Genomic DNA, 72,089 nt, shown 5'->3' with positions numbered 1-72,089 from the left:
CTGACTTGCTTTCATTTTGTGCTTCTATTACCAAAGGAAAAATAAATACTGCAGAATATGATGTGTGACCTTATGATTTTTTCTTCTCAGCCTGGCAGCAGCTAGATGTGCTATGGAAGAGGTTCTCCAGCATGGAGCACCCTTTGCTACATGGTGTCACTACCACCTCCTCACTGTCCTCCACTCCCAGCTACCAACTGTGTAATGATTTTTCAACCACAAAGGGTTCTATTTCTCTCCAAGCTGCAGTGCTATCTTTGCATGGAGCTAGGCTAGCTGTAATATTGCAGGAGAGGTGGGAGAAAAGGAGAGTGTTGGGGGAAAAAGGCAGCCAACAGTAAGGAAGGGAATCCCTCTTCGACACATCGCTCCAGCGAGGAAAGGGTCCCCTCTCGATTGGGTGGAACAGAATGAGTGCATACTCTTTGAACATGTAAAGGGCCCCTTAATCACAAAAGAGAATGAAAACTACATTCTCCAACTGACTTGAAACACAGCTAATACTACACCGACAGAATACACTCCAAACACTTCCCCATGACCCAGCCAATATTTTTCACCTACAGTAACCCTGTGTGACAACTCAATACATTGGTATATCAAGCTGCTTAGCTAAGCTCTTTAGGACAGCGGCTGTTTCCATTTTGTCTTTTTTCATCATCCCTTTTTCCTGAAAAACCACCGATTAAAATTAAGTTCTACAGAGACATCAATACAACATGAATCCCACAAACACCCATGCGCTTAACTATACACAGGAGAGTAGCCCTATTGAGTATACATGTAATTAAAGTCCCATTGAAAACTTACTCATGTGCATACTGCATAAATGTTTGCAGCACCAGGTACTAAATGAAGTCCTGATCCAGAGAGGTGCCAAGCACATGAAAATCTAACCTTTGGCCACAGTCTCTTTTGCTATCAGCCTCTTCTGATGCCTCTGGGTCTTTCTACTCCTTTTTATTCTTTTTTTCATCCCTTTGTGCCCCACAGTGAAACACATGGGACCCAATTTGTCAAGAAACAATTTGTCCACTTAGAAAAAGCACAGGCTGCCTACAGCCATCATGTGCAAATAATCATCCCCTTGATTAGCTTTATTTTTCTTCATTGTGATTGAAATGCATAAACTGACTATTACCAGAACACGGATCCCTTGGAAGAATTGTTTTCTTTTTTCTGGATGAGTTTTGCTGCAGCCGGAGTGACCAAACCTTTAGGCCCCAATCCTGCAATGACTTACACACTTGCTTAACTTTATGTACTGTGAGCAGTTCTGTTGACTTCACTGGGACTACTCAGTGACCTTAAAGTTAAGCAGGTGGAAATATCTGCAGGACTGGGGCCTTAGTGAGCATACCAAAACAAAAACAATCACCCCAACTGTCCAAAATGCTGATGTTGCCTTAAAATATTTTAACTTATCTGGGTGATAAAAATAATATCTCAAACAGAGATGTGTAAGTTTTCATTGTGCCCTGGTCACACCCTTTGCCCAGCCACCACCACTCACTTCTATGCCTGCACTAGATGCCCGTGGAATTTCTATTGATCTTGGGCTTGTAAGAACTTATTTTTGACATATTTGACCTATTACTGTCTCTGTGGGCTAAATCATGACTCATGGTACTCACCTCGCAATTATAACTGAAAAGTTATAACTGAAAAGTATTATATATTCAGTATATATATATATATATATATATATATATATATTCAGTATTATATATAATATTCAGTATTATAACTGAAAAGTTTGGGCTTAATTTTCCTCTCATTTCCACCAGTGTAAACTAGTATTAACTCAATCATCATCAAGAGAGTTTTCCTGGGGATAGTGAGAGGAGAATCAAGCCATCTGTGTATGTTTTAAGTCTTTAAAATGTCTTGTTGCTAACCAGAAACGTTTATGTAAAAGCACATATTTTTCCCACCACATGTAATCTGAAATAGTTTAATGAAAGTCTAAGTTTAACAAAGCTATTTTTATTTTCAGGAAGTTATAGTTTACATGGTTTAAAAGCATGAATGCATGAAAGACAGCCCAGGGGTAACTAAACCCATATCTGGGAACGCAGTGGCTGGTGGTTCATGCCAATTGCTGACTTAGCAAAGTTGGCTTGGAGAAGTCAGAGCTAATCCTGTACATACTAAAACTTTCCAAAGGTTTTGTTTCCCTTAGTAATATATACACTGCTGTATTTTCCTAATTATTTTGCTTTATTCTCGTCAGTGGAATTATTAAAGAAAATTTGCCGTTGTAACAAAGGACAAATAAGAATAATAAAAGTCCTTACAGGGAGACAGTGTTACCTGATAGAGCAAGGATTTGACAAGTTAGAACTCCTGGGGTTTATTCCCAGCTCTCCCATTGACTTGGTGTATGATTTTGGGCAAGTCACTAAACTTCTGTGTCTGTTTCCCTATCTGTAAAATGAGGATCATGGGTCTTCATAAAACATTACTCAGGAAAGGAAGAGATTTGAGATTCATGGAGGAAAGGTGTGATGTAAGAACCAGGGGTAATAGAAAGGACTGCTGCTGCTGCTTCGTTTTATGGTTGTGTTCACAGGCGGCCAGGCACAAGGCATTGGTCAGCTGCAGGTAATTTAGTCACTAAATGTCAGATACCACAGGGACGGGTTACCCTGAAAACCCTGAAATAGATGCTCAGCACAAACTTTACCGGGGATTTAATCTGGATTTTTCTGCTCAATGTCATTTTAGTTTGTGTCACCATTTAGTCCTGTTCCTGTAGGTAGAGCTTGAAAGTGAGTTTAATGCAGGCCTAACGATGGTCACTGTGGAAGCTTTCCGGGGGTAGGGGAAAGCACAATAGAGTTATGGAAGTTGGTGTGTGTTTGTGGGGGAGGGAATAAAGCTGAGAAGTGAATGCAGGCACTTGTCACTCCCTGGGTTTTCCATACATCCTTCTGTCTTTCCAGACTTTCCACCTGCATCTCTCTCCTCATGGCCTTCCAGCCCCTGTATCTATTTCTGTAGAAACAGGACCAGCCTTACTACACTAATGAGGAATTAAAGGTGCATCTATTTCTGTGGTTGATCAGCTTATTTTGCAATTGAGCTCAGTGGAGTCTTTTGTAGTGATCAGTAAAGCTGGTTGAAATTTTTCTAGTTTCAATTTTTTGACAATTGTTTATCAAAAATTCTAGTTTTGGTTAAAAAAAAGAATTGCCAAAACTTTAACTTTGTTTTTCTTAGCTCCTATAGAGCTGATCGTTGTTTTTTTTTCCCCAAAAAAGTTTTGAAATTTCCAAATACTTATACATGCACACATTTATGCTATGGGAACATTATTCCCATTAAACCCAGTGGGACTACTCGTATGTGTATGTGTGTGTATACAGGAAAAGGGATGCAAAACAGGGAAAAATTAGGGGATGTTGCAATGCTGTAAGGGTTGTGTTCAGGGCTAGTGCAATTGGGAAATGACAGACATTTTGAAAAGTTTAAAATGAATTGAATTGGCAGCTTATTTAAAATAACTATCATTCCAGTGTTACTTTTAACTCTATTTTTAGCATAGCTGAACCCATTCCTCTCCACCCTCAGAAATCTGGATAAGGACTGGTAAGCACTATTTTTGCTGTGTGTTCACTTTTTTCATATTGATCTTCTTAGTCAGTCGTTCCTTACAGAGATCTCTGTGTATCTGTTAGGGGTAGGGAAGCTCCAATATTGCAACAGAGATTGTTTTGCAAGAGGCAGGCAACTTGCATGATGGAGCTCTGCCATAGCTAAGATCTCAGGAAACCACCGTGCATGTCACCTTTGTCTCTTGCATGTACGTCATCTAGTTTTCTAGCCAAGGTTGCTCTGAATTTGGAAACATTTCAGCAACAAGCTAGGATTTTTTTCTGGTTCTTGGTTGTGGGGAGAGGGTGGCATGCAAAGGAAGGAGAGGGGCATAGGTGCTGGAACTAGGGGTGCTGCTGCTCCCTCTGGCATGAAGTGGTTTCTATCATATAAAGGGTTTACAGATTGGTTCAATGGCTCTCAGCACCTCCACTGTACAAACTGTTCCAGCATGCCTGAGATGGAGCATTGGTTCTGGTCACACTAATAAGGAAAATATCAATCAGCCATAACCAGACACATTTTAACTTTATTTATTCAAATTGCATTTTATTAATATACCTAATTTTGGAAGTGTCTCTTTTCAGATTTAGGTCTTGACAAGTTTATTTCACTGTTTTGCCCACACACTTCCTTGCATCAAGCCTGCCTTCCTGTTAATATTGATTATGACTCATTTACTTTTGACAGATCCTCAGACTACAGGGTTTATATGCTCATGAAAATCCTTTCTTTCCAAGAGTTTCAAGCATATAGAACAGCTAAAAATATTCAGAATTAACTTTTTTACAAACTTCGTTTTGAGGAGACTAGTTTATACTGTAACAGAGGCAAAAACAGGACCATCTTTGTTGGATGAAACTCACCTCATTGTGTATGACCTGCACCACAGATGCCCCCATAGCAGCCCTCTGTGGGGACATGCAATCAGAGTGGTCAAGCAGGGGGAATTCTGCGCCACAGAAGTAGGCTCCATGCCAGTTTCAAATAGGCTGGCACTGACTGTGGGGAATATTAGGATGGACTAGGATGGTCAGTGGATCCATGCTCATACTGATCTAAGGACTAGAAAGTCCTTATAGAAGAAAAAGGGTTTTTTTAATTTAAATTTCTGCTTATTTTACTTGAGGCCTTGAGAGTTAGCTACCACTGTAGCTGCAAATGTCTAGGGTGCACCAGTGAGCAGATTATCTCAATTCCAAAGATTACCATTGACATAAGTGTTTTCTGGATGGCCATGCTGCTAATGCCTGAGGTTCTGGCTAAGTACAAGAATAAGAGGAGACTCAGTTAAATGAATAAGAACCAGACTAGATTCACTCAAGATGGAGCAGAAATAAGTGTAAATTACATCTCCCTGCAGCCGCCTAGCCCTCTGAATCCCAAAGTAGGGATTCGTGCTGAATGAGGACAGGTGTTTTTGCCAGCTGCTCTGTTGTTCCACCAGAGGAGGAGGAGGAAGCAGTTCTACACCGAGTTGAGGCTCTGTGGGAGCCTGGCCAGTGGAAGCTGATGAATCAGCCTGTGCCCTGTTCACACCCTTTGCCCAGCCAGCACCACTCTCTTCTATGCCTGCACTAGACGCCCGTGGAATTTCTATTGATCTTGGGCTTGTAAGAACTTATTTTTGACATATTTGACCTGTTACTGTCTCCGTGGGCTAAATCATGACTCATGGTACTCACCTCGCAATTGGGGATGTGTGGTGTCCCCAGGGATGTAAATTGGGAGGCATGTTAAGGGTGTTGCCCTTCCAAACTGTATACACTGATTTTTTTTAGTAGTTTACAATTCAGGTTTAAAAAAAATCTTTTCTAAGTGTAACCCACACACGTCCTGGGTGTGGTGTTCTGTCCCCTCTAGTGGCACCGAGACCACTTAGAGATTAATGAATCTGCTTTTAGCTCATGCAGTAGAGGCTCATGCATTTAGCTACAAAGATCCCAGGTTTGATCCTGACTACTGGGGACTGTCAGTGTTACATATGCATCTGTGATTCCTAATGAGAGGTACAGCCCTGCAGTGGGACTGGGATCCCACGGGTCCTGCAGGACCAGCTGCCATAATAGCAGGAGCAGGATAAAAAGTAAAGAAACAACGTGGGAGCAGGTATTTTAAAAGAATAGTCCTCCTGCACCACAAACAACATGAACGCCCAGGCCATCAGCCAGAGCTAGGCGGCTGGAGAGCAGTGGCTGCTTCCGTGGGGCCCTGCCCCACCCCCCCACCCCCAATATAGAAGTCAAACTACGCCTATGGGTGCTCCCTTATTCCCCGCACTTATTACTGGCCCTGTGATTATACAGGAGGAGGAGACATTTCTGCTCCCTCCCGCCCCCATCATAAGTGAGTGTGAAGAACTTTGAATTGGCTCTTATCTGCACGTTGCAAGAGACTGAAATGTGAGAGTCTGGACTGCAGTTGAGTCGCTGATCTGCTTCTGGGGTAGTGCAGTTAGGCAATGCCTCTTAATCAGGGCTTATGATAACTCCATGGTCTAGCCCTTATGATCAGAATTTCTAGGCTCTGCCAGAAAAGTCAAAAGAGACTTAAAGATAAAATATATGCTAAATATACCACATAATTTAGGCATATTATTCATAGTATCACTGCAAGTTTCAGTGTATCTTATAATAGAACAATTTAAATGCAAACATGTCATAGTGGCTTTTTATTTTTAAGTTTTAGACAAACACAACATCAAACAATGCATCCTTGGGCCTGAAAGCATTTTTCTTTAATAAGCTCACAACACTGAAATTGTTCACATAATTATTGCTACCCTGTGCCACCCTACTCTGGTGCATTGTTAGAGTATTTTCTTTCTTTGTGTGTGTGTGTGAAGGATGATATTGCTACAATATTTTCTGTGTAAAATAAAGTATGTCTTTTAAAGCACACACATGCTGCATGCGTATATGGTAATACGCTGGGGTATTGCAGTCCTTGCAATGCATAAAATCGCACCAGCTTCAGTGAGTGATTTCTATTAAAATTTCTGCTGTGGGTTACAGAAAGATTAAAGCAGTGTGATGTCCCTGCATGCACATTCTTCATTACCCCCATTTGCCACTCCAAATGTTAAGCCTAGAAATGTAACTGTTTCACTGTAATATACAGTGTAGAATGACTGACTGTGGAAGCCCTAGCTAATGTGATGAGATGAACATAGTTCCATAACCAAGAAAATACAAACCTGTGAGGTTTTTTATTTATATGAGTGCCTCCAAAAAACAGAGGAGGCCACTGGCCCTATGAGAGTATAAAAACAAACACACAGTAACATTCTTGGAATAAAGTGAAAAATATAGAGAATAACAACAAGGCTTTTTTATTGGATGATAATGGGAGAGGTGGGGAGGAAATCATATCTTATCCCTCCCCCCATTATCATTATGCAGAGGGGTCAATCAGTTCCATAGCACCAGACCCCTACCCAAAGGGACTCAGGCTCCCCCCAGGGGTAAAGAAGGGAGTGGTAGGTACAGGAGGCCAGACCGTAGGTCCTTACCAGCCCCATAGAAAAAAACGTAACACTGCCAGAGGCCATATGCATTGTCATATGGAGCCCCATCTGGCAGATCTCCTGTGGGGATTTCAGGGCTAAGCCCCTGATTTTTCCACATGGAAGGAAACCCCTCCTTCCAAGGGGACGCTTTGAGGAAACTCCATGAAGAAAAGCTCAGTTTTCCTTCCCTTTGACATGTTTTCTTGTGGCCAGGCATGAGTAGGCATTACCACTCATACTTACATCATTCTGGATGCCAACTGGCACAGCCTGACTTTGATTGTGGACTCTATTCTGGCGAATTACAGCTATGTTCAGTGCAGTGTTGTTCACTATATCACCTGTGTGTGAACACTGTTCACAAAGCGATCATTCCAATACGACTGGTCAGTCCTCATCCTAAAAGGAAACTGGCACAACGCTTTCCAAAGACAAGCCTGGGAGCTTAAATTTGTAACTTTGCTAGACAATAAAAACCATGGTCTTAATAAGCCATAAATCCAGTGTCTTTATTACAAATCTGTAGCCCACTAACCCCCCTTTTTGTAAATGGGCCATTTCACTTTGAATGGTCCCTAACAATGTGTGCTAACTACTTATGCTAAATAATCTTGTATTTACTCATGACAGCCTATGTCAGCAAAATTTATGTCGCTCAGAGGCGTGACTATTCCACCCCGTGAGCAACGTAAGTTACACTGACATAAGTGTTCATGTGTACAGTGCTATGTCGGCAGGAGAGATTCTCCTGCTGACATAGCTTATGCCACTCATGGAGGTGGGTTTTTTATGCTACTTGAGATCTCTCTTCCATCGGCATAGAGCGTCTTCACTACACGCGTTGCGGCGCTGTACGTATAGACATATCCTAATTAGCGGTGACACTCTTAGTACCTTTCCAAGACCTGAAGAAGAGCTCTGTTAGTTCAAAAGCTTGTCTCTTTCGCCCACAGAAGTTGGTCCAATAAAAGATATTACTTCACCCACCTAGGGTTGCCAATTTTGGTTGGACAGATTCCTGGAGACTCCAAGACAGTCCTGGACGTTTGGCAACCCTATAGCCACCTTATCTAGCTATGTCCAATGTAAGTTGTTGTTATACAGTACAACTCCTGAATTTCTAGTATGCTCTTCATCATGGTATCTGTGTCCCATGGCGTGCGTGGTTGCAGTGTTGTTGGTGATGAGTTTTTTAAGGTTGAACACGTTCCTAGGTCTAACAACAAAACATAAAGGGCTTGGCTGTAACCCTATGGACAGCATGAGTAAGGGGCAATGTGTAGCTGTGTTACCTCAGGAGCAGGGTAGGAACCAGATTGGTACTCTCAGAGTCACAATCTGGTTCCTGCCCTCCCCACTTTTGCTGTGGACGAAGGAACCTGTGCCAGCCCTTGTCCTGGCAGAGATTACTTCCCTCTCTGTGCTATTTTGGATGTATAGGGAAGCATATTAAGGGAGAGCAAACAGTTCTTAATTTGTAATGAAAGAGGTGCCAAGACTCAAGTAATTAGGTGCTGGAGCTCAAGCAATTTTTTACTTTCGTAACTGACATGGCAAGCCCAGAGGTGCTGGGGCTATGAACTGCCAAGCCTAGAGGTGCCAGGGCTCAGCCCTGGTAAGCCCTGGCACAAATTAAGCACTAAGAGCAAAGTTCCACCCAACTCTCTTCAATCCTGTCACTCACTTGAATGGAAAGAAAACTGGCAGCCTTGTGACAGTTGATCTATCCCCCCTGCAGGGATTGGAGATACAGGCAGCCTGGGCAGGGACATACTGGGTTTCCTTACACCCCAGCCGGGGGCATGGAGGAAGGCTCACAATGGAGCCCAAAGGGATAGCATAGCATAGCTCCTGTTTGGGCCTGGTACATTTTAAAAAGGGGTGTTCACAAGAATCTTTTCCCCCCACCAAGAGGGGGTAGTATTATGACTATGAAAACAATTTTGTGCTTCCAGCAAAAACTAAATGTTTTGGATATAAGAACTTCAAAGTAGGGCAAGAGTGATAACAAGCAGATCACAATCAGAGATTAATTTCCTGTTTTCTATTCAAAACAGGCCTATGTCACAAACAGTGCAATATATATGAACTAATGTGGCCAGCGAGTTTTCATTCTGAATGTTTGTCCACAGCTAAAAGCAGAGCATGAAGAAACAATAACACCACAAATCTCATTTGATTGGTATTTGTCTATTACATCTTCCTATATAACAATTTAAGGCTCAACTTTTTTTTCTAACCACATAAACTGCTCATCCAGACCTTCCTTATGTGCCATCTTGGTTACTGAAACCTCCTCCTCACTGGCTTCCCTGATACTCATTGCCCAAATTTAATCCATACTAATCCATCTATCTGATTGCATCGGCCCATATATTCGCTCCTCCTACTTCACTGCATTAAGTCCAAGCTTGCTTCAGAGCCGTGCGTTTACTCTGCCAATGCATACAACCTAGTCTTTTATGTTGGCTGACCTCTCCCTCCACACTCTAGTGATCCTGTCAGTCTGTTTCTCCTACAGCTGTCCCCACACTTTCTTCCACATCACCTTCAATGCACGGAATGCTCTTCCTGAGCTGCTTTGCAAGACCACTTCCTACTCTCCTTTCTGCCGTGACACCTGAAATAGCTCTTTATATGTTTATTAATAAAAACACACACACAGACACACACACGCACTACAACCCCTCCCCCCCCAGCCCCTAAACTCCATTACATTCTACATTAGCTGAGTAACCATATAAAAATGTTGTTGTACCACCTCAATTCTCCACTTTGTTGAGTCATGTTTGAAATTAATTTGTTAACCTTTCAGGAGAGGGATCACAGCTTGTTTATACAGTTTGGCACCTCACACACCTAAATCATAATTTTAAGTGATGAATGTGTGCAGCAGATCTTGGCTTTGCAAGTTTTGTACTGAACTGCTCTAAGTTAATCAGTTCTGTATTTGTACAGAACAATGCCATATCACTGGATAATGAAATTCAAAAGACTGCAATTAAGCCTTCTAAGCACAGAGTTTCTTTGCACCAACAGATTCAATCCATACTACTGGAATTGTACAAAATCCTTCAATCATTTATCCATGTGACTGTTTTTTCAACTGTGACATGCACCTATACTTGAAATAGACACATATCGATTGTTTTTGCTTCTGAAAAACACTGGCATTTGAAGTAGAGCACTGACTCCTTTGACTATTTGGCAGCAGTGCAAAACCCAGAAATGGGGGGGGGGTGTTTGAAAAGGAACAAAAACAAAAAGAACCCCCACCCACAACACACAATCTATATATGGCACTGCTGCTGGTATTAAAATGAAATAGCATAGAACTCAAACACCTTCACTGAAGTGACCACATACACACTGGGTGTTGGCTTAAAAAACCAACCCCCCGTAATATCTATTTATTCAGCGATCACCATTTAAAAGCAACATTTGCCAACACATACTACACAATTAACATAAGTCTAGGTCATGATATTATGACCAGAATAAGATACAGTATATTGTTCTACTGTCCCTGGAATAGCTTGGGACGGAAATTGACTTGATATCACAACCTTTCTTCCAGTTTTCTTGATGATCTGAGACAGGAGTAAACTGAAACAAAATGTATTTACCTGTCAGTGTATGCTCCCCACTATACCAATGTAGCTATGCAAACAGGTGTGCTGTGGATGGAATCAAGTATTCATCCCTTCCACCTCCTGCCTTGCTGTGGGGGGAGGGGTGGTTATAGCAGCTCTGTGGAACCTGCTACATACAGCATACAGGAAGTAAAAGTACAATGCACCAATTCAAGTCAGTGTCTTACATCACCTTACTCCCTTGGGATTGTCCCTCATTATTTCCTTTTGCAACTATAGAGAAAAACAGCGCTGCATAATCAGCTAGTACTCTGTGATGATTGACTTTTTTAATGGCAACCACTGTACTGAGAAACATGGATAAAACTCTTGTTTTGCCTTTAAAATGTACTTGGGTGATCTGAAACCTACACTGGTTCCTTGTTCACTGCTAATTCCATTTAGATGATCTGGAACTGATCTACAAAATCTTTAGCAGGACAGGCACGGGCTACTTTAAGGTCCATCCTTCTATCTGTGCTCCTCTTCAGCTGCTATGTTCAAGTGACATAGCTGGTGAACAGAATCCCATGGTGAAATCCTGATGCATTGCAGTCAGTGATTGATTTCCTCCAAGAGTTCACCGAGGAAGGGCAGATCCCAAGTTCTGAAACTTCCTCTGAGAAGTGGTCAAGAGATCTATCCTTACCATCTTCAGAGCCAGCTGCAAAATTCACTTATTCAATCAAGCAGGACAAAATACGTAATTGTACTCCATATTAAAAGACATCAAATACATTAAAGAGCAGATGGAGAATTGTTTTTCCTTTCAGGAAAGATACATTTTAATATGTAACAAATGTTTAGTGATTAAATACCATAGTATATCTAAGACACCTATGGTATCACATTGTTATCTAAGGACATTGTGGATGGATGTATGTATGTTTTATTACTCCAAACTTCTTGTGCAAACAAATCTTCATAAATACTAATCTTCTCTTATGTTAATTTTGCATCTGCTAAATTAACTATATATGCAAAAGTACAATACATATTATATACTGTAAAGATTATGACAAGCCAACAAAAGCCACAAAATTCACAGGGGCGCATGACTTTGCTTTTGGAACATACACTGATGTACATAGAAAAAAGTATAGGCTTAGCAGTAGTAGCCAGTGCACGCACCTTTATTTTGAATTTACTTTATATTTTTGTTGATTCGCCTCCATAATACCACGTACCAACACAGGTTAGATGGTCTGAAGGAAACTCAAAGCTTTCTTGATGCTGTTCACTGCTGAGCTTACTAATTGCACTGGGTAGGAGTTAATACTGCTGCCAGTCAATATAGCCATTAATTTCTGAGCTAACTGTATCAGATATGCTTCTGTAAGAACCACACTGTAAGTTGGTAGAGATAAAACACAAGAAATGAATTATGAAGCTGCTACCTTTAAAAAAAATCAATTATTGTGAGGAAAACATAAAATTTCCTCAAGGGTGATCACTTAAAATGGCTCCATAAATTAAATGAGCCCTTACAAATCCCAGCTATTGATTTCAGTATTCTAACCTACTACTTACCCTGAGTATTACAGTGCAAGTATTGTTTGGCAAACTCAAATGACTATGGATATGTAACTCAGGGCCACATGCTGCTTGCCTCACTCACACGTGTGAATTCAATGGGACTACTGTGCATAAGGCATGCAGCATTTGCCTGTAAGTCTTTCATTTCACTGGCAAAACATGCTCTAGTTACAAAACAAGCCCCCAATCCTGCAAGCATTTTACTAAAGTGTATAGTCAAATTGATTTAAGTTACACATGAGCTTATGTGTTGGATGGATCAGGACACAAAACAGGAAGAGAAATTCACTCATGAATTACACACAGACAAAAATAAACCAACATAAAAGATTATGTGGGGCACAGCTGTAGATGCATGCATATTATAATAGTTTGGCTGGAATAAATTGCAAGTTAAATAAATGAAGACTTCCCAAATTTTTTTCCTCGTATATTTCACAACTAGAACTTTCATGAAGAATCATAATGAGTTACTATAGCAGGTGAGATTTCCCTCCTTAAAATAATGTCTTCTGACTGTGCTGCCAGAGGGGGAAGAGTTGTATGGGAGAGGACTATGTCTGCGGAGTTACAAACGTATAGTTCTATGCAGCTCTCCACTTCTTCCTCATTGTGAAATTCAGGGTGATGACAGGGCAGAGAGCAGTTTCAGTCTTTCCGATTTTAGTGATCACAGAAAATAAAATTATGATTTGCATGTTGCAAATAAAAATAATGCGCTCTGTGCACAGCTAAGGCTGTTTTGCGTATAGCACACTGCAACGTACTCTTCCTCCAGGTCCGTGGAAAAAGTGCCATACAACCTCAACCTTTTCTTCTCCTTTTTCAGATATGTTAATGAAGGACCGAGTTAGGGCTACATTTTCAAAAAGAACTGCCTGAGATATATGCCTAAATTGGCATTTGTGTGCCAAACTGGGCAGGCAATTGCTGGCTGAATTTCACATAATCAATCAGCAGAAAGAGCAGCTCCAATCTGAATACAATATTTATTTTAAAAGGATGTCATGCCCTCGACATAGCTCAAAGCAATATCACCTATTGCTCTTGTGTTGTAACATTATGTATTATGTTTCAGAGGCCACAATCAATTTCTTCCTCTGGATATTTCACCCCCTTTTCCTTTTATTTCAGAGTTTAAAAAGCAACTGACAAAAATTTGAAGAGGACGAAGGCAGAAGGAAAACAGAAAGTAAAACAAAGCACCACAATAAAGAACATTTTTCTGCACCAGGACAGAAGGAAAACAGAAAGTAAAACAAAGCACCACAATAAAGGACACTTTTCTGCATTACTTTCTATGTTTCCTAGATCCAACTTAAAGTTTGCTGTGGGCCAATAAGAAACAGGCACTCGGGCCCAGAACCTGAAAGACCCTCTGGAAGAAACCCAGTTCCAGCTGGGTGTGGGGGACTGAGCTACCACAACTTTGAGTTACATTGTAGATATACGTGCTCAGTGTAGGATACTTTCCAATAAAAATATTTCCATAGTTGAATACTTTACAATAATTAAAAGGCAGGAGAAACTGAAATAGGACAGTGTAATGGGGGACTAACACCACTATCCTAAGCCCAAGTAAAACCCCTGGGAGGAGGAAAGGGCACTTAAGAAACTCCACAAGATTTGCACTGCAGAGTTGCCAGTGCATGTTCAGAGGGGAGAGCTACAGGAAGCACTGCCCCCTCGCGTAGGAAGAGCAGAGGTTGCTGCTGTGCTCCACCCACATCTCCTTACTTTAACTCCTGCACCGAGAAGACAAATTCTCATCCTATATTCAAAAAACATTTATGTGGAGAATCTGCTCCCAGTACTTTTCCACGGGTAGTTAGGAGTCATTCTGCAACGCCCCCCCCCCCCAAACTCACACTCCTAATCCCAATAAATTTGGCTTGGAGTGAAAAAACCTTGGATTCCCCAGGAAGTAGGCTACAGGGAGCAACTGATCCCCAGTCCTACACCACCCAGACCTACAGAGCTCTGACTGCATGGCTGTGTGGTGAGGCTGCTGCAGGATCCTCACTTCTACAAGGTGCTTCCGCCCCTTTCGACTCTGATTTGCTTTGCTCTTCATCTGACCTGGTTCACTTTCTAGAAACAAAGTCAAGTATGTTGAGTGTGTCTGTGCTTCCTTCTTGTTCTTAAATAAGTTCAACTTCCTTGGGTCCAGTCCTGCAAAGACTCCTGCATGTTTAACTTTACTCCTTGTGAGTTATCCCATTGAACTCAGTCCACTTCATAGTGTGTAAAGTCAAGCACATATGTAAGTCTTTGTAGGATCAGGGATTTACTGATTACAAGAGTAATAAACCTGGGTTCAAAAGGATATTGTACCTATTTTTTTTCAGAGGGATCACATATGCAGAATGTACATCAGAAGCTGAATCACACAACACAGACCACAGCAGTTTGCCACTCTTCCACCTCCACTAGAATTGCATTGTAGCTTCAGAGTCCACCCAAGGGTGTGCAGTGGTGCTCCCTTCATTATCATTTGTAATTATTTCTTTACCATTCTGAAGCTGCAAATATTTCAGGTAGAGAAAAATTACACATATATATGTAATATCATTAGTTTGGTAATAAACATATGAAACAAGGGCATAAAAAAAAAAGACAAGGGAATACTAAACGCACAGGGCATTGGTGTTATAAGTATTCAATAAAGCTCAGTTCAGATGCAGCATCTGGTTTTCAGAGAGTTTAATTTTTTAAATCCATTTTTCTACTTGGCTTGATTGAGACATCTGTCCAAGGTCATACAGTGAATCAATGGTTCAAATATACAATAAATGAGAGCTGCGAATATACAGTAAATCAGAGTGTGTCTCAATACTTTGTTCTAACCACACAACCTCCTTTATTACATGTCAAGGAAGAAAGGATTGCAGCAAAATAAATTGCCACTGGAATAAAACAGGAAAAATCCCATCAAATCACTCGTAACATTTGGTCCATTTCAGAAAAATAAAAGAGATTTCTGGTGATTCATAAAAATTCAAACTTTGTGGGAGCATTGACTCTGTGGTGAAAATTTTATCAGTAATAAATCATCAGGAAAACCTCTTTGTTATTTTACCAATTGCTTAGAGAACTAGTTTATGATGGGACTTCCCTAATAGCTAAAAAACAAAGGTGCAAGCAACCAACTGAAATCTTAAAATAAATAACAAACAAATTTTTTTTAAATGATACTGGTTGAAATGTGAAGTGGAGAATAAACTAAGCTTAACCAAGTGGCTAAGCCATTCAAATATCCAATTGCCACCCTAAGCAAACACAGCTGCAGTAGACTAGCACTGCTCCATGAAATAGCTCAATATGTCTACTAACATTCAGAGGGTGTAAACCCAAAGGATGAAAGGGAATATTAGGATGGTTCAAGAAGATCTAACTGGGACCGATAAGATGAATTTTAAACCAGGAATATATATAGGCTGAATGTCAAGAAAAACACCTGGGGCCTGATTCACATCCAACTGAAGTGAATGGGAGCTTGCTCAGAGAGTTCTTTTAGACTGTGGAATATTCCCCCATTCCCCTGAAAAATTGAGGTGGCCACTTGCGATATGTAAAGCTAGACCTCATAAAGCATCAGAAAATGGACTGCAATGAATAGTCCTTTACCGGCAGGAAGGAGGATTAGATAAAACCTTTTACACTTCTAATTTCTTTGAGTCCATGAGACTAGTACTACAGCAAAAGAGAGAATAAAACTTTTCACACTCTTTTTGGAATGATTCTCTGCCCTCCTCCTAATTTTGTGGTACATTTCCTGTTTATTGCTGAGAGCATACCTGAAAAATCTGTTCCTCCTAGGAAGATGGGAACCTTATCTTCATATTCAATTTTAGATGATGTGCAGACCTTCAGGCTAATTGTGCTTGGGAAAGGCACATGCTTTGAGGAGCTGATGCTTTAATACCATTTGTTTCTCTTTTGGACTTCTCTTTTGTGGACTACAACTGCAGTATTTCACTCCAATAATAAGGGCAGATCATCTGAAGATTCTTTGCGATCTCCAAACTGAGAAACAAAAGGCAAGCAAATTCCCTCTGAGAGAGCTACTGTAACTGTTGCTACGTCCTCTGGTTGTTTTCCCTTGAGAAACCAACGTTACCTCAGTCTCAGCATGCTAGCTCTGATCCAATCTCCAACCGCAGCCAAACCCTGGGAAAAGATCAACTGCACTAGCCAGGTTGGATGCAACAGAACTTCAGAGGAATATCACCTACATATTGAAGGCAGCAGAATAGAAAAAAGGAAGGAAAATTGTTGCAGCCTGTATTGCAGAAGCAGAATCATACTCGTGGAGGGAGGTGCTGGGAGAAAATGTTGTGCCACCAGTTAGAAGGAAGTGACAAACACAACACAAACACAATAGAGAAGAAAGATGCACTTGTTCCTGTGGAAAAAACTGTCCTTAGTCATAATAACCTTGCATACAGAAGGTCTGCCTACCAGCTGAATGAGATTAGAGCCTTGTGAGCCGGGGGGCCCTGTGTGACTGTCATCTTATGTGAAAATACTGTTTATGTATTTGACTTCCTTTTCTTTCACGAGACCTGTGTGCTGGAACCAATTTTGTATTTCCAGTTGTTGTCAGCCAACAGGTGGGTAGGCAAACACTCAGGTAGCCTGAGTTATTTAGCAATCACTCATCCAGCAAATGGACTCTGCATATTCTGCACTTTACAGTTCTGCAGGGATTGAAACCTGATTCTCTCACTTCCTCGGAGGGTGTCTAACCCCTGGGCTATAGAGCCAATCTGACCCTATTTGGACTATTTAATTATTTTATACACAGTGGAACATTTTCAACAGAAGAGACTGAGAAAGTCTGCCCCAAAACAGTCCATATCCCAGTGGTTAGGGCACTCATGGGAGATAGGAAACCTGGATTCAACTACCATATCTTCCTCTCCCATTCTACATGAGAAAGGGCTGACCTGCCTTAGGTACTTAACTTCAGGAGAGGGATCTTGGCAGAGAATCTCAAGTGGAGGGAGGTGCCTTCCATGAGACACCTAATTCCCTCCTTGGTAGCTAGCTTAGGCAACTCCTGGCTCAGCATGCTGGCTTTTGTGAATCCCCTTCTTAGGCACCTAACTCTTCCTATGCATCATATAGGGAGCCTAAGCTCCTGGCCAAAGGCTGTGGACTCCAATGGATAGCAATGTGCCAAAAAGTTAGGTGTTGCAATGATAAGTTTAAATCCCTTTTATGGATTTAGCCCAAAGTTACTAGCCCAAGGTCACAGAGAGTTCCTAGGGCAGAACAGGGAATTGAACCCAGTTCTCCAAAATTCTAAGCTAATACCCTGACCATCCTTTCTCTTCGTAATGCTGAATATATTCAGTGCAACAGAATTGCGGCCAAAGGCAGGCCATAGCCATAACTACCCGTTCTCTCTCTTCACTTTTATCTTTTGTATCTCCTTGCTCCACAGATACTCAGTACACCTTAAACTTTTAGCTACATTACAGATTGTAGCCATTAGTTTAAGTAACTTTTATATGATTAATAGTTAAAATAGTGTTTAAAGAACCATTTGGAACACAGTAATTTTTTTTCCTCTCCTTCATCTCTCTCCAGCTTGCTTTCTGTAATCTTCCTTCTGTGAATTTTGATGTCCTCATCCTCATTCATGTTCTCATTTGTTTTGCATTTTGTTTTCGTTTCACGTCTCTGTTTTCTTTGGTCAAAAGCCATTTCTGTTTTTCAGAGCACTGACATGACTGGTTCATATTCATTATTTGTCTGACAGGAGCCTCCCACAGGCTTATACTCCACTGATTTCGGTCAGAAACCACTTGTCTGTTCGAATTTCCAAGATCACGGTCTACATTCAGGGAATATTTCTTAAGGAGGAACCCACTTGCATAATCAAATAGCAGTGACCAAAAATCAGGCACATTCTTGCCCATACAGGGAAACTCCTTCAGGGACCACTTCCAGCTGGGTAAATATTCTCTCTTTTTCATCTCTGACTATGCTCTCATACAAGAGATATCTTCCCTACTGTTTTAGTGTGACATTTTGGCCAAACTGCTGGAGGACCTAATGTACACACAGCCTTTGAAGTCACCATGTCAAATGGAAGTTACTGTCTAAAGGCTATATTGTGTAGTGACATAGATAGGCATGTAGACAGAGCAAGTTCTTCCCTTCTTCTCCCTGAATGCACTGTACTTCATAGACCCTGGTTCAACTATCTGCCATATAGCTTGCATGGCTTTTGGCTTAAGACCCTTCACCAAGAATTGATTTCAGGCTGTATCTGTCTTTGTCAGTGATAATTTTGAAGCACAGTGCAACAGTCTATCAGAATAGAAAATGTGTGACCAGATGGATAAAGAGCTACACACTCACAAGAGAGCGGTTTTGAACAAGAGAACAAAACTGATCTTAAATATATGCTGAGAATAGGAAGGAAATTGTGCACTGATCTTTGGATGATTGTCCCTTCTTCAGCCACAATCTGTAAAGAAGTACTACCCAGGTCAGAGCCCGCTCTTCTCCACCAGTGCAATTCTGCTGCATGGAAAGCATGAAGGCAACGTACTGAAGCCCCGGAAGGGAGGCCACACCCCAAGTTTCTCATAATCTAAAGGGCGTCCTGGGGCAGGCAGATCAATTTCCACCCACCTCCACTGACCCCTCCCCTCAGAAGAGGTGAGGAAGGGGCAGCAGTTATGGGACTATTAAGTCTGCAGTAGCAGTGCCACAGAGCAGCCCTGCCACCCACTGCAGCCTATGAGGGAGGATTCTCTCTCTCCCTGAGGTCTACAGAGCTCTCCACTGCACAGGCTGTTTACTTGAGCTGTGGCCTGAGTCCAGGACTGGACCCTCAGTGAAGGGAGAGACAAAGCAGAGGTATATACTTTATGAGAAAAGCAGTGTTGAAAAGCGGATACTGTTTTACTTCTTTCTCAGCCACACACTGGAACATGAACAATGCTGACTAAATGGAAAATTTGCAGATGGAAGAAGCAACCCATTTAGACAAAATTATTTCTTCCCCCTTTTTTCCCTAAAAAAAAAAAAACAAAACAAAAACCCAGGAAAACTTTGTGTGTGTGTGTGTGTGTGTGTGTGAATAGTCTGACATATGAAATCTGAAAAATTCAGAAGTTACACAATGACGGTCTCCCCAGCACATTGTACACACAGAATTTAGCATTAAAACTGACACCACATAGAGCAATACCATATACCACACACCTAAAACAGGGCAAAGTTTGACTGCTAGAGTAACCAGGACTGTGAATTTCCTGACCTTCATGTCTGTAAAATACCAACCTTATCATTGCATGGTACTTTGACTTTAATTATATTTGTGACCAGTTATTTAACAGTAATGATCAAGGTATTTCACAGCAAACTGAATTGAAAGTTTTAGGATAAATTGTATTTTCTATTGCAAATATTTTGGAAAGTTTTATCTCAGACAGGGAAGTACTAGGACTCAGCTCTTCCTGTAATAGTTGGTCAGCCTTTATTTTTAGTTTTCAATTGTCAGTATTTTTTCCCCTTTTGTAAAGGAAGTGTAAGGAACTGCCAGTACTAGAAGCTGAATTGCCTTATTTACAGTTCCACTACAATACACACAATTGCAGTGAAGGTTTGTAGCATTGAGCCGAGTCCAATGCTTTGAGGGCATAACAGATGATAAGGCTCAAGTCTATAATGAGACTGAAGTCAATGGAGCTATGAAAATTTACACCGCCTGGAGATCACTGCCCCATGGCACTCAGCTTGGAGGAGGTTCAGCGCATCTCACAGTTTCAGAGCAGATTAATCAACAGCCCTAGTTTCAAGTATTCCGTATGTGGATTCATTTTTCACTAAACTCTTAGAATGTTTTGGATCTTTGTAGAATCTCGTGGAACCTTCCAGACTTTCTGAGAACTGGATTTTCCTTGAACCTCCTAGAATGTTGTCAGCTTGCAGTTATATAAGGGCAGGGTATTGCCAGTCAGTCAGTGAGATATAAGAACAAAGTGAAGTTAAGTGACAGCCCAGCTGCAATACTGTGAACCTTACTTTGTGTAACTGTGAAAAAGTACTTGTGTTTTAAGACTTGAAGAGTGTAAGTAGCTACTAATAAAGGACATATTTAATAAGACATCAGACATATCTATCGAAACCCTATCTTAATACTATCACTTCTTTTGCCAGGCTTAACATGTAATGTTTGATGGTTTTGTAAGACTGCGGAACATAGACTTTGCTGTCGGATTTGAAGATGTCATCGCTGCTGCCTAAGAAATGGCAGAAAACTTAGGAGTTGAGTCGGTCTTCAAGGAAACTCGTATTCAGCGGAAGACGAGACAGTTTGGTTATAAGGGCAAAGATGAGGTGATGGAAAGCTTGGAAGAAAAATTCAAAAGAGAATTTTTCTGCTTGCTCATTAACACTGCTCGAGTGTCCATTGAAGAAAGATTCAGACAAACAAAGCACCACAAAAAGACCTGGGGAGTTTGTATGACCTTAGTAAGCTGACAGTGGACAGGAAAACACTTGTGAACAATTGTACAGACCTTCAGTGAACGTTGCCACCTGGGGAATGTTTGGACATCAGTGATACACGGTTTTTATGTTGAATTGGACATCAGTCACATTTTTCCACACGGGAAGCACTCACCATTCCAAGTTCTCCAATTTACTCATGATGCAGAGCTGACGGATGCTTCTCCTAATGTGTGGATTGCTTTGAGGATTCTGCTCACGCCGCCAGTCATAGTCACGAGTGGTAAGTGCAGCTTTTTCAAGTTCAGGCTCATTAACCATGTCTTTGATCGATGATGGCTGACGAGAGTCTGACATCACTTGTTATTTTATCACTTGAAAATGCCATTGGCCAGTCTTTGGCTCTTTCTGATGCTGGGCTTCAGTTCGTAAGGGCAAAGGTGAGAAAAGCGACCTTTAGAACTAAAGACCTAGGGTTAATATTCTAAGGCTGTCACCTACTGTAACACTATTTAATATTGGTCCACCCAATGTTGGTGCACAGTTCCATTTCTTGATGTTAGTACATTTCAGTTATTCATAAAATTAAAAAGTTTTCTTAAAGTTAAAAAGTAGTCTTAAAATTAAAAAGACTATCACAGGGTTCAAAAAAACAAAAAACCAAAAACTAGGTAAATTCATGGAGGATAAATCCATCAGTGGCTATTAGCCTGGATGGGCAGGGATGGTGTCCCTAGCCTCTGTTTGCCAGAAGCTGGGAATGGGCAGGGGATGAATCGCTTGATGATTCCCTGTTCTGTTCATTCCCTCTTGGAATTGGCACTGGCCACTGTTGGAAGACAGGATACTGGGTTAGATGGACCTTTGGTCTGACCCAGTGTGGCTGTTCTTACGTTCTATAAGTTAAGAGGAAACTATTTTTTTTTTAATTTGCTTACATACGGCATGAATAAATAGAGATTTACAGATACTAGTGTGACAGGGATAAATCACATATGGAAATCATTCACCAAAGTTGTGAAATGGCCTACAAATGCAATAAAAAATAAGGTATTAAAAAATTTAACAAATGGTCCGGGGGGTACCGACAATGCTCCTCGCCTGGGGCATCATTTGGTCTAGGGCTGGCTCTGCTCACAGACCTTTTGAGAGTCACCTACCAATTCAAAACCAGTTCTGGGTTTCAATTTTCATTTAAGACTCAAGAGCAACCAGTTGGGTTTGGCAATGTTCTGCATTAACAGCACTCTATGTCAAGACTGATTTCTTTCCTCCTCGCATTTGAAACTCCAGTGTGGGTCCAATGCCCAGGAATATATGATGACAGCAAGGAGCATATAATGTTAATGCCGTAGAACCATAAGCAGACTGCACTGATGCAATTCTTCTTACAATCCTATGTCCATTAAACCAAGGGCAAAACTCTGAGGGTTTCAGCTATATATATTATTCAGGGAAAAACAGCTCTAGAGTTTTTATATATATTACAATATACAAGGAAACTGAGGTACAAAGAGTGCCCATGGAATTCCATGCAGGATGATAGCCATGTCTGGAATATGATGCAAGATGCTGAATCTGCAGTTCCATGATATTTGATTATTGGTTAGGTTCTCCCTGTGTTAGTCCCCTAAAATCAGCTAATCTGTCCCACTGAATTTTCCCCAACTGTTTCACAAGGCTGAGGGAAAGTTATTCATCCACCCAAACCAAAGAACAAACAGAGGGTTTGGGCCACCCATGAGGTGGTCCTGTACCTCCTCATTAGTGTTGACTTGCCTTCCAGCTCCACTGGAACCACATACCAGATCTTCCTTTACCAGCAGCTGCCCCAGGCCTTTTCACTCCTGGGGTGAGAGTGCACTGCACAGAAGAGGACCACAGAAAATTTCATACATATTTAGGGTTTTCCAGATATTCTTCACAAGCATGGCGGGAAAACAATGTATCTCCCTTCTGTCCTTTCAGCAGCCATAGATACTACACAGACAGTTATCTGCAGTGTCAAGGGAAATTGCCACTTTTGTGCACTGCAAGCAGGAGATCCATGCAGAGGGACCTTTTTAGGTGTGGATCTGAGGGACACAATCTGGAACCATCTTTACTCAACAGTGTAGGGACTCACTGCATTAGAGGACCCATTAAGGTGTATGTTTCCTTTCAAAGGGAGTGCACACTTCAATAATAATGACACATTGACAGCATACTGATCAGTTTAAGTATGGGTTGATTTCTATTCAATACTATTCCATATATTGCCTATCAAGGACTAAACAAACAGACGTGCACAGTGGCAGAATAAGCACAAGTTTAGAGTGATATCATCTCACAAAAACTATTTTTACTTGTACTGTGTACAGCTTCCTTAATATAAATGGAAGACTGCCATCTACTGTTGATATCAGTATGTTTTTTATATATACAAACTTCGATATATACTTTCAGTAGGGCCTGCTCCAAGTCAAAGTGAAGTCAACTGGCCCATAGTAGCTAGTGAAACAGCAAGAACTAGATGGCTCTTTTTAAAAAAATGAAATAAGGTGACGTAGGTTGAATAAAAATTACTTTAAATAAGATAAATGTCAGGAAATCAGGTTGCTTGACACTTGCTTATTAAAAAGAACAGGAGTACTTGTGGCACTTTAGAGACTAACAAATTTATTAGAGCGTAAGCTTTCGTTGGCTACAGCCCACTTCATCAGATGCACAGAATGAAACATATAGTAAGAAGTTATATATATGTATATATATACACACACACACACACACATATATATACATACAGATAAGGTGGAAGTTGCCATACAAACTGTAAGAGGCTAATTAATTACAGTTTGTATGGCAACTTCCATCTTTTCTGTATGTATATCTATCTATATCTGTATCTCTTCTTACTATATGTTCCATTCTATGCATCCGATGAAGTGGGTTGTAGCCCACGAAAGCTTATGCTCTAATAAATTTGTTAGTCTCTAAGGTGCCACAAGTACTTCTGTTCTTTTTGCGGATACAGACTAACACGGCTACTACTCTGAAACCTTGCTTATTAAAGAATTTCAGATTGAATTTTAATTTACAAAAAAGTATAATAAAATAGATTGTTAATGTATAACTACTTTCTAATTTGAAGAATGACAGGATAAGGCAATTTTGTGAGTCAGAGTGAACATTTTACATAGTTAGTTTTGCTACTACATTCATTTGAATAATCAAACTAGATTTCCCCCCCCAATCATTTCTCTCTATCAAAATGTATCTATCAAATACTGGTTGGTTGCATCTCCCTCACTGACAGTACTTATATCAGGTTATTCCAAATAAATATTTTTTTAAACTAAAATGATTGGTTCCGTCAATAAGATGCATACACAGCCATGTTATTACTGATCACCACTTTGAATGTAACCAGCCTCTATTTTTGATAAATGCCTCAGTAAATCAATCTATGGTCATAACATGCAAGTTCTTTAGCATTATGGTCTACTTAACATAGCACAATTTGTTAGGCTGACTAAGTTTCCTTGCTCCAGTGTGATCCAAATAGCCAAACCCAATACAGTCTTGTGTCACCCTTGCACATTAAAAATATAAACACAGACTCGTGCTATCTGTGAAGGCTGATAATTTATTTAGATATGCCTTTAAGAACCCTCTCATATGCTACCAGTGCACTATCGTACAGCTAATGACAATTTCAGAAAACAGATCTGTGGTGCAATTTATACTTAAAAAGATAACTAGACAGTATAGTATGTTTTTTCACCATTATTTTGTATTAGTTTGTCAATATATTTGAATTTATAAATAAATATTTTCAGGACTAAACACTCGACTTCTATTTGTAATTATTATTATTATTATTTAACTTTGCAAAACCTCCGAAACACAATTAAACATTTTCTCTGGAGTCTTTTTTTCAGACTTGACAATACCCACTGCTGGCAGAGATAAAAAGAGTACACCTAGAATATTTTTAGAAAACAATATGGGACTTTAGTTTCTTTGGAAATGTAATCCTTCCAAATGAAGAGAAGGGTCCTTCTGAAACACAGAACATCAATCTTGATTTTCTCAAATTCGCCTTCCCAGTTCAGAGTACAAATCAGTGGATTGAGTTAATCGTTGTTTCCTGCCAAAAGGATTCAATATTTTCTAAGTTTAGTCTGAACACAGAGATTTCAGCTACTTGTTTTCAGGGATTTTGTTCCAGGAAATTAATTTTGTTTTGAGAAAAAATAAAAAATAAAAGATGTACTTTAGTCCTTGAAGTTTCAAAGCTTTCGTGTTGGTGTATCACAGTAAGGAACATTGTCTAGTAGCAGATCTTTCCTGGGTATAAGCACTGTAACAAACAAACAAAATCAGAAAGAATAATATTTTATCATAACTATCTACAAAAATATACATGGCCTTTAATATTTTTACAAGCAATGAATAAGCACTATTGTAATTTCCTAAGCCAACAAAAATGTACTAACATTTTACCTTCTGTTCATCAGAAATCTCTTCCACCTCCTCCACCTAATTTGCTGTTAAAAACATCCTTGAAAATATTTTAACTGTCTATCATTGCTACATTTAGCCATTTCTCTTGTGAAGACATATTAGCAAAACAGGATAGCAAATTAGAACGTTTCTGGCAATCCTGATTCTAATGTATTTAAAACATACTTTAAAATATACAGACACCTCCTTTACAATCTGTAACATTTATCAATGCTGTACCTGTTCTTTTAAGAACAGCAGAAAAATCAAGCATCAGGTGACATTTATTGCAGGAGAAAAGAGCAGTGTGTTGGATTTTTCTTGGCTGTGCACTGTGCTAACTGCCCTTGGCTCTAATAAAGTTTTGACCATCTGGCTCCTTGGATATCCACTTGGGAGTTTGCACCTGAGGGCTGTCAGATTTGTACAACTGGCACCACTTACAAGCTGAGGCACCATGGCCGCAAACACAATCCTGTACTTTGACTAGTCAGGCAAGTACTAAACAAAGGTACAGTAAACTTCTAAAACACTCCAAATTCCATTCCATGTGTGTAATCAGTCACATCTCATCCAAAGTATGCTGTTTTTCCATATATTATAGAAAAAGCAAGGAAATTGCTTCCCTTAAAGCTGCATTTCTTTTTCATTTTCTGGCCATGGTACTAAAACAGTATTTAACACATTTTTAAATGGATTGAATAATATTTTGTTTGTGTTTTACCTATGAAGGAAACATTTGTACCCCAGTGTTCACATGTATTTTTTTCCTCTATGTTTTAGGGACAAGACTGTGTGCATGAGAGAGAAATACAAGTATCAAACAGAAGAGAGGAGGAAGAACGGACAAATAAAAACAACGATGAGTCCGGTGGCACCTTAAAGACTAACAGATTTATTTGATGCATCTGAAGAAGTGGGGTTTTTTACCCATGAAAGCTTATGCCCAAATAAATCTGTTAGTCTTTAAGGTCTCACCGGACTCCTCATTGTTTTTGTGGATACAAACTAACCCAGCTACCCCTCTGATACTTGGACAAATAAAAAAAGACTCCTAACCTCTCACTGAAAAATAAAGTTTGGCACACATCTCACCCATCACTATAGCAAACCCAAAGTCAAAACCATCAGGATGCATTGCATATTTGGTAAATTAGGGTGAGAAAAGCTCTGCTTGTATCAGTTTTCTCTGCAAAATAAAAATAAGTTGACTAGCGCCAACTCTCTTGTACAACAGTGGATAATTTGACTTGACAGGCTGCACAGCAATGTCTCAAAAAATCTGTTTGGTGAGATTCTGAATAATGTGACTAACACAAGCTCTTAGCTGCAAATCTCTTTTTGTTAGCATTTTTAAAACTTTTTTCACACATGACTGTCCAGTGCTGGCAGAAATAAAAAAAGAGTACACCTAGGATATTTTTAGAGAACAATATAGGACATTAGTTTCTATGAAAATGTAATCCTTCCCAATGAAGTGCATCTTTATATCCCTCTCTGCACGACAGCATAATATTCTGATCACAGTTTCATAAACTCTTTAATGGTATTCCAAGAACAACCGATGAGATCAGGAATGTAGTCAATGCCACAGAACTGTAGGTCCATCTAGTTCAGCATGCTGGATGATAGTGATCAGTACCAGATGCTTCCGAGAAAGGTGCAACAAACCAACTACTGGATAGTTATGGAATACCCTGTTCACAGAGAAAGACTCTTCTTAGCCTCTGGCACTTAGTAATTGGCCTATTACCATGAAGCATAAGGGTTTGTGTATGCTTTCTAAAAAATGCTTTGCTTTTATCCCATCTAATGTAACCATTAATTCTTTCATTATGCAGCTGAACATCTACTTTCTTTTTTGAACTCCAAGCTCTTGGCCTCAAAGGTATTTTGTGTCAATAAGTTCCACAACTTAATGATGTATTGCGTACATCAGAGATGCCTTTCCTTTTATCAGTTTTAAATTACTGTCTTTCTAACATCCTGGAATGTCTCCTTTTTCCTTTATAATGTAAACGTGTAAACAGGAGTACCCTATTTACCTTTATTACTATTCATTACATTCTGAACCTCTAGAATGACCCCTTTGATCCATCTCCTTTATAACAATTCCGTTCTTTTACTTAGGAGAACCTAAAAATAAACAGCAGAAGAATAAAGAGATAGACATGCCCAATTTCTTTATTGTTCTTGCAAAAAGGGGATTTCAAACCATAGACCACAACTTCATATTTGGGTACAGGGATCCAAAGCCTTCTCAATCTGACATACAGTCCAAATCACACACTTAATGCATAATTTTCACACTTTTTTTTTTTAATACTCAGGCTGACTTCAGCTGGCCAGTTAGAGCAATATGAAGAAAAAGTAAAAATTTTCATTAAGGTGGTGCTTAGAGGCCCCATCATGCTACATGCTGAAGAGGCAAAGCTTGAACTCATTCAAGACTGACAGAGAGGAAACACTAACAAGTTAGAAATTCCAAAGAGACATCCCTAATGTTTTATGTACCATTACGCATTAAGGAAGTTGACAGAAAGGACGACACCTTGCTTAAATGAGTTTGTCACTGTTTATTACACAAAAGAAGAGACATAAAAATGATACAGGGAGCACTTACACTTTCCCTGTAACCTGAGTCAGATCTAGAACACACTTCTGACATACATGGATATGTGAAACTGATCCACAATGCACGGGTTTAAGTTTTATTGAAAATAGACAAAGAAAGTTAAATACATAAAAGGCACTCTTATCAATTAAAGTTTCAGGATACAGAACTTCATGATGTTGACTCTAATTTAGTTTTCCTACATGGGAGATAAATGACTCCTAGAGCTAAAGGCCAGCCTCTACCAATCCCATTCCTTCTCCCTCTCATCCTTGTTCACTCTTCATTGACCCACACTCAGTCCTCATACATTATTTCCTTTTCTTCATTCTCTCACCTTAGCAGAGGGATGGGCCATCTGGGATAGAATTTAATTTCCCCAAATGTAGGAGATGGAGAGGAGCTGCTTGAGACTGTATCTATTTTCCCCACAGTGGTGGCAACACAGAGCAAGAGCAGGTGCCTACAACAATGCCCATTTCTCCAGCAGATGCAGAAAGAGGGGGGACATGGGCAATTTTTATGGTGATAATGACAGAAGGAGTCCCAGCAAGCTCAGAGCTGGCACAGGCTTCCCCGCAACAGGAGATGAAAGAAGGAAGAGGGTGAAGGCTCTCCTGAAGCGTGTCACAGACTGAGCTCTCTGGGATGCCTGAAAGCCATGAACATGTATGCTTAGAGGGAACATCAATCACATGTAGGACTATGGGAAACTTGAGGGCCTCTACAAGACTTTTTCGGGGTTTATACTGGTTCACTTTTTGAGTTTGACAATTTCAGATTTGAATTAACCCAATACTGCAAAGTTTTGACTGGCGCTGGGTCAAAACCAATCAAGCAAGCATCACAAATCTTCCACCAGACACCATAATTCAGCCTAGCCTTTCAAATCTAAATGATCCTGGCCCAAGTTTGGGATAAATAATATACAACACGAAAACAAAAGGAAACACACACCCTCAGTTTCAGGTTTTGTCACTGACGTTCAGCACAGTTCTAAATACCATTAAAAAAGAAAAAAAAAGGAGATGCTGGGCAGCTCTACTTACTCAGAGTGTCAGAACCTGTGTGAAGTCCCTGTATAACAGATGTTCTGAGTAGAACTTCAACATCTGAACCTATTTTCATAAGCTGGTAAAGAAAAAACAGAGCAATTAAAACAGTGCAAAATTACTCTTGTAGACATTTGCCATGTTTGGTAAGTATATAAAAATACTGACGACATTTGATTTATCGTCTGAATAATAGGACATCTTGTATTTACATAGTGCTTTTTATCCTGGAGGATCCCAAAGTGCTTATGAATCGATACATCACTCACTCTGGTGTATGGTTGCCTGGGATGGAAAAAGTCTACTGTTTGATAACACACACAGCAATAGAAAATACTGTATTTAATTGAAACTGTAGGAGGATATTTAGGTAGGTGGATTACCAGAGAAATTATATTTTAATTTGTGTCCAATTATCCTGAACTCCAGGAGGAACAGCTTGCAAGAACTGTCATCAAGCAGTCAGGTTCTTTACAGTTCTGGTAAGTTTTGGACTTCTCTCCCTTCTTTTCCTCCCCAATCTGAGAAGAGGAGTCAGTGGTGCCACAGGAAGGAGACCAAAAGCAGCAGGAGTGGCTGGGGGAAGGGGCAGTCCCCCTCTCCCTAGAGATCAGCAGTATTAGGAGTGTGTGGTTACAACACTGTAATCCTTTTCCTATCGGAGAGGAAGCATGACAGAGGTCTCCATGTGCATGCCCCTTGCCAAAGACAGTACTTGTTAATTGGCTAGTACTTATTTGTATGCAGCACCTTCCTGCAATGTATACAGCTGCACAAGTGAGAAGCCTAGGGGGAACAGAGTTTCTTACACTGCAAAATTTCTCAGGTAGTTATTCTTCACTTCTTGTCCTAAAAAGCTGTTTAATGTCATGGGCTGGAAAACGTGCTATAATCTACTCTGGCAGTGGATGAAACAACAAATAAATATAGTCAAGATTTTGAAAAACGGATGCCTGAAATTAGGCACCGAAGTATATACATGGATACCTGAATAGGAGGCCTGATTTTCAGAAGTACAGAAGTGCTTGGGGCCGAACAGTTTTGATTGTGTCTGTAAAGCACTCTTTGGTCCAATTCTTCTGCATTAATGGCACTTCAGCATATAAATGCACAATAAATTATTAAACGTGACAGGTTGTGTTTTTTTCCCCCACCATGGATACCATCATGGCCTTGCTGGAGACCAAGAATTTTATCCACTGATGTTTCACTCAATGAATAGGCCAATTAACTAGCATCAAAAGAAGAGTCAATATTAAACATGTGCACTTTTTAGATCACCACTCCGTACAAATGTAGCTTTGGAAATTTTACCTGGCATCTTATCTGTACATCAGTTAAAACAGTGTCATATCATTAAATTAAAAAATAGAAGACAGAACTTGATGCCTAGGACACACGCACAGAAATATTGCTGCTGTTGCTGAGCAACAATCAGACACGTTACAGAGAGTCTTGAACAAATGTTCAGAAGCGTTAACGTCAGTGATATGTGGGTGCTAGGATGCAAAGTACTGAACTGATTGTCTTAGTTTGTTTTTTTCTACAATATATGCTGACATATAGATGTGGTTTCTTCTAAGTCCTCCCCTCGTGGACTCAGGAGGAGTAGCATACATATGTCTACAAGAGGATTTCTAAAGAGAGAATTCAATGAATTGGAAAATAGGCTGAATTAGAAGAGTGACAACAATTAATTCACTTCTTCAGCATGTATGGTAAAATAAAACCTCCAGTTCACATTGTTTCAGTGTTAATAATTGCAGGCCCAAGAAAATTCATAATCTTACTGCTAATTAAAAAGACTTTGCAAACAGCTGGGAGAGTCTGAATTACATAGTGAGCTAAAAGGATTTTCTACACTGTAGTCCCTTAATTTACCAGAGAGATAAAGAAAGGTGAGATAATTAATGCATCTGTATTAACAATTCAATCACAAGCACTTCATTATTTGGGAGGAAAGGAGTTTGTGATATGATATGAGTCAGAACTACTAGGCCCTATTGCCAGCTTTGCCAATAACAGACTACATCTACACTAATGAGCTAGGGGGTGTGATTCCCATCTTGCATACACATACCCATTCTACTTTGATGTGAACTAGCATAAGTACATGTACACGAGCTGGGAATCATACCTCTAGCTCATAGCATAGATGTAGCCTCACTGTGTGACACTGGGCAAGTCACTTAACCTTTGTGCCCCATTTCACCCATCTGTAAAGTGAGTATAAGCGAGTCATTCATAGATTTTAAGGCCAGAGGGCCCATTATGATCATCTACTCTGATAATCAGTCTAATACTTAGCTTGATTGCATAAGGAGAAACAAGCAAAATATTTGCACTAAATGGACAATTTGGAAAAACAATTCTAATTTTGTTATGAACTTGAAAACAGGCAGAACAAAAATGGCTTTGAATTGTAAACATGGAAAACTGTTTCTCTTGCAGTTTTTAATGTGAAAAGTGACACCTGTAATTTTTACATAAACTGAGGGTGAAAGCAGGACACAAAATAGAAAATAAGTTTGTACACAAAGTTTCATGAAATTAACATTTTGAAATTCACAAAGCTCTGGTTGCGCCGCTCAATTAATGTTTGCAAAGTATTCTGAGATTCCTCTGATAAAAAAGATGCTGCTCTGATAAAAAAGATGCTGCTATGTGAATGTAAAGTATTATTAGACTTAATAGTATAAAATGGAGAACAGCATCACAATGAAAATACCTCTGCTATTCTCTCAGAAGAGGTCTCATCTTGATGGTTTCTGAATTCTTCATTTATCTTTTGTCTTGCAGCTAAAGGGGGCAAGTAAAATAAAGTTGTTTCGGTTGTTGTTTTTTTTTTGTTTTTTTTAATTTCCTCACTTTATTATCAGTTCTTTGTCATTGGCTCAAAACCCACATTCCTTAGCAGCTAAAACCCATCTTCAGTAGACAAATTTGCCCCTTGTTTGTTGATGCTGCTCTACAGCCATGGTCCTTTTACTACCTATCCACTTCATGTTTCACTCAGACCACAGCCTTGTACTTCAAGATCTCTGTGGAACTTGAGTGATAGCATGTTTTATTCCCACACCAATCACACCAGAAATGTGTTGTAATAAGATATGTTATTTAAAAAAAGAAGCTCAAAATACTACTATATATCACTAGTATTTGTATCTGCTCAGTTCAAATATGCATGTTCACTGTATTATGGAGTTGTGTTACTCATTTTAAGAACAACCATACACAAAGATGAACAAGTTGGGTGTTTGGTAGCCTAGGACACGCTCTGATAAGGCTGAGATTCACTGTTTTAGAAAATCAACAAGACTACAATTTTAAAACCATGGTTCTGTTCTACTTAACATTTTTTCATAATATTACAGTTTACAAAATTATTTACTAGCTTGATTCTAGCCAGAGATGTAATTTAATCTTTGGGAAGAAGATGTGAGTAAGGGGCAGCATGGATAAGGGAGAGATTCCCCCTTATTTCTCTGAGATGAGTGAAGGGGAAAATCACAACAATTTGAGGCAAATACTCTTTAATCATTATTTCCCTCCCTGCCTTGTTCCTCTATTCCAGACCTGCTCATGTGAGTGACAGATTGCTGCCATTAACAGAAAAATATTCAACCATTTGTTTTAAGGGAAAAAACAAATGTACAAAAAATTTACAAATAAATGTACAAAAAAGGGACAAAATTGGCCTTCCAAGCTTTATGAAGTTCTTTAACAGTTAACTAAATTTATTTGCAGAGTATGAAAAGTTGCATTTGGTTGCCCAGTGGACTGCTATGCACTAAACAAATTTATTTGCCTTTGACAGGGCTTATAAGAGACTGAAATCAGAGCCCAGGGTATTTTGTTTAAAATAGACTGTCAACTCCCTAACAGTAAGTGATGTGTCCCTCTCAACTCTGTGCTGGGAAATAATCTATGAAAATCATGAGATGAAATGAGACTATTACAAACTGACATTGTTTCTCTGCTTATTAATATACACTCCAGTGAACAAATGAAAAAAAATTACTTTCTGAAGAGATGAACTTCTGAGCTACTGGGACTGATATTTCTTTAGCTCAATATAACTGAAAAGCATTTTGAAGCACTACAGGATCCACAACCACACAATTTGCTCAATGACGGGATGACATTCTTAGCCCACTAATTTTAGACGGAGGATGCTTCATATTTGAACAATTCTCTGAAACAACATATGCAAGGGAAGGAGGCTGATTATAGTGCTGACCTTTTTCCTTAACACATTTAAAAAAAACGTATTAAGGGAACTATAAAAAAATCTCCTCCTTGCTTGGCTCCATACAGCTCATCTTGCCACCTTCCACTCTCTCCAAAAGGCTGCTGTTAAGAAGTTTGTTCCTTTCTTACACTGTTCTAACCATGCTAATCTCCCATGTACCTTCAATCTCTCTTACTTTTCTTCCACATAGGGCTGGTCTACACACAGTTACTGTGCTAATATAACTATTCTGGGTTACTAAAAAATCTTCTAAGTAGTAAAGGTAAAGCATGACCCCGAGTGTGACTGGTATAGCTTAAGCTTTTTAGAACACTGCACAAGACCAAGCAAGCTTAAACTACGCTCATATAAGGAAATTAATATCTGTCTGTGTCCATGCTAGGGAGCTATATCACTTTTTTAACTCATATAGTTATAGCAGTACAAAAAGCTGTGTAGATCAGCCCTTAAGGTATGGCTTCTAAAACTCACTTTCAAAGCCCTGTATAATTACACCACTGGCTCTTCCCCTCTGTCATTCCCTTCTGCTCCCTGGCTCTTTCCACCACAACCATTGCTTTTGTCGTCTTCTCTCTCTTTCCACCTGGCACCTTCTTCTATGCCAGTGCTTACACTTAGTATAGAAGAGATGCCTTTCTAAGTCACCCCTTTTTCCTTCAAATCTCTCCAAAAAATAGAAATAGAAAACAGAAAAAGAATACTAATTTTCCCCCAAGGCTTTTCAACAACACCTTTGCAGTGAGAACTGATCTGCTTCAAAAACAAATCATCCTCCACTATACTACAAACTTGTTAAAAATACCTGTAACCAGGTACAGTCAGGACCAGGACCATTTCTTCTTAGTATTAGAACAGAGAGCGCTCAATAAAGTTTTGTGAGGCATGCCTGGGAGTTGGGAACCTCAGGGCTTCTGGTTCTGTAGCAGCCTGCCAAGTAGAGTGCCCCCAAGTTGGAGACCCCAGGGCTTCCAGGGTCTACTGCTCTGGGGCAGTCTGCCCCACTCCCTCTTGTGAAGAATTTGGAAATATTTTGGTCTGTGTTCCCAACTGGAACAAAACCAAATTTCAAAATATTAAAATCCTCCGTGAAACAAAATTACGTTTCTCTGCACAGCTCTAATCAAAAAAGTGATCATGATGCATCCTCTTATTCTAGTAACTCAAAAAGACTGACAAACTGAAGGATGAGGTTTTTTTCTTTGTTTTTGCTTAGGTAACCGAACAATACAGTGGTAGTGATCTGTTCTATCACACTTGTGACTCAAGTTGATGACCTCTTCCATCTGTGGGGAAGGTATGAGTATCAGAGGGAAAATTACTTTTTGTAGTGACCCGGCCACTCCCAGTCTTTATTCAAGCTTAATTTGATGGTGTCAAGGCTGCAAATTAATTCTAGTTCTTCAGTTTCTCGCTGAAGTCTGTTTTTGAAGTTTTTTCAAATTAGGCCTGACTAAAGACTGGGAGTGACTGGGTCACTACAAAAGTAATTTTCCCTCTGTTGATATTCACATCTTCTTGTCAACTTTTGGGAATGGGCCACATCCACCCTGATTGAATTGGCCTTGTTAGCACTAACCCCCAACTTGGTAAGGCAACTCTCATTTTTTCATGTGCTGTATATTTATACCTGTCTACTGTATTTTTCACTCCATGCATCTGATGAAGTGGCTTTATAGCCCACAAAAGCTTATGCCCAAATAAATTTGTTAGTCTCTAAGGTGCCACAAGGACTCCTCATTGTTCCATCCGTTTGCTCCCTGGACCAGCAGAGGATACATGCAAACTTCACTCACAAAAGAAGAAAGAATGCTTTGCCCTGTTTGACTGAACCCCGTAAGCTGATTAAACAACGGCAGGTTCCATCTAGTTCAAGTCCCCTCAGACAGAGGGATGATTGTTGCATTAAGACAGTGGTTCTCAAAGCCGGTCCGCCGCTTTTTCAGGGAAAGCCCCTGGCGGGCCGGACCGGTTTGTTTACCTGCCGCAGCCACAGGTTCGGCCGATCGCGGCTCCCACGGGCCGCGGTTCGCCGCTCCAGGCCAATGGGGGCTGCGGGAAGTGGCGCGGGCCAAGGGATGTGCTGGACGCCCTTCCCGCAGCCCCCATTGGCCTGGAGTGGTGAACCGCAGCCAGTGGAAGCCGCGATTGGCCGAACCTGCGGCTGCGGCAGGTAAACAAACCGGTCCGGCCCGCCAGGGGCTTTCCCTGAACAAGCGGCGGACCGGCTTTGAGAACCACTGCCCCTAAGAGACCTTCATGACAGGGGCATGCAGAAGGGAGGAGGGTCCTTAGAGCTTTTGTAGAGATGCAGAGGATCCACTAGGAAGACAAAAATTCTTACCTTCTAGGGCTCTGGCATCATTTTTAAAAACCTGTTGCCGTGTTCTGTGCAATGCTCTGAAAAGCTTCAAAACCTGTTAACAAAATACAAGTCAACAATAAATGTGTTTTGTTTGTTAATAGGATTTTTTAAATAAAATTAATACTTTTGCAATTAAAAAGGTATTTTGTTTGCATTCTATTGTTTCCTCCACAGCAGCTGGAGACGACTCATTCTGTCAGCAATGTAATCTCAATTCTTGATCAGACTTTTTTAAGATAAAACAGAGATATAGAACACAGAAGAGATGACAATTCTGGATATCTTAAATACAGCAGAACCTCAGAGCTACAAACTGAGCGGTCAACCATACACCACATTTGAAACCGGAAGTAAGCAATCAGGCATCAGCAGATACAGACACACAGACACACACAGGCAAATACAGTACAGTGCTGTGTTAAATGTAAACAACTAAAAAAAATAAAGGGAAAGTTTAAAAAAAAAGATTTGACAAGGTAAGGAAACTGTTTCTGTGCTTGTTTCATTTAAATTAAGATGTTTAAAAGCAGCATTTTCCTCCTGCATAGAAAAGTTTCAAAGCTGTGTTAAGTCAATGTTCTGTTGTAAACTTTTGAAAACAACCATAACATTTTGTTCAGCATCACGAACAACCTCCATTCCTGAGGGTACGTAACTCTGAGGTTCAACTGTAACTGAAGACACAAAAGAAGTTCTGGTACTATTTCAAGTCGCCATTTTGACCTCTATGGCCCTACTCCTGCAAACAGACCAGCACAAAGACACTCATGCCTGTAAAGTAAAAGTTTACAGGATATGCGCTTACAACTGTACAGTAAAAGCCACCCAATTAAGTGGCAATCATGGGTAACATCAGAGATTAGTTTTACTATTCAATATTAGATACTACACTACCAAAAACCTGGACCAGCAGAGACTACAGTTCTGACAGACTATAGTTCAATAGTTCTGAAATACTGACAGAATCAACTCAGTTACAGGAGAGTGTCATAAAACTGAATGAATAAGATGACCTCAAATACCAGCTTGGAAAGCTTATGTCCAAACATTACATTTTCAATAGAACCACTTAGTGTAAACATAAAAAAAAAAAAAAATGTACAGCAAAACCCATACAAGATCAGTAGGTATGGACATGTCTTTGGTCAGGAGAATCCACTCAAAAAGACTGAATTATATGATGCAAATACAGATACAAAAAGAGTTATTAAAATTATTATTATTAAAGGTTATTATAAGCATGCCTATGCTTTTACTGAATTTTAGTAGATACTTATAAACATCATATGTTTATAGAATAGGGTAATTCATATGCTTATGGTTTTGGTTGAAATGTTCATGCTAATTAAGGAAATTCCTAGGAAATCTCTGCTCTCTGTCAACCAAGGACAAGCACCAGAAGTGTCAGAGGAGGATACCTCCTTAGCCATAAAGCCATATTTATTACCTTCAAGTATATTTACACAGACTCTGGAATGCATCTTTAGAGCATCTAGTTAGTTTTAACATTCCACATTTTCTTATATAGACATCTTTCAAATTATAGTATAGATGTGTTAGTTACTGAGTTGTGCCTTGTACAGAATATTTATTAGAAGTGTTTAACCTCAAAATGTAAGTGTACTACAAATGGTAGGTTTTAAATCTATGAGTCATTTGGTCAACCAAGAAGGGGACTGTCAAAGAACAGGGGACTTCCACCCTGTAGAAGATACCAGTTTGGTATAGACATGATTTTTATCTCAAGAAAACAAACATTGTATGATATTTATGTTTTAGAAAGAGACCTGTTTGTGTCAAAGAGTGAAGGCTTTAGTCAGGATACTCCAAAGGGAGGTGGTGCTTAGAATGTATTATCAGAGCTGTAAACTAAGTAATACAAGTGGGTCTCTTCATCCCACCTCTCGGGGGTGGGAAGCCCCTTAATTTTAAACCCACACAAAGAATTCTAAAAATAGTCTTATTTAAACTGATTTCTTTTATAAACTCTCTAAAATCCTTATTCTTTAAATGTTAAGGAGAACTTATGTGATTGGGAAATGTTTTACAGAAGTTATTGGTTACTTCTAACCAACAGAAAAGGTGAAAGCTTTTCTTGTCCTCAAATTCCTAAGATGAACAACTTCTTCTGAGATGCAGATTTGCAAGTATTATATCTAAATGCAAGCATTAATGCCTGCACCCTAGTATCTTTAGCATACTGATCTACAGTTGATAAATGCAAAGTAATGCACATTGGAAAACATAATTCCAACTATACATATAAAGTGATGGGGTCTAAATTAGTTGTTACCACTTAAGAAATATCTTAGGAATCATTGTGGATAATTCTCTGAAAACATCCACACAATGTGCAGCCGAAGTCAAAAAAGGGAACAGAATGTTGGGAATCATTCATAAAGGGATAGATAATAAGACAGAAAATATCATATTGCCTTTATATAAATCCATGGTATTCATCCACATCTTGAATACTGAGCATAGATCTGGTCATCCCATCACAGAAAAGATATATTGGATATTGGAAAAGGTTCAGAAAAGGGCAACAAAAATTATTAAGAGTATGGAACGGCGGCCATATGAGGAGAGATTAATAAGACTGGGACTTTTCAGCTTGGAAAAGTGTCGACTAACGGGGGATATGATAGAGGTCTATAAAATCATGACTGGTGTGGAGAAAGCAAATAAAGAAGTATTATTTACACCTTCTTATAACACAAGAACTAAAGGTCATCACATGAAATTAAACAGCAGCAGGTTTAAAACAAACAAATGGAAGTATTTTTTTCACACAACGCACAGTCACCTGTGGAACTCTTTGCCAGAGGACATTGTGAAGGACAAGACTATAATAGGGTTCCAAAAAAACAAACAATCACAAAAACCAACCCTCAAAAAACCCTACACCCCTAGATATTAGTGAGGATGGGCAGGGATGGTGTCCCTAGACTCTGTTTGTCAGAAGCTGGGAATGGGTAACACGGGATGGATCACCTGATAATTACCTGTTCTGTTCATTCCCTCTGGGTCACCTCGCATTGGCCACTGTCGGAAGACAGGATACTGGGATAGATGGACCTTTAGTCTGACCCAGTATGGCTGTTCTTATGTACAGTACAATATTAACAAAAAGAATGAGCAGTACTTGTGGCACCTTAGAGACTAACAGATTTATTTGAGCATAAGCTTTCGTGGGCTAAAACCCACTTCATCGGATGCATGCACTGGAAAATACAGTAGAAAGATATATATATATATATACACACACACAGAGAACAAGAAAAAATAGGTGAGAGCTCTCTCGTCGACGTAATTAGTCCACCTCAACGAGAGGCAGAAGCTACGTTGAGGGGAAAGCATCTCCCGCTGACATAGCGCAGTGTCGACACTGCAGTAAGTCGATGTAAATTACGTGACTGGGAAGGGGAGGGATTTACACCTCAGAGTGACGTAAGTTATGTTGACTGAAGCTGTAGTGTAGACAAGGCCTCAGGCTTACAGGCACAGGATAAGCAGCACCGGTGCAGCCCCCACAACTACTCCAGCATGGGGAATCGGTGATTTCTGAGGGCAGGCTTGAGAAATCAAGCTCAGGACTCCGCCATCTGCCCCAAGCTGGGCCTAAGCCTGTTACAGCACCTGGCCAAGCTCCCCTATCATCGCAGTGCGCTGGAGGCCGCAGGTACGGCGGGCGAGGGGAGATCATGGGCCTTGCCAACCCTTGTGGGGAGGGACATACCACGGCCCGGAGCCGCAGGACCCTGCCCTACGCAGCCTGTCACTGACTGTTGTTCATGCTCAGCAAGCGGGGCATCGCGCATGCGCGCTCACTCACCTCCGCCCGACTCCCCATCGCCGCAGTCGCAGGCCTAGCGGAACCACGCCCACACCCTCCCGACTCGCTCATGAGGAGCAAATCGGCAGGTCACATTCCAGCCCCTGTAGCGTCTCAGCACCGCCTCCTCTGCCTCCGCTAGGGAGCGGCGTGGCGGAGAGAACGTTACTGGACGTACCTGCGCCGAACGTTTCCTTGCGCTCCACTGGTGGCGGCGGCGGCGGCGAGGCTACTTCCGGGTGCAGCGTGCGTTTGTGCCCGCTAGAGCCGTGTCCCCTGAACACTGGTTCCGGACAGGCTGTGCCCCGGAGCCGTGAGCTGGTGAGGGGCCAGAGGGCGTAGCTAGGCTGGCATAAGGAGAAAGAAACGTGATTGGCTAATAAATTCCCCGTGTTCTACTCTGTGGCCCTACGCAGGCGGTGCTGTTGCTGGGCTCCCCGTCCAGGCAACAGGCACAAGGCAGAGTCTGGGACCCCGCAGCGCTGCCAGGGATGCCCTGTCTGCCCAGCTCGGTACTGCCCGCCCCAAGCCTCCCAACGGCAGCAGGCGGGGCCCAGCAGCCACGAGATTGGCTAAAAAACATGAGATTTAAACCTGGTGGCTGTTGTTGGGTGTGGCCGGCTTGAGGCCGCCCTCTGGAAGCACGAGGGTTAGAAAGCGACATCTCTCCCATAACAACGTGCCTCCCGGAGTTTGGGCTTTAAGAAAAGCACCACACATTGCAATGTGGCTCTATGTGCTACTGCAGGCTGCTTGTGCATAAATTAAACTGCACCTTTAATGCACGGGGGCCCATGCCAACTTGCCTGTACACCCGCTGAAACACTTGTATGCATGTCAATGGGAGTTGAGTCAGACCTTGAACTAAAAGTAGTGAGTTGCACCAAGCATCTGCAGGGCCCGATTAACCTTTTGTGGGGCTGGCTCCAAATATATCTGTGGGCCCCCATGAGGGCAATGGCACATGGCGGGGGGAGGTCAGTCTCCGGAGCGAGGGGTCAGCCAGAGGCAATGGGGTATGGCATGGCAGGGGAAGCCCCACTCTACCCAATGCAAGGGCACTATTTACAAACCAGTGGGTTGCCCGGCCGTGTGCTGCCAGCAAGCCCCTTCTCCTCGGGAGTGGGCCTATGCCACACCACACAGCTCCCCCGCCCAACACCCCATGACTCCCTATGGCCAGAGGTCTCACAGACCCACTATACCCTCTGTGCCCCCCAAGACCCACCCACAAATGCACAGCACCCTGCATACCACCACCCCTGCCCACAGCCCTACCACTACTGCCCAGCATCTCCCACAGAACCCCCACTCCCAACACACACACACATCTTCCCCACCCCTTCACAGCTCAGCACCATCCCCAGATTTCCCACAGACCCACTCCCCCAAGCCCTGCCTCCCGGCCGCACTCAGCAGCCCTGCTGGGAGGCGACTGTGTCTGCCGCGCTGAGCCGGCAGCGCAGCCAGGGCTGGTCCCAGGGCCGGTCCCAGGGCCAAGAATTGCTCTGGTCCCTCGGGAGTGGTGCGATCAGCCAGGCCAGAGCTAGTCCCGGACGGGGTCCCTCAAGACGCACTTGTCTGGAGGGGCCCAGCCAAGCCCTCCACACTGTTTCCCCCACCTACACACATACCAGTCCCAGGAGGCTCAGCTCCGGGGAGACAGGTGGGGCCCCACAGGTGGTGGGAAGCAGAGACTGTCCAGAGCCAGAGGTACACTGGGGTCCGGCCAGGGACTGAGAGGAGCAGGGATGGGGCCATGGAGCGGAGAGGAGCCCTTGACCAGTTGGCGGGCAGCCCGAGAGGAGCAAGTGGTGGGTGGGGGGAGCCAGAGGGGTCTTGGGGCGCAGTGCAAGCGAGCAGGCCAGGGCCCCTTCTGAGCATGGGCCTGGCTCCATGGAGCCACTGTAAAACCGGCACTGAGTAGCTGAGAACTGGGCTCTGTGCTGGGCTCTTTAGGTTTTGTATCCCATAACAGGGCTTCTGAGGGGGAAAAATATTTTTAATGAGATTTTAAATTACGTTGTTAAAAGTCTTCAGAGTCAGTAGAACCCTAGGGATCCTAAAACCACCAGATTGTAAATGACATGGAAAATGGTATAATTTGCTATTTTTTTGGTGAAGAAAACATTCAGTTTTCAAACTCGTAACTGGAAAGTCATCAGTTTCCAGCCAATTAACAGATTTATGTTGCACAGCTGCTTTTTACTCCCTACCCAGTGTTTAACTCTGCTTATACTTAATTTCCATTTCCTAAGAAATTGTGGTCATCTGGACAATTAAGACTTATTTGTCAGAACTGATTTGGGAGGAGTGTATCATTTCCTTTTGTTTATAAAAAACAACAAAAAAATCCGGAGCATACATCTTTTCGTTTCAGCATGAGAGAACATTCAGATGGGTACTGAGGAAGAACCTCAGAGTTGAAGCACCTGCTGTATTTTTGATCATTGAAAATTACAGACACAGAGTTAAATTCTGCCTTGGAAAAATATTCACAGCTCCTCAGCTGACTTCAAGAGGAATGACACCCACTCATATCAGGAGTCAGGACTGTTTTGACTTCTCCATAGATATCAAAGATTCCTTTTAGTCTGTTTACCAACATTTGCAGCATATGCCAGTGGAAGTGATTCTTGGTTCTAAGAACTCTAGCACTTTTTGTTAACAGGAAAATTTAATGCATTAAGAATCTGCAAAAGGAGCTGAGCAATGAGGTGGCAAAATTTGCAGATGAGACAAAATTATTTAGGTTAGTCAAGGCCGGAAAAGACTCTGAGAAGCTCTAGAGGCACCTAACAAAGCCAGGTGAATAGGCAACATGATGCTGGTAAATCCTAAATGTAAAGTAATCAGCATTGAAGGGAAAAAATTAAACTACTCAGACAATTTACTGGATTCTAAATTAACTGTGTCAACTCAGGAAAAGAACCTGAGTATCAGACAGCTCTGTAGAGCTGTGCTCAATGTGCAGTTGTAGAAAACAAAGCAAACAAAATATTAAGAATGGGAGAGAAAATAATAGAGTATAGGAAATATTAAAATGCCATTATATACATCAGTGGTTCACCCTCACTTGGAATAGAGTGTTCAGTTTTGGTCACCATCTAAAAAAGGACATTGCAGAATTAGAGGAGGTTCAGAGGTGGACGATGGCACTGGTACGAGAAATGGAAAAATTCATACGGAGGGAGATTGAATAGAGTACTATTATTTACCTGAGAAAGGAGATGAGTAAGAAGAGACATAATAAAAGCATACAAAATAATATTATGGAGAAGGTAGACTGGAAGCATCTTTTCTTCATCTCACACTACAAGAATAAGGTTTCAGAGTAGCAGTCGTGTTAGTCTGTATTTGCAAAAAGAAAAGGAGTACTTGTGGCACCTTAGAGACTAACCAATTTATGTGAGCATAAGCTTTCATGAGCTTATGCTCAAATAAATTGGTTAGTCTCTAAGGTGCCACAAATACTCCTTTTCTTTTTACAAGAATAAGGACGCTGAAGCTGAAAAGTAACAAATTCAAAACTGATAAATTCTAGTTTACATACTTATATAGCCCCCATTACTGTAGTAGCTGAGTACCTCACAATCTTTAATGTATTTATCCTCACAGCACCCCTCTGTGGTAGGGAAGCACAATTATTCCTATTTTACTGATAAGGAACTGAGAGATTAAGGCCCAGATCCTCAAAGGTATTTAGGTGTCTGATTTCCATTGAGTTCAATGGGAGTTAGGTGCCTAAATACCTTTGAGGATCTGGGTCTAAGTGACTTGCTGAAGGTCATGGAGGAAGGTTAACATAGCAGGGAATAGTTCACTCAAGTAGCAGGCTAGTAGCCTGACAACCTGACCATCCTTCACACAATATGTAATGTGACTGTGGAACTCTGACATAGGATGACATTTCTGCTAGGACTTCAATAAGACTGAAAGAAAGAGTGGACATTTATATGGATAGCATGAGTTTCCAGAGTTATAATAATTAATGCTAAAAAGTTGTTTTGGAAGGGATATAAAATGTCATGCTTCAGGGTTTTAGCCATGTCCAACTATTACACAAGGCTTTCATAGGGGCAGAATCTTAAGCATCTATCTCCCTACTGTGGACTGTCCTCTGAAGCATCTTGAAGCATTTTGGACTGTCCTCTGAAGCATCTCGTAGTGGCCACTGTAGAGACAGAAGATTGGACTAGATGGATCACAGATCTGATCCAGTATGCCTTGTCATCACACCAAATAGTTCTTTATTTCTTTGCTTGAGACTACCAACTATGGCCCCATTCCTATTCCTACAACTGTCTCTACAGAGTTACCTTCTGTGTCCACTCAGAGCCCCACTGAAGTCAAAGTACTCCTTGCAAGCACAGGGGTTTGCCTATGCAGAGCCAGTTGCCAGATTGGGGCTTATAAAATCAGTTAATACCAATTGTCGTGGGGCTGGTTTTTATTATGTGGACACCTCTCCAGTAGGAAGAGAAGTGAGACTGACAGCTCACAGATCATCAAACAATCCTATGGATCATCAAACAAATGATAGCAGTTATAGGATGCTGGCAATTGCACTAGAAACAGAGCAGTGACTGAGAGGTAGAAAGCTCTGTCATTTCATTAATTCTCTATTAAGCCATCAAGTGACCCTATCATCACCTTTTTCTGAGAAAGGGAAAATGTTATTACTTTTCTCCTTCTCACATCAAAACACCTGAATCCAGTGATTGACTCCATATGAGTCTGATTATAGGAAAGCATACAATGAACCTAAAGGTGTCTCGGTCACTCCGATTTTCATTCATTGATGCAATTTTTAATTTAGAAAATTCATTTCTCTAACAAAAATAGACAGTTCTCTTTCTAAGATATGTCAAACTTTATAGTGTGTAAGTCATTAAGTGTTGTATTTGTAATGTGTTAGTTAAGAATCAGTTGTTATTTTCTTTATATACCTAATATTTTTAGTGGTTTATAGCTGAGTTAAAAAATTAGCCAAAGGCTGAATCTTTTGATAGGATTAATTGAGGATGGAATAGGAACTGTAATTCCTTAATCATCTTTGCAGCTTTAAATTAGACTTTTTAAATTTAGATAACTATATTCCTTTGTTTAATGATAATTGCATACAATATATATGTAACAGTCTGTCAGCATTTCCATTATCATCTTGTCTTTTCAGGAGATTATTCCCTTTGAGGGAAATTTACTTTGCGATAACATTTGTTAAATAGGAGCAGATACATTATTTTAACAATTTATTACTAACGCTGAAGGAATAATTTTTAATAATCATGAAATTTTTTTTGGAAAACTTCCTGAAATATGTTGAATAAATTATTCAGTGAACATAGTCCTGATCCTGGAATACGATCCACTAAGAGGTGCAAGAGTAACAGCCGTGTTAGTCTGTATTCGCAATAAGAAAAGGAGTACTTGTGGCACCTTAGAGACTAACCAATTTATTTGAGCATAAGCTCACGAAAGCTTATGCTCAAATAAATTGGTTAGTCTCTAAGGTGCCACAAGTACTCCTTTTCTTTTTAAGAGGTGCAAGACTCTTTTTCATCAAACACAGTTGCAGGTTCAAGAGCCACATTAGTGAATTATTCAACTATTCATAAAAACTGGGTGAATTAGAGAAATATTTTTGACTATTTTTAAACTATTGCAAAATTAAATAAGTAGTTTGATAAAATTATTTAACCAGGTCTGTTTATTACATTTGAAAAAATGCTGCTGCACATTTAGAATAATGTTTTTAAATTATGTTGGTTTATCATCTTTCTTTGAGCTATTAATATCTAGCAAATAACAGAGGCTAAGGACTCCAATGAAATCAATGGGTCTACTTACAGAGCTTACTGTTAAATACATGAGTAAGTTTTGTAGGATCAGGGCCTTAAATAAGTATTTATGTAATATATTGATCTATCATTTTGTATCTAGTCAATTATGTCTATTTTTATATTCTTTCCTTAAAGACATTTTAATCCTGTGAAATAAAAAAAGGAAGTTTAACAACATTGTTGTTAAAATAACATTCACTGTCTGACAAACATAGAAAAGCAAGGAAATTAAAAGCTGAGGCAGAAATTCTGTCCTTATCTTACCCCTTTACAACTAAGCAAAGCAGTACCCCTAGGACATATATGTTCCAAAATACCTACATACGCTGGGATGAGGTAAAGGACAGAACGTCAGCCCATGGTTCTTTGCTTTGTTTGGTCAGACCTTTCTTTGTAGTGCCCCAGGACATATTATTACTAGACAGCCATTATGGAAGGAGTATGACAAGTTCTGCTCTTTTATACCATCTTAAAATAACTGAAGTAACTCAAAATTTACACTGGTCTGAGAACAGAATTTTTCCCACAATTCTCTCCATAGTTATGGTTAAATCACATATTTCCCTTACAAGAGCATATAACGATCCTATATTCAAGGAATGTTATGGAAAGTGTGAGAAAAATCAAACCAGGGCTTTGGAAACTATGAAGGTTAAAAAGGTTAAGTGGGCTGTGTTTTTTTGTTTTAGCTTTTGGAACGTTTTCTAATATTTTTTAACATTTCATCTCTCAAAAGCAACTTCACCTAGAAACACTGCATGGATTATGTTTGTTGATCTCAGTGAAGTGTGATGCATTTGTTTAGATTTGTGGTTGGAAGATCGACCAATGTGCAGGACTAAAATGCTAAGATTTTTCTCAAAATCTCCAGTCAGTGCTAGCAGTGATGGGAATGCTAATGTAGACCAGCTGCCAGTGCCATTTTGTCATCTAAGGCATTGTCTATTCTACACAGGTTTGTCCACAAAAGTCAGCTTTCGTCGACAAAACCGTGGAGGTATACATACTGAAATGCTCCTCCTGACAATGTAATTCCCCTGCTATGCCAACATAATAAAACCATCTTGACAAGCGGCGTAGAGCTTTTTGCAACATAGTTAGGGCGATGCAGCGTAAGTGTAGACACCTTACTTGGTTATATCGCCCTAATTGGCCTCCAGGAGGTGACTGCCCATCATGACTGCTCTGGTCAGTGGTTTGAACTCTACTGCCCTGAAGGTACACAGGTATATGCCCCCCTCCCCCATATAAAGGCCCTCAAAAATAGACTCCAACGAGAAACTGCTGAGCTTGAATTAATATGCAAACTGGATACCATTAACTTGGGTTTGAATAGAGACTGGGAGTGGCTGGGTCATTACACATATTGAATCTATTTCCCCATGTTAAGTATCCTCACACCTTCTCGTCAACGGTCTAAATGGGCCATCCTGATTATCACTACAAAAGTTTTTTTTTCTCCTGCTGATAATAGCTCATCTAGCCTCTTACTCCACCTTTTCATCTTCCCTGTATGTGTATATATATCTATATCTTCTTACTATATGTTCTATTCTATGCATCTGATGAAGAGGGTTGTAGCCCATGAAAGCTTATGCTCAAATAAATCTGTTAGTCTCCAAGGTGCCACAAGTACTCCTGTTCTTTTTGCAGATACAAACTAACACGTCTGTTACTCTGCAACCCGTGATTTTTGAAATTCCTCTTCCTGTTTGCTCGGCATGCACAGTTCACACAGCAACTTCCCAGCTGACTATGCCGGCTTTCCACAGTAGACGCGCTCCTCCATGGAGCGCACCAGAGCTGTTTAATCTGCTGAGTCTATGGGGAGAGGAGGCTGTGCAATCACAGCTTTGCACCAGCCGTAGGAATTTTTATACTTATGGGCTGATTGCTAATGGCATGCAGGAGAAGGGGCACAAAAGGGACATGCAACAGTGTTGTGATAAAATCAAAGAGCTGAGGCAGGCATGCCAGAAGACAAGGGAGGCCAACCGTTGCTCTGATGTGGCACCAAAGGAGGAGCTGCATGCCATCCTCGGCAGATGCCAGCGACCCCACTTCCACTGCCAAGAGCCCCATGGATACTTTGGGGGGACTGGAGGCAGGAGCCAGTGGACTCAACCCTGATAAGGAAGTGGTGAATGAAGAGGTGGAGTTGGAGGATGATGTGGAGCACACAGCAAGGTTGTCTGGTGTTGAGGTGAGTCAGGACCTCTTTTTTCCACTCTGGAGGAGTCTAGCTAGTCCCAGCACTCCAGCTCTGGCACACAGGATTCCGGAGAGGGGAGCTCCGGTAAGTGCTCATTTTGCTTTGATACTGCCCGGTGAGAGGAAACTGAGCTTTCATGTACTTTGTTATATGGTAGAGGAGAGATAAGGGACAGAAATTAACAACAGAGCCTGTCCATCTACACAGTGGGGCCATGGCAGAAAAGTTTGTTAATGTACATGGGGATGTCTCGGAATCCCCCATAGTGATCTCTAGGACACATTGCAGTAGGTATTCTGCAATCTTCTGCTGAAGGTTCCGTGGGAGAGCTGCCTGTTTCTCCCCCTGCTGTAGGAAACTTTGCTGCGTCATCCGGCAATTATTTCTGGAGGGACCAGAGCAGCACACAGGTGAGCAGCATATGGAGCCAGTCTGAAGCCACACGCATGTAGGAGATGCTCCCTTGCATGCTGGATTACCCTTAGTAGTGAGATATTGGGTTCTATTACCCTAGCCGGTGGAAAAGGGTACCAATATTCACAATAGGCTCCCTAGCGGGTTATTAACCCCCCCTCACAAACTACTCATTGTCCCTTCCTGCCCTTTCCCTCTTGCCCACCACCTCTTTCCCTGTGAACTCACCATAATTAGGTCTCACGACAACCTGGTACTAGCCAAGGGACAGTGAGAAAGAGGTGTGTATAACTTTTGTGATTCACAGCAGTGAGCACACTCACTGTTTCTATTCATTGTTTCTTTGCCTTCTGCAGATGTGCCCTTGAGAATGCATTCCTCCACAGTGGCGGAGTGCCTCTATCAGATAAGGTGGCGACCAAGGAGAAGTAAGCAGGGCCATCCTTACCCATACACAAAGTACACAGCTGCGTAGGGCACCAGGAAATTTGGGGCATCAAATTTCCTGGTGCCCTGCGCTGCTGCATGCTGCTCCAGCCCCTGCTCCAACTCTTCCCCATGGCCCCCACCCTTGCTCCGCCCTGCCTCTTCTCACCCGCCCCCACTTCCCTGAGCTCTGCAGCAGGGCCAGGGTGGTTCCCCCCTGCCTCCCAAGCCAGCCTGCCCCCGAGGCCTGGGGCCAGCCCCACCACTGCCCCCCCCACCCCCCCACAGAGGCCTGGGGTCCCACACATACACCCCCCATGTGGGGGCTGCGTAGGGCTCCAGAATAGCTAGGGATGGCCCTGGGAGTAAGGCTGTTTCGCGGGGTGCTGCAGTCAACAGATGCAGTACAGAGCGAAACAAGTGTGTGAAGGGAGACAATTAATAAAAGACTGAGGCTGGATAGCCAGGAAAGGACAGAGGGGTAGTAGTGGATGATAAAGCTCTTGAGGACCAGAGATATTGAAGTCCCTCATTAGCCTGCATTTGCAGCAATCTGTGTCAGACTTCGCCTCCAATCACTACAGAACTGCAGTCCATGCTCTCCCCAAATTCCCCCAGGGCATTCCTTGTGTATACCTGGTCCTCACAGTACCCCGTGTGCTCCACTCCTGGGGACTGGTTTCCCAATGAAAGTTGGAGTTACACCCAGCTGTGAGAGCCCTAACCGCGAGACTGTTCTTCTTTGTCATGCCCCTCGTTTGACCAAGTTTGTGTTTGATCCTGTTATTAAACTTGAGTCTTTGAAATAAAATGAGTCTTAATTTGTGAAATACATACATATATCGCTCAGTCTTAACACTGAGACACATTGGCTGTAGGTAGGACTATTTGCTCCTTACAGTTAACACTCAAGAAGCAAGTACTTCATGGCAGAAACTAAATATTGCCTGGCTGAATGCACCAAATACAGACATTACTGGGAATCATTGTCAAAATGCTCCTTCAAAGCCTCCCTGATTCATATAGCCTTCCACTGTGCCCCTCTAATTGCCCTTGTATCTGGCTGCTTAAAATCAGCAACCAGACGGTCAGCTTCAGCGCCATCAGCGGCCCACCCCTGGGGAAAACTTTTCCCCTTTCGATTAGCAAATATTATGGAGAGTACAGCAGGCTGCAATGGCCATTGGAATATTTTCCTCATTGAAGTCTAACTGGCCAAAAAGACAGCGCCAGAGACCTTTTAATTAGCCAAAGGCACATTCGACCATCGTTCAGTACCTGCTAAGCCTGTTGTTGAAGCGCTCTTTGCTGCTGACTTGGTTTCTGGTGTAAGGCTTCATGAGCCCTGGGAGTAAGGGGTTTGCGGGGTCTCCAAGGTCCCTATGGGCATTTTCACATCCCCCATTGGAATCTTCTGGTCTGGAAAGAAAGTCTGAGCGTTCAACTTTCTATACAGTCCAGTGTTCTGAAAAATGCGTGCATTATGCACCTTCCCTGACCACCCTGCACTGATGCCAGTGAAATGGCCCTGGTGATCCACCAGCGCCTGCTAGACCATGGGCAAGTAGCCCTTTGAGTTGATGTACTCCATTGCAAGATGGTTGGGGGCCAAAACTGGGGTATGTGTTCCATCTGTCATCCTGCCACAGTTAGGGAATCCCATTGCCTCAAAGCCATCAATTATTTCCTGCACATTACCGAGAATGACAGTCCTTTATAGCAGGACCTGCACACTTGCATCACTGCAGACCCCATAGTGGACTTTCGAACTGCACACTGATTCATGACTGACCAGTAGCAGTCTGGAGTTGCCAGACTCACTTTTCCACAGTGAGGGCAGCTCTCATTCTGGTGTCCTTATGCCGCAATGCTGGGGCAAGCTCCGCACACAGTTCCAGGAAGGTGGATTTGTGCATCCGAAAGTTCTGCAGCCACTGCTTGTCATCCCATACATGCATCATGATGCAATCCCACCACTCAGTGCTTGTTTCCCGAACCCAGTACCGATGCTCCACCATGGCAAGCTGTTCTGTGAATGTCAGCAGCAATCTTGAATTATTTGTTTCTATGGCAGAAAGCAGGGCAGGCATAACCGATACACTCTCTGTTTCACAGCTCATGTAATACTGCGGGACCAGCTGCATTGTGTTCATCACACTCATCACCAGAATGATCAGCAGCTCAGGATCCATGTTGTCAGGCAGAGATGGCAGGTGCATAGTTTACAAGGGCTGTTGAAAAATGGAGCAAATGAAGTATGAAGCCCAGGGAATGATGGGATGGAAAGAACTGCATCATGGGACAGCAAGCACATCCCCATGATTCACTGCAATCCATTCTTGGAAGTCCCAGTGGCCCAGGGTGACAGAGGGTGGTGAGTTGCACAGTGATACCTACACAGGGTGCAACGTTCTCTCTGCCGATGCAATGACTGTGGACGCGCTCAGTGGACACAAGGAGCATTGTGTGAATGTGCTCCACTGATTTTACTAAAACAACTTATGATCACTGACAAAACTTAAGTCGACTTAACTCTGTAGCCTATACATGGCCTAACTCTGCTCAGAACAGGCAGAACTGGTGTGAGTCTGCTTAGCAAGGGAAAGTGTGCACAGAGGATGGACATATTTCACAGTTATGGACATGCAGGGAAGTTTTGGGGTCAGTGGAGTAAATGTCTACAGGACCAGCCCCTACATTTGGGGGCCGATTTCACCGGACGACGTTTCACAGCAATGACAGAGCCCAGCAGCACGGCAAGAAGCACTCTGCTGCCCCTTTAACTCCGTGCCCAGCAGGGCGGGGTCAGGGTGATGGGCAGGCGAGAGCACCAATGCCGTGGGCTGAGGCCGGCGGGGCCGTCGCAGCGGGGCGGCAGACTCTGCACGCAGGGGGCGGCAGCCGGCAGGGATGGCCGACGAGATCCGGAAGGCGCAGGCCGCGCGGCCCGGCGGGGAAACCATCTTCGGGAAGATCATCCGCAAGGAGATCCCGGCCAAAATCATCTTCGAGGACGAGCGGGTGGGGGCTGGCGGCTGCGGCGGGCTCCCGGGCGGCGCGCTTGCCTGTGGCGGGGAGGCGGGCGGCTGCCGCGGCGTGTCCTCCTCCGGCAGCAGCTGCCCGGGGCGAGGTGGGGCGCCCGGCGTTGCAGGCTGGGGTGCGGGGTTGTGGCCCCCGCCGGGAGGCGGGGGGTCCATGTGCTGCTCCCGGGGCGGGTGCCGTGGCTGACCGTGCAGGGCTCGCTGCGGGCAGAGAGAAGACGCGGGCTAACGGCGCGAAATGCACAATTGGCTCTGTCACCCCGGGGCTCGCTGTCCCGAAGGGCAAAGTCTTCGGCCTCCCCAGCTGGGGGCAGTGGGCTTAAAACTGCTGCGTCTCCCCGATCTGGTTGCGGCGGTGTTGCTAGGCTGACTAGCAGCCGGGCCTTTTGTCATAGACCTTTGTGGGGAAAGGGAAACCTTGGTTTTGATCCCAGCCCTCCAAGTTCCACGGCTTCCCTGTTGGTGCAGCGCAGCGGTGCTGCCAAACCCTGGATAGCTTATTTTTGGCCACCACGCCCCCCTCTCCAAAGCATAAATAGAGAAGTGTAGCGGGCCTTCTGAAACAAAAAAAATCTCTGGACCTTAATGGATTCTGGGTGGTGCAAGTAGTGCACTAAATACTTGCATCTGTTCTCTGGATCTTATGTGATCCAGCCATTTACCCCCCGCGGATGGCATTACTTAGCTATTAAAGAATAACTTTAGCTGCTCCTTCTTTAGCAAAACACAAAAACAACAACAACAAAAAACAACCCAACAGTGCATCCTGGCATGGTAGTACTGCCAACACTTGGATCCAACACCTGGATTCAGCCTGTATTGGGCTTCAAAGATCTAAATTCTGTTTAAATAGAGAACATGTTTAACCACTCTTGCATTTTAAAAATCAAGACATAGGTGTGTCTGTCTGCAGCAGCATTGCATGAACTCTGATCTGGCATCTGGATCATACCATATTTTGGCCACAAACTCAGAATTTGTATGAGTAGAAGAGGCAGCCATCCTGCTGTGAGAAAGCTATCAAAATCCTAATTTGGCACTGGTACTATTGGATTTGGCTAATTTTTAATGGCATGCCTCCTATTTTGACTCCTAAAGTTAGGAAAAGTTGCATATTTACTAGTGCAACATAATAATCCAGTTCTTTTATCTAGCAGTTTGAATCTGACTGGATCCACCTGGGGTTGACTAAACATTGAAATCATTGCAAGCTGTGGTTGCTCTTTGCTTGTGAAAATCAGGTCCCATATAAATGCAATGCAGAAGATGGGTTCTTATTGAAAAATCTACCATTTGTATGACCCATATAGCTAATGACAGTTGAAGAGCCAGTATCTTAATAGGTCAGGATAATATCACAGCTGTGGAGGGGAAATTTTATTCTAGAACACTAAATGGTTTTGAAGTAGTCTCTAAAGCAGTTTCTGTGTTGCTGCTTTGCAGCCAAGATGTGTATACAGGTGTATTTATTTCCCTTTGTCTACGTGAAAGCTTTAAGAAACTTTGCCTCTAATCATGGTAAACTGTAGAGGATATATTGCTGGAATCCGTATAGTTTATTGCCTGAAAAGTTGCTTTTTGTTATTTAGAATGCTGTATAAATAGTTGTAAGTAATTCCTGAAAATAAACCAACCAGTGTTCTTTGTTCGTACTAAAAACTGTTCTTTGTAGGCCTCTGTATGTGGGCGTTCTGTGTTAATTTGAGTTAAGGTTTTCCTCTTATTGCTAACTACCTTTTAAGGGATATCAAGTAACCAGGGCTAATTTTGGAAAGTTATTGAAGTTACCATCTCAACTTCAGTATATACTGGTAGGGATGTGGGTAGTAAAGAGATGTTCAGATTTATATATGGGGCTTATTTTCATCTAAAAAGTTAGTGCTTCAGCTCTTAATAATTTCTTTCTCTAGTGCCTTGCGTTCCATGACATTTCACCTCAAGCTCCAACGCATTTCCTAGTGGTTCCTAAGAAGCCAATTGTCCAATTATCTGAAGCAGAAGATTCAGATGAATCTGTAAGTATTGTGAAAATGTATTACATTACATTACTACGTAGAATCATAGACTTTAAGGTCAGAAGGGACCATTATGATCGTCTAGTCCGACCTCCTGCACAACGTGGGCCACAGAATCTCACCCACTCACTCCTATAACAAACCTCTAACCTATGTCTGAGCTACTGAAGTCCTCAAATCGTGGTTTACAGACTTTGAGGTGCAGAGAATCCTCCAGCAAGTGACCCGTGCCCCACACTGCAGGGGAAGGCAAAAAACCCGCAGGGCCTCTGCCAATATGCCCTGGAGGAAAATTCCTTCCCAACCCCAAATATGGCGATCAGCTAAACCCTGAGCATGGGGCAAGACTCACCAGCCAGTCACCCAGAAAAGAATTCTCTGTAGTAACTCCGATTCCACCCCATCTAACATCCCATCACAGGCCATTGGGCATATCTACTGCTAATAGTTGAAGATCAATTAAATGCCAAAATTAGGCTATCCCATCATATCATCCCTTCCATAAACTTATCAAGCTTAGTCTTGAAGCCAGATGTCTTTTTCCCGCACTGCTTTCCTTGGAAGGCTGTTCCAGAACTTCACTCCTCTGATGGGAAGAAACCTTCATCTAATTTCAAGTCTAAATTTCCCGATGGCCAGTTTATATCCATTTGTTCTTGTGTCCACATTGGTACTGAGCTTAAGTAATTCTTCTCCCTCCATGGTGTTTATCCCTCTGATATATTTATAGAGAGCAATCATATCTCCCCTCAGCCTTCTTTTGGTTAGGCTAAACAAGCCAAGCTCTTTGAGTCTCCTCTCAGAAGACAGGTTTTCCATTCCTTGGATCATCCTAGTAGCCCTTCTCTGTACCTGTTCCAGTTTGAATTCATCCTTCTTAAACATGAGAGACCAGAACTGCACACAGTATTCCAGGTGAGGTCTCACCACTGCCTTGTATAACAGTACTAACACCTCCTTATCTGTACTGGAAATACCTCGCCTGATGCATCCCAAGACCGCATTAGCTTTTTTCACGGCCGTATCACATTGGCGGCTTATAGTCATCCTGTGATCAACCAATATTCTGAGGTCCTTCTCCTCTGTAAATTCTGTCCACATTGAATCTACCATTATAACACCTGAAAACTATTAGTTCTTTAGGGCAGGAATCTTGTTTTATTTTCTGTCTGAAAGGTGCAATGCATGCCTATGGTGCTTTAACTCCAAGTTTAAATGTCATTACAACATAGCTTTAAAACAAAAGCTCTGAAAGTTACAATATAAAATGACCAAAACACATTCACAAGATGCAGCGGCATTCTTAATAATTCATTAGCTACTCTGAGACCACCTGACCTAGGACTATGACAGGGTACCATCCTTTAAAACATTCACTGGCAAATGTACCCTGTAATTAGTACTGCCACACGCTTTGTTGAGTAAGTTATTACAGTGTTGAGCTGGTGGAAGTTGGTACAAGTCTGCCAAAAAATAAAAATAAAAAACAAACAAAACCTTGGAAGGGAAATATGTGCAAAGAAAGGAGAGACAGTAGAGGAACATTATCAGCTTTGCATTGGCATCAGGTGTAACTTTCCATTCTGAATCATTGGTCACTCAGCTAGAGAAATGCCTTCTCAGAATTTGTCTCCTGGTGGCCCATTAGAGTAGAATCATAGAAGTGTAGGACTGGAAGGGACCTTGATAGATCATCTAGTCTAGTCCCTTGCACTCAGGCAGAATTAAGCATTATCAGGATCATTCCAACAGGTGTTTGTCTAACCTGTTCTTAAAAACCTCCAATGATAGTGATTCCACAGCCTCCCTAGATAATTTGTTCTAGTGCTTGTGATAAAACAGCTTGATTGTTAATGCTTAAAGTGGTGTATTGGGGGAGGAGTGACTTTACTTCAAAATGAAAGAAATCCAAAGAAATGGAAGTCCAAATGTGAAATTGTTCAGGTGAATCATGAAAGTGCTGTGTATTTAGGATTAGGAAGTTAACCGACACTTGATCAGAATGTTTTTTGTTCTTGACTTGCACTCTCACTATAAAGAGCTACAGGCTGTTTCACCTTTTCTGGAACCATGGCTCAGCACTACGTTTTGTAGCTTTCAGTGGTCATAGATTGTAGTCTCATTAGGGCAGTAACTTTTCTTTTTTTTAAACTTTAGTAGTTGCTAGAATGCCAGCTCTTTGGAGCATGGACTCTTTCTCCTTTTTAGGAATTTGAACAGCGTCTATTGTATCTTGGCTGCTATTGCAGTACAAATAACTAATAGTCAATGAAAAATATTATGTAGCTTTAGAAATGTACATTTCTAGTACAGAAATATTGCTTTTGTTTTGAAATATATTCTAATGTTCATCCTTCTGTTCTACACTAGATTATTCTTGTTCTAGTATGGAAAATAATGTGTTAGGGTTGGCAAGAGGTGCCTGAAATCATGAGAACTAGAAGGTCTCAGCTCTCTTGAAAATCAGGCCCCTTTGTGAACATATACCAGATAAGTCAACTTTTTTTTTTTAATTGGATTTTTCTTCATTGCCTAAAGAATGAAAGGGGCCTAATCCTTAGAGGTGCTGGCCGCCTGTGACTTCCATTCGCTGGAACTTGCCTCTAATCCCCTCCCCGCCCCCCTGCCCCCCCCTTTTTTAAAAAAAGACCTTTTATAAATCAGATTCTTGATCTTATATGCAATTTCATTTCACTGTAGTTTTTAAAATTTTCTTGGAGAATTTTTTTTAACAGTTATTCCACATAACTGATAAACTGATTGTTCTTCAAATTACTCATAATTGTTTTTGTGGTTGATTTTTCTGTCTCTCTCTCTCTCTCGCTCTCTCTCTTCCCTTTTAATCCTTTCAGCTTCTTGGACATCTAATGATTGTTGGCAAGAAGTGTGCTGCTGAATTGGGCTTGACCAAGGGATACCGAATGGTCGTGAATGAAGGGCCAGATGGTGGGCAGTCTGTCTATCATGTACATCTCCATGTTCTTGGTGGACGTCAGTTGGGCTGGCCTCCTGGCTAAGTTGCAGCAAGAATCACCATTCTGTGTGAAAATGATCCCTGCATCGATTTAATACATTGCCCAAGAATCCAACTACTGTTAACATGTTCAATCACCTTTTTCTGTAAAGGGCAATACAAGTTTTCGACAATGCTCACACAATAAAGTTATAGCACATAGCATCATCTCTGGTTTTTTTTTCTTGCTGTTTTTGCTTACAAAACTGTTTCCATCATTGTCTTTCCTGAATGTGAATGTGTAGTATTGCTTAAACTACATTCAGTAACTTGCCTCACTGAATGTGGCAAACTCAATGATAAGGGGGGGAATATGAAGAAAGATTTGTTTAGCACATCCAGTTTTTCATATCTCATGAAGAGCCTACCTCTTCACAGTTTTCTGAACAGTACATGCAGGCAGGGCAGTAAACACACATGCACTAAAACTAAGAAATGTCTAAATGATGTATATGAGGTTAAGATACTATGGGTGTGACAAGTTAGTAAGATTATAGGTGTGGCACCACCTATGTCTAACCTGGGTGGTGAGGGTGTGTATGTATGTGGTGGTTTTTTACTAATGGTCCCTGCTCTGTCTCCCTGCAAGCTTTTCTGGTGAAAAACAACAAAGTAGAAAGGGAGAAAAATAGGGAAATAAAACAAAGCAATAAATTGTCATTGTTGTTTTTTCCAGATAACCAAAGAAGAAGCAGACTGAATGAAAACTCTATTTAAATCCACAGCTAACAATTATATTCAGATAAAAGGTTAACACAGCACACAAGATAAATTGTTTAAAGAATCAACTTCCAGCAAACAAGAAAATAAGACAAAAAAACAAAAGGAGACAATATGTAAGATAACTAAAGTCAAGGTGAAGTAGGCTGGTACAAATGAGTTATAATTCTTTCAGAATTGGTTGTGTACATTGGTCAGCTGTACTCCAGCAGGCCTGGATTGTTCAAGAATTAAAGGCCACATCCATAAAAGTATTTAGGTTCCAAACTTCCATTGAGATCAATGGAAGTTAGGAGCCTAAATAAATACTTTTGTGGATCTGGACCTTAGCAAAAAAATGTAGAATCTCTTACCTTGAGGTGAAAGCTCAAATTCAGCCTTGGCTATTAGTAACAAAGTTTTACCTTAGGTTGTTACAACCATGGGTTTTGTGGTGCCTTATGTAAAGAGAAGTGTCCAGGAGTATCCAGATGCATTTCACATTTGTGACTACCCTCCCTCTCCCATACTCACAATAGCCTCTAGTCACCCCATAGAATGCTTGCAACTCATTCACCCAGATGTGCTAAACCTTTTCTTCATCTGTTCACCCATCCACAACACCAATAGCTGAAGACTGACGGAAAGGGTAATACCAGCAATGCAACCTCAAAAACTTGAATCAAGACCAGACATAATGAGAAACCACCTTCAGTTTGGGGTAAAAAGAGAAACTGATGAGAAAGAACTAGTAGTTGCACAAGGTGGGATTCAGGTGTGCACAGGGCTGTATGGAGCCCCAGAAATAGTTCAATGCAGCTACCTTCTGGTGGGCAATTCATGTGAAATGGGTTGGTGGATCCAGTGCACTTCTTAGTGGACAGTTGTCCCTTCTCTCTAACAATTTGCCAGAGGCTGAATGAATCTAGAAAAAGGAATTCCCTTTTCACCTCTAGAAGCAGTTTCTCTGGAGGCACACTGAGGAGGGTGATATAGAAGAACTTGTACAGTTCATGCAGTACTTTCTCCAGATAAGAGAACTTACTCTGCCAGTGCTGACAATCTAGCTTCTTACACAAGTACTGAATTCATTTAAACCATGTAAGGAAAATCTGTGGTTTTTTTGGTTTCAGAGACAGATATCCCTGAAAACGAACCAGTTCTAAGCAGGAATTTTCATGTTTGCAATAATAGCTGTGGGAAGTGTGAACTTCTACATCATCTCAATGGTAATTCAGATGCCTAATGATGGTTATCTAAATGTCAACATTTGTAACTATTTCTCTGATGACTGAAGCAATTAAGAAAGATGATAATATGAGTCTTCTGAGTGTGAAATTGCATTTTGACGCCATGAATGCATGGTGCCTGGCAGAGTTGTACCACAACTTAGCGTTATAGTCAAAATATGTGAAAGGTTTATATCTAGTGGGGGTTACTTCGTTTTCTGACATGAATACCCATTGACAATCTCAAAAAATCCGTTCTTAGGTTGGCCAACTTTTCATAGCCATCATGGAAGAAGTGGGTTTTGAGGATAGATGTGGAGGAGATAGCTTTGTGAATGAAGGTGTTTCATGTGAGATGGGGAACGTGAAAGAATACGTGGAAGTTGTAGGGCAGGTGGCCGATAAAGGCAGACCAGAGGGAGAGGGAACAATAGGGTAAGAAAAACAAAACAGCTGCGCAGGGAGAAACAGTGAGGACAGAAATCTTGTGATGGAAAAGGGAGAACAAGTGGAGGGACTCAGAAGAGTGGATAGCAGGGACAACATAACAGACGAGGGTGGTGATCTCAGCAGCTAGAGGGTGGAAGATAAGTGTGGTGGGAAGGCCAGAGAGGAGAAATTTACAGGAGAAGCTAACCTGGGATGTGGTGAGGACCTGCATACTAGACTTTTAGTGATATGGGTAGAAAGGGGGGCAGGGAGGAAAAGAGCAGGAATAGGAGTCTTTCACAAAAAAACCACAGCAACACTTCTGAATGCACCAAATCCTAAAATCCTGTAAAACTGAACATAGACAAATGGGTTAATAATTATTAGAAATGTCCTGTTGTACATTAAAAGGCTTCCCCTCCAATATATCATTATTAAATTCATATGATTCACTGTGCTTCAGATGACAATGAATGGCTTACATTTAATCATGTTTTTTTTCTGTACCATTTTTGCCTTTTCCCCAGTTTCTGATAAAGGATTTACTGGACTGCATTTCATTCAGTAAATCCTGCCACATAAATTACTGCTACATTCCATAATTTACTGAAACATCTTATTTATCTCTTTGTTGAGGGACTTAATCAGTTCCTTTCCTTTTGTCTCTTGATGTGATATGTTTTTAACAAACCTCATCTGGGTATTTGGGATCACTTAGCAACTCACCAGCATTCCCTAGAATTTCTTTGCTTATTTGAATTCATTCATGGTTGATAAAATGCAACTTTTTCTTTCATTGCATTGGTTTTCATACAAATGTTTAGTATTATTGAGGGAAATAAAAGATGAGGTGTTCAAACTTTCAGCTTTTCAGGTGGATAACATGGGTCCAATGGGAATATCAGACCTATTAATGGCTTTTCTATCTAACCAGTGAATGCCACTATTCTTTTACAGCAGTGCTCTCCTTGTGCCAGTGTTTCCATTGAAGTGACTGGGGCTACGGTACTCATTTTTGTGGAACTGGCTCCTAATTTGTAGTAGATCTAGTTTTTTTTTAAAGGGGTCCAACACCATAATGAAAATGGGGTGAACTGCCAAGTGATATTATTAATACTAACGTATTAAAACACATTACTGAAAATGCAAAAAGAGCGTTATCAAACATCTTCAGGACTATCTTCATACATCTATGTTTGCCTTTGCATGTAACATGCAGGCAGGAATAGTGTACTGAATTGCTTCTTTCTTACTATGCTAGCAGTGGTATTGCCTGATTTTTCCCCATTATTAAATTATAAATAAATGAGTATAACTGTGATGCTGGGCTAAAAAGAGTTTAGCAACTTGCAGAATAATTGATTCTGATTGAAACTTTAGAGACATGTCGGATAATGTTTGTGTTTTGTGTGTTTACATAAATATTGTTAGAGGTTAACAATGTAACCAAACAGTTCCTTTCCGTGCTGTATTCGGTTAATTCAGAGATCAAAATAAGATCTTAACATTTAAAGGTACTAATATCACTTTCTTAATTTCTCTTTGAAGTTTGTGGTAAATCACCTGTAAAATGGTGTGAGAGAGGCAGTTGATTTATGTTAATCTATGTAGCTAATTACCTAGGATGCTTAGGAAATAGAAGGTTACTTCAAAAGCCATGTTCACTCAAGGACTGGTGCTGTCAAGAGGCTGCAAAAATCTCTATAAAAACTCTTGGGACCTGATCCTTTCATCTCAGATCTGCTTAAGCTTTATTCAGGGGAAGTTGAGTCATCTGGACCGCCCTGATATTGAATATTTGGGCATTGGACAACAACCTGATGAACTGATTCTGAAAAGGACTTTTTGCAATTCTAAAGCTCACCATCTCTACTATGAAACTGACCTAAGGACTCTGTTCATGTCTGTATGTATAATGATCATTTAACCAATACCCTCTTTTCTTTTTTAATAAATTTTAGTTTAGGTAATAAGAATTAGCTGTAAGCATTTATTTGGGAAAGATCTGAAATATTCATTGACCTGGAAGGTAATGTGTCCATCCTTTAGGATTGGTAGATGATGAACAAGATTTTCAGTAATCATCATCATATTTGTCTTGACTGTCTGGGAGGATGCCCGAGGCTGGGTTGCTTTAAGGGAACTGTGTTTTGGCTTCTGGGTAGCCAGTAAGGTGTTTGTTTTGTTGCTGGCTTGGTAAATCTGAGTATCAGAATAACCACCAGTTTTGGGGATCGTCTGCCCATTCTTTGCAGCTGCCCTGATTAAGCAACCTCAGTGTGGCCCCCCTGGAACCCTCGTCACAATAACCATCTAGAGGACAGTTAAAAAGAGATGCAGCATGGACAAAATAGCCACTGATTCTTTCTCTATGGTGCTGCAATTAAAATGAAGGTAACTGTGGTCTGATTTGCAGTTCCACTTATACTTTAGATCTTATATCAGTAAGTTGGGGGACAGATTTTCACTTCTTCCTTCCTTCCTTCTTCAACACTTAGCCAGATAGTTGGCCATAGCAATCGTTCACCATTTGGTCTGTTCCTGTGCAACCGCAAAGGCTTGATGGCCTGAGAGTCCAACATCGGAACAGACTTGATGAACCCATGTAATAGGGGGTCTGCCTCTGGGACACCTCCACCCCTCGGCTGTTACAAGCCACCTGGAGAACAGCGCTGGCATCCTTGCAACGTAACTGAAAAGTATAAGGCGCCTCCTGTGGACAATGGCCCCAGGAGTCTGGAGTGACCATGAACATCTGCATTACAGATTAAAGATTCTATAGTGCTGAGGGGGGACATGCCAAAGGGCCCTGACACTGTGAACCTCTAAACCCACAGAAAGCTCTCTGCAGATTGTAGAGAAGAGACTGATACCAGGGGTGTGCTGCCTTCCTGGAGTTCCTCAGAGGGAATGACCTGGGCCAAGATATCTTGTCTTTTAACCAAAAGAGTAGAAACTAGCTCAAAAGCAGATCGGCGTGAATACGCAGTGATTTTTTGTGCAGATTTCAGGAGTTCTTGAAGTCTTCTGTGCTTAAAAATCGTTTTCAAGGAGTTGGAGAAGTGCCACATTTAATTAGTATACTCATTATTAGCCACAGTTAGCTAGAGAAAAATGAATCATTCTGCTCTTGAAAGCCATTAGTCAGGCTCTACATGTGGAACACATTTTTTAGACTGCCTTAATTACATCACCTCAATTCTGGCAGTAGATGCAGATGAACAAGAGTCAAGTCAGTTATGAGTGAATGGGAGTGAATTTACTTTCTTCAAGCTTTTGAAAACTCAACCACTTTCTGTTTTACCTACCTTGCAGAAAGCCTGTCTGTTTTATTAACTGGGCTGCTAATGAATATTTCCACCTGAAAATGGAATCTTCTTTGAGTTCTTGCATATATCACTTACTCTGTAGGTGTGTGCACACATGCCTTGTGCACTGGTGTGGGAGAGTTTTCCCTAGAAGTACCCATAGGGGTGGCCCTGCCCAACATTGAGCTTCTTATGTTGAGAAGCGAGGGTATAAAGGGTGGAGTTGCCCTGCCTCTCCCTTAGTTTCTTGTCACTTTCCGTGGTTGCTGGTCAGAACCTGAGGGATTTTCATGAATTATGTGCCTAGTGGTACTCTTTTCACCCTGGACTCTTAAAAGTTTTGTTTTTATTTCTCATCTTACTAAATTTGTTTTACTATTTTATTTGGATTATTTTGGCTTTCTGGCTAAAGCTTTGCTTAGCAGAGCATCTAGGCCCCACCCAATATGGGGAAGGCCTATGCCAAGGTCTCCAGGGTTTAAGTCATGTGTGAGCTGCAGAAAGCTTATGCTCTACAGTGACCCTTATTTGTGCTGTCTCAAGTGCCTGGGTGAGGGTCACATTAGAGACAGGTGCTCCAGTTGCCATGGTTTTAAGGCCAGGGCAAAGAAACTGAGGGAGGAGCATGTCCAGTACATCCTCATGGAGGCAGCTTAGAAACCCGTGTTGAAACCCTGTCAGGCATCAAAGGGAAGCTGTTCAGTGGCCCCTTGTGGAAGTGCTCTCCCAGCATTACCAGCAGAATGGATGAGATCCCTATGTCTGTGTTCTTCAAGGTCCAGATGTTAAACAGACCAGATGTTAAGCCCATATACTGGCCAGATTTGACAAGGGCAGGATGGTACTGCTCTGGGGTCCTAGGCTGATGGTTAGAGAGCCTGCATGTAACTGCAGCTGGGTGTGTCCTTACCTGCATGAATGCTGGTGGGAGTGCAAGCTTGGAGGGCTTTGTAACTTGTCACAGCAACACCGTGATAGAGGGAGCCCAGGCTGTTGGGTCAGAGGACTCAGTGGTACGTCAGTTCCAGGTGGCATCCCAGGGGAACCTGTCACACCCTCATCTGTCATCGCTACAGCGGTTGAGTCCGTCGGCACTGGAGCACTCCAGTCACACACTCCCTCAGCCCTGGTATCAAGACAACCTGTGCAGGAGGTCCCTTTCTCTCCACCTATCCCTACCATGACTTTGGTAATGGATGCAGCAGCTATGGGATGGGGAGTGCATCGGACTCAAGGTTTATGGGTCGCACATGAGGCCAGGTTACAATTATGTGCAATTTTCTGGGCACATTAGCACTTCCTCCCTCACAGTCAAGAAAAGTCAGTTCAGGTGTTTACTGCCAACAGCAGTCTTTTATGCGAATGAACGAGGAGGATCCAGACTGGACAGCCTCTGCTAGGAGGCAGTCTAGCTGTGGAATGTGAACTTCTGTTTTTGGAACTCTGTCACTCTCAAAGCTTCTTGCTTGCTTGGGGTTCAAAATGGTCTGGCAGATCATCTGAGTCGATCATTCACATAGGACGAATGGCCCTTCAAAATGTTTGTGGACCCGTCTGCAACTTGTCAGGACAGCAAGTATGCCCACTTTTGTTCCAGAGTTGGTCATAGACTAGGATCAATATCGTTTCCGTGGAATAAGAGCTCCTATATGCATACCCATCAATACCTGTGATTCCCAGGATCATTTGTCAAGCTCAAGCAAGAACATGGCAGGATGTTTCTTGGCCCAGGCTGGCCAAGACAGATATGATATTCAGACCTCTACAGACTATCCACTGTAGAACCCCTGCTGCAACCAGTATTTAGAGGCATGCTGACACAGAACCATGGCCAGGTATTGCTCCATCTCATGCCTTTTCTTGTGGTTTTTCTTGTGGTTGAATGCAGAAGATGCTCAGAGGCAGTCCACAATGTGTCCTTAACAGCAGGAAACCTTCCACTAGGGCTATTTACCTTAGTAAGTGGAAAAATTTCTCCGTCTGGTCTGTCTCCATAACTTCTCACTGATGCAGACTAAAATTCAAATGATGCTGGACTATCTAAATGATAGATGGGGATTGGTCCTGCTTTGAGCAGGGGGTTGGACTAGATGACCTCCTGAGGTCCCTTCCAACCCTGATATTCTATGATTCTGTGATTCTGTGGTCTCTTGAACCTCAAGGAATCAGGTTTATCAATTAGCTCCATCAGGATACATCTAGTGGCCATCTTGTCTTTTCAACCTCGCAAAGATGGTAGGACTATTTTCACTCACCCTCTCACAAACAGATTCCTGAAGGGTCTAGATTGTTTCTGCCCATCAGAGAACCAACTCCTTCCTAGGACCTGAACTTGGTTTGTCTGCACCTATGGACCTTCCCTTTCAGCCACTGTGCACCTGTCAGTGAAGGTGGCCTTCTTGGTAGTCATTACATCTACCAGGAGGGTATGTAAACAGAGTGCATTGGTCACTGACCCACTATATACAGTTCTTCAAGGACAAGATGCAGCCGGGATCACATCTCAGGTTCCTTTGGAAAGTGGTTTCTGACTCCCATTTGAACCATTTGCCAATGTTCTTGTCAAAACCGCACTCATGTAGGAATGAGTGGAGACTCCACACCTAGAGGTTTGTTGAGTGTTAGTCTTTACGTGGATTGGCCTAAGCCCTGTTGAGTTTTGCCCCAACTTTTTGTTATGGATGCAGAATGCATGAGAGATCCAATCACTACTCAAAGATTTTTGCAGTGAATTATCAAATTTATAATTGTGTTATGCAACCAAAGGTATATCACCTCCCAACAAGTTTATAATGCATTTGGCCAGAGCTCACTTGGCCTCGGCAGCATTCGTAGCAGATGTCCCAGTTATAGATATCTGTAGGGCAGCAGTGTGATCCTCAAGCCATACTTTTGCCAGACATTACTCACCATTGCCTCAGGCAAGAGAGGATGCAAATGTAGGCAAAACAGTGCCTCTTCTAATAAGACTTCTAGCCATACCACCTAGGGTAACAGCTTGGGAGCCACCTATACCGTAATGGACTGGTGAAAGCACTTGAAGATGAAAAAAACATGTCAGTGACTGGGAGGACATACCTAGTGGTTGGAGCAGGAGTCAAGTCAAGAATCAGAGCTGGGTCACTTGGAGCGAGGCAGAAGCAGGGCTAGAACTAGACTCGGAACAAGCAGGTGCAGGAGCTATTGCAGCCATGGATGAATGCTTTGAGCAGCTACTGGACTACTGCTATTGCTGAGCTTAAGAGCCAGTCTGCTTTCTCTTCCAATCAATCAGGCAATGTAGCCAATCAGGCAGCCAACTACAGGCCAGCTGCACATATTAGGTTGCCCAGAGACTGACTCTGGTGCAGGCCCTGATTCCTGACAAACTGTTACTTACCTTTGTAACAGGTTTCAGAGTAGCAGCCGTGTTAGTCTGTTTTGGCAAAAAGAAAAGGAGTACTTGTGGCACCTTAGAGACTAACCAATTTATTTGAGCATAAGCTTTTGTGAGCTACAGCTCACTTCATCGGATGCGTAAAGTGGAAAATACAGTGAGGAGATTTATATACACACAGACCTTGAAAAAATACACATTGTAAGGAGAGTGATCACTTTAGATGAGCTACCCTGCTGGTAATAGCTCATCTTAAGTGATCACACTCCTTACAATGTGTATTTTTTCAAGGTCTGTGTGTATATAAATCTCCTCACTGTATTTTCCACTTTACGCATCCGATGAAGTGAGCTGTAGCTCACGAAAGCTTATGCTCAAATAAATTAGTTAGTCTCTAAGGTGCCACAAGTACTCCTTACCTTTGTAAGAGTCGTTCTTTGAGATGTGTTGCATATGTCCACTACACGACCCACTCCTAATTCCCAACGCATCGGAGTCTACCCTCAGATTCTGGTGCAAAGGAACTGAGGGAGGGGTGAAACAACTCTGCCCTTCATATCCTCGCTTTGCAGCACATGAAGCTCGGTGATTGGGAAAAGTCTCTAGCACTGGTGCACAAGGCTTGTGCACATCTACAGCATGATGGATATAACAACAGTAACGTTTTTTTGCGAGGAGGAGCTCTAATCTGGGGGGACAGTGGGACATGTGTAGTAAAACTGAAAGACAAAACCCATGTTAAAAAGTAAAAGATGAATAGATGAAATTATTAGTGGGTTAATACAAAAAGAACTGCTCTTACTTTTGTGTTTTGTGACATCTAGTCCAGGGGTCTCAAACTCAAATGACCATGAGGGCCACATGAGGACTAGTGCATTGGCCCGAGGACCGCATCACTGACACCCCCCCTTCACTGCCCCGCCCCCATTCCACCCCTTCCATGAGGCCCCACCCCCACCCCGCCTCTTCCCACCCCTTCCCGCCCCCATTCCAACCCCTTCCCCAAAGTCCTCAGCCCAACTTTGCTCCCTCCTTGGCCCCAGGGGGTGCAGGGTGTGGCGGGGGCTCAGGGCAGGGAGTTGGGGTGTGGGGTACAGGAGGGAGTGCGGTGTGTGGCAGAGGGTTGGGGTGCAGGCAGGAGGCTCAGGGCAGGGAGTTGGGGTGCAGCAAGGGGTTGGGGTGCAGGCAGGAGGCTCAGGGCAGGGGGTTGGGGTGCAGGAGGGATGTGGGATGCGGCAGGGGGCTCAGTGCAGGGAGTTGGTGCAGGAGGGGTGCAGCAGGAGGCTTAGGGCAGGGAGTTGGGGGGCAGGGTGCAGGAGGGGTTTGGGCTCCGGCCCGGCGCCGCTTATCTAGAGTGGCTCTGGGGTGGCAGCGGCGCGCACCAGGGCCAGGGCAGTCTCCCTGCCTGCCTGCCCTGGTCCCAGCCCTGACCCTAGCCCTGGCCCTGCTCCACTCTGGGAAGCAGCCGGAACCATGTCCCTGCGGCCCAGGGGAGCCAGGGGTGTGAGCGAGGGCACAGGGCTCCATGCGCTGCTTTTGCCGCTCCTCCAGGTACCTCTCCTGAAGCTCCCATTGGCCACGGTTCCCCGTTCCCAGCCAATGGGAGCTGCGGGGGGCGGTGCCTGGAAGCCAGGGCAACGCACGGAGCCCTCTGCCCCTCCCCCCGGGCCGCAGGGACTTTGTGCCAGCCGCTTCAGGGAGCAGCGTGGGGCTCACGGGGCTACGGGGGGCAATCCCGCGGGCCGGATCCAGCCCACGGGTTGTAGTTTGCCCACCCCTGGCCTGGAGGTAGGCCGGGGGGGGGGGGGCGCACGGGCTGCTTGGTGGGCAGCAGGAAATAGCCCCGGGCCGCGTGTTTGAGACCCCTGATCTAGACTGTTAAGAAAACCCTGCAGACTACATGCCTTGCATCCTTTTTTCCATAACTATATATTACATTGTTTTTTTGCATTGTTCTTAAAAAAAAAAAAAGTTCCTGATTATGCTGAATGCATGCCCTGTAAGAGCCCAGTTCAGCAATGAGAGCACTCACAGAACTGCCACTGTAGTCAGTGAGCATTCTGCAGGTGAAGCATTTGAAGACTGGGCCCTATTTTATTACAGAAAGGAATCTGTGAAATTTCACATCTCCTTATCAGGAGATGTAGACTAAACATCCCTGAACTTCTGAAGATGGGCAATCAATTGCAGCTAATATTACTGTGTGACAGCAGAAGGCTACAGTTCAGTGTATTTGATACTTCAATTCCTGGAGAAGGAGTACATCACCTACAATAGAATACACTATCTTTCTCCTCAAAGTCCAGGAATCTTGATTATATTTTTGAGCCATTATATCCTAATTGGCAATCCCTTCTCTTGTAGCACAGTTCTGTTGCTCTATACCTTAGGCAGCTAAGTAGATTATAATATGTTTTTATTGAACTTGCTTTCTATATATAATATATAAAATTTACTTTTCATCATTTAACCTATATGATAGCTTTTGCACTTCAGCCAGTTTGAACAATGGATATATACTTGTCAGTATCACTTTCTGGAGTTGCTCCCTGGAATTAAATAGAACATTCTCTTCCTGTTAGGGAAGTATATAGGATGGTTCAAAAATCTATCAAAAAGATATTTTCCATTACAAGACTTTAAAGTATAGAACTCTATTACACTTCTGCCATAATTAACCCCCTATTAAATTCTGCCGGATGTTTCCATAAGAGGAAGCTTGCTATTAGCACCCTATTCTTTTTGGGTCTGGCTTCTATCCAGGAGGAAGGGGAAACCATGGAAAGCAGTGGCAGGATGACCCACCATGAAGGTTGTTAGTTGTATTATAGATTAACACATATTAGTATGTTTAAATGATCATGAACTAGTAGGCAGATCACCAACAAATATACCCCTCTGCTTCCATAATGCAAATATTTATGGATCAATATGTACTAATGTTAAATGGCTTCTTTTTTGCTCTGTCTTACAATATTTTCTCTGTACACAGTGTAGTTGTAGCTGTGTCAGTTCCAGGATATCAGAAAGATAAGGTGGTGAGGTATTATCTTTTATAGGACCCACCTTGTCTCTAACATTTTCTTTGTGCCGTTCTAATTTCTGAGCAACTTTTCCTAATGCATTTTCCTAGGATTGCCACATGAGGGCAGAGCAAGACAGTAGTTAACGTGTATTTTTAATTCTGTGATACACTGTTGGCTGTCCGTTGGTTTTCACATTTTCATTGGAATGTCAGCTTTAACAATTAAAGTAAAAAAATAAAATAAAAAATTAGCGTTGTTGCTTCTTTTAAATAGTTTCTTTCCTGGAGCAGAAATGCTCATTTGCAGAATATAGAATGTCAGTGTTCAGCATAGTTAGCGTGGCCAGGAATCCCTGTTCATAATGTCATTAGCTTTTTACTAGCCTGCCACAATTTTCAGAGCGCCTAATGGATCACAGAAACCTTGTATTGTTCTTGAGGGAACTGGCATGCACACTAGTCCGGTTATGTTAATTTAACTTGATATATGCTGGATGGCCCTTTTGAGCAACCGTTAGCATAATGCTGTTAATAGTATATTTTATTCCAAGTGTTAAAAGTGACATGCATGAAAGCTTCTTTCTATATTTGACAAATTGCCATCACAGGCATATGGAACATACAAAGACACTCAACACTTTGTGATTTCCTTTTGAAACCTTGTCATAGCTGTCTCATTATTCAGTCTGCTGTTGGATTGTGGTATTGTACTGATAACTCTATAGGACCTTGTTCAGTATGTTAATTGGGAGAGAAATAGATCATAAACATTCACTAAATAATAACCAGGATTGCACTAACAACCACTCGATTATAATGCAGTTTTCTTTTTAACTGAGAGTGTTTGTCACCTTAGCTTTCTTTCTGAAATACATACAGTTTAAGTACACTGGTACAAACCCACTAATGTTATCAGCACAGCAGCCATTTAAAATGCTGTTTAAAATGTGGTTTGCTTTCGAGGTAAAATATTTAACACACCATTATTATTGGCTGAAATTGGTGTTTAAGCCATGAAGCACATTTAATTGAAATATGAACATTCTAGTAACTTTGGAATAAGATACTGAATGCCCCAAATAGCCAGGTTGAGGGTCATTCAGCTTAATATTAACTTTACATGTATTTGTTTTTTAAATTTATTTTTAATGCCCCGCCCCCAAAGCTCAGATTCACCAGCTCCTGCTCTGTGTGGTGCTTCAGAATGCGCTTTACTGGGGATGGTGATGTTTCACACACAACAGAGCCCCACTAGAATATGAGCCAGTCTATTGTCAGGGCGTTAGGGGGTGAACAAATCCCACCCTTGACCAGGGGCAAAAGCCACCTGCCTTGCAAAACCTTCTTGGAGATAAGGCCTTGAGCTAGAGGGAATGAACAAGCAAGAAGCAGATTCCAGAGGGATGCTGCCAGAGAGCAGGATCCTGGTATGAGAGTGTGTGGATGGAGGGATGGTGTGGCCTGAACAGCATTGGGTTAGGAACTCTAGAAGCCTGGTGAGAAGGTTTGAGTGGAACTTTATATTGTCCAAATTATTTTGCTGGGCCAAATTCTACTGCATTTACTCATACAGAGCAATGTGTATGAAGTGGGACTGCTATCAGAGAAAGGCTAGCAGAGTCTGGCCCTGTGTTTAGGCATCTAAATATTACAGGGTGCTGATTTGCAGAGGTGCTGAGCACCCAGAGTTCCCACCTCTCAGAATAGCTACATAGGTGTCTATGTATGGATTTAGGTTCCCCACTTCCGGTATGCAGGTTTGAAAATCTTGACCCTATGGTGATTTTTAATGTGAGAAAATATGCACTTGAAACCAGTATAGGTTTGCTTTGTATTTGTTTTTTTAGTAAAATAAAAGCACTTAACTCATTTTTAAAAATACCACTTTTCCCTAAATACTCTTTCAACCTCTACTGTCTTGAAGGACAAAAATGTTCATCAAATGGTAGATGAGGAAAAAGATATTCAGACATGGCAAATGAATGAATCTGAGGGAGGATATTTCACTTTGAGTCCTAATCTGCAGTGCAGGAAAAAAGTTAGATTTCCTTCTTGTATTTTCCAGTTTGTCTTTAAATATACCTGAAGATTGTTAATCAGTTTGCAAACATATTAAGTTCACATACTAGAGCGCTGTCTTTCCTGCTTGCTCAGGAGTGGTACAGCAGGAATTTAGCCTGTAAATGGTATAAAACTCTGAAAAAGATTTGGAAGTTGTGGTGGATAATCAGCTGAACACGAGCTCTCTATGTGATGCTGTGGCCAAAAGAGCGAATGTGATCCTGAGTTGCATAAACAAGAGAATTTTGAGTAGGAGTAAAAAAGTTATTTCACCTCTGTATTTGGCACTATTATAACTGCTGCTGGAATAGTGTGTCCAGGTCTGGTGCCTACAGTTCAAGAAGGATGTTGATAAATTGGAGATAGTTCAGAGAAGAGCCTCAAGAATGATTAAAGGATTAGACAACATGCCTTATAGTGATAGACTCAAAGAGCTCAGTCTATTTATCTTAACAAAGAAAAGGGTAAGGGGTGACTTGTTTACACTCTGTAAGTAACTACATGGCGAACAAATATTTAAGAATGGGCTCTTCAGTGTACCAGAGAAAAGTATAACAAGATCCAATGTCTGGAAGTTGAAGCTAGACAAACTCAGACCGGAAAGAAGGTGTAAATTTTTGAGTCAGAGTAATTAACCATTGGAACAATGGACCAAGGGTCGTGGATTCTCCATCACTGACAATTTTTAAATCAAGATTGGATGTTTTTTTTAAATGATGTGCTCTCAGAATTTTTGGGGGGAATGTTCTATAGCTTGTGTTATGCAGGAGGTCAGACTAGGTCCTTCTGGCCTTGGAATCTATGAAAACATTCTTTGTTGTGATCCGAAGAGTAAAGTCTGGACTGGTTATATTTGGGGACAGGTCATGTTGTGAAAGTTGAGATTGCATTTTTCTTGTTTTCACGTTTGTTGTATTTTATTAGCCCCTCTTTTTATTAGAAGATACTTCTAGCCCCCTGCTACAAAAAGAAACAAACACTATTCTGCCGTCATTTTACATGTAAAATTCCTATTATCTATAATAAGAAGTCTGGCTCTGGATAATGGTAGCATATGTCCCAAAGGGTGGCCAGCTGCTTTCGGCTGGTCCAAACACTCACCTCCTCTCTTGTTTTTGTGCAGAATCATGATTATTTTCAACAAATGCAAAAAGGGTTTTTTTCTACCCAAATTGGGAATTCCATGCTCGCACTGTTGAAAAACAGATGTGTTAAACTTTTCCCATCCATGACAGTCATGTCAAGATGTGCCAGTTTAACCTGCTAAACCTGGAGGTGACCAGAAAAGCCGCCGATAAGCTGCAGCTGGTACACACAGTGCCAGTGCTCCATAGCCTACATTGACTGTGTATTCAATACAAAAATGAATTTCTATGTCCTGATCTTCATGTAAAAAATTCTGATCAACCTGACAACTTTAGAAGCCACCTCTTTCTAGGCCACTAATCAGCAGGGACACTGAAGTCGACAGAGCCCAAGCAAACCTGTTAGGAGGTAGCATCATTTATTGTTTCACGGTATACAATAAGGCTCTGATTTAGCAAGGTACTTACGCACGTGCATAATTTTAAGCACAAGCTTAGGTATCTTGCTGAATTGGGGCAAAAATCATGTATGGTGTTCAGATACCACAGTGATGGGGGCTCTAGAACA

At 41.9% G+C, this 72,089-nt stretch overlaps 2 protein-coding genes across 5 annotated transcripts; one reads left to right on the top strand and one right to left on the bottom strand.

Moving 5' to 3' along the window:
* Positions 1–24,350: 24,350 nt before the first annotated feature.
* Positions 24,351–39,817, bottom strand: LYRM7 (LYR motif containing 7). Of its 4 annotated transcripts, none has more exons than XR_007356671.2 (6): positions 39,346–39,694; positions 35,490–35,562; positions 31,625–31,695; positions 28,894–28,975; positions 27,276–27,366; positions 24,351–25,087 (listed from the first exon to the last, which is right to left on the bottom strand). XR_007356671.2 is itself a non-coding variant. In XM_048850077.2 (6 exons), exons 1-5 carry the CDS (start codon positions 39,415–39,417, stop codon positions 25,017–25,019), a joined length of 369 nt encoding a protein of 122 aa, XP_048706034.1. In that variant the 5' UTR covers positions 39,418–39,641; the 3' UTR covers positions 24,351–24,874; positions 25,001–25,016. The 4 variants fall into 4 exon arrangements, 3 of the variants coding, with proteins under 3 accessions (XP_048706034.1, XP_048706033.1, XP_048706032.1); XM_048850077.2 differs by lacking the exon at positions 27,276–27,366 and having other exon boundaries at positions 24,351–24,874; positions 25,001–25,087; positions 39,346–39,641; XM_048850076.2 differs by lacking the exon at positions 27,276–27,366 and having other exon boundaries at positions 39,346–39,629.
* An 11,284-nt stretch (positions 39,818–51,101) lies between these two features.
* HINT1 (histidine triad nucleotide binding protein 1) lies at positions 51,102–56,477 on the top strand. Its single transcript, XM_048850937.1, has 3 exons — positions 51,102–51,261; positions 53,192–53,296; positions 56,149–56,477. Exons 1-3 carry the CDS (start codon positions 51,151–51,153, stop codon positions 56,311–56,313), a joined length of 381 nt encoding a protein of 126 aa, XP_048706894.1. The 5' UTR covers positions 51,102–51,150; the 3' UTR covers positions 56,314–56,477.
* Positions 56,478–72,089: the final 15,612 nt, after the last annotated feature.

The sequence above is a fragment of the Caretta caretta genome, chromosome 5 (genome assembly GCF_965140235.1).
Source record: "Caretta caretta isolate rCarCar2 chromosome 5, rCarCar1.hap1, whole genome shotgun sequence".
Classification (NCBI taxonomy): Eukaryota; Metazoa; Chordata; order Testudines; family Cheloniidae; genus Caretta; species Caretta caretta.
This window is presented reverse-complemented; position numbering and strand designations above follow the sequence as displayed.

Excerpts from the sequence above, each read along its gene's own strand:
- LYRM7 (XM_048850075.2), bottom strand. The coding sequence starts at position 39,417 with ATGAGCGAGTCGGGAGGGTGTGGGCGTGGTTCCGCTAGGCCTGCGACT. Across the intron at positions 31,696-35,489 it reads TGATGCCAGAGCCCTAGAAG|CTGCAAGACAAAAGATAAAT; the intron begins GTAAGAATTTTT and ends TGCCCCCTTTAG. Across the intron at positions 28,497-28,893 it reads CACAGGTTCTGACACTCTGA|GCATCCCAGAGAGCTCAGTC; the intron begins GTAAGTAGAGCT and ends CATGGCTTTCAG.
- HINT1 (XM_048850937.1), top strand. The coding sequence starts at position 51,151 with ATGGCCGACGAGATCCGGAAGGCGCAGGCCGCGCGGCCCGGCGGGGAA. Across the intron at positions 51,262-53,191 it reads TCATCTTCGAGGACGAGCGG|TGCCTTGCGTTCCATGACAT; the intron begins GTGGGGGCTGGC and ends TTCTTTCTCTAG. Across the intron at positions 53,297-56,148 it reads CAGAAGATTCAGATGAATCT|CTTCTTGGACATCTAATGAT; the intron begins GTAAGTATTGTG and ends TAATCCTTTCAG.